General features: G+C 38.1%; 2 protein-coding genes and 1 long non-coding RNA gene across 8 annotated transcripts; 2 read left to right on the forward strand and 1 right to left on the reverse strand.

The window, feature by feature from the left end:
* The first annotated feature begins 21,991 nt into the window (after positions 1 to 21,991).
* Positions 21,992 to 23,179, forward strand: LOC131025869 (uncharacterized). The gene is made up of 3 exons (XM_057955655.1): positions 21,992 to 22,196; positions 22,386 to 22,604; positions 22,647 to 23,179. Exons 1-3 carry the CDS (start codon positions 21,992 to 21,994, stop codon positions 23,177 to 23,179), a joined length of 957 nt encoding a protein of 318 aa, XP_057811638.1.
* A 556-nt stretch (positions 23,180 to 23,735) lies between these two features.
* Positions 23,736 to 34,568, forward strand: LOC131024297 (DNA mismatch repair protein MSH5). Of its 6 annotated transcripts, none has more exons than XM_057953810.1 (35): positions 23,780 to 23,946; positions 24,406 to 24,437; positions 24,510 to 24,604; positions 24,691 to 24,771; positions 24,871 to 24,943; positions 25,622 to 25,685; positions 26,306 to 26,460; positions 26,588 to 26,689; positions 26,822 to 26,849; positions 26,958 to 26,989; positions 27,064 to 27,121; positions 27,503 to 27,589; positions 27,875 to 27,931; positions 28,027 to 28,128; positions 28,240 to 28,284; positions 29,225 to 29,302; positions 29,408 to 29,458; positions 29,540 to 29,621; positions 29,979 to 30,052; positions 30,141 to 30,240; positions 30,498 to 30,594; positions 30,707 to 30,796; positions 30,887 to 30,951; positions 31,046 to 31,104; positions 31,628 to 31,704; positions 31,811 to 31,897; positions 32,055 to 32,116; positions 32,200 to 32,261; positions 32,905 to 32,958; positions 33,051 to 33,136; positions 33,471 to 33,502; positions 33,582 to 33,605; positions 33,766 to 33,881; positions 33,961 to 34,057; positions 34,239 to 34,568. In XM_057953810.1, exons 1-34 carry the CDS (start codon positions 23,911 to 23,913, stop codon positions 34,036 to 34,038), a joined length of 2,421 nt encoding a protein of 806 aa, XP_057809793.1. In that variant the 5' UTR covers positions 23,780 to 23,910; the 3' UTR covers positions 34,039 to 34,057; positions 34,239 to 34,568. The 6 variants fall into 6 exon arrangements, with proteins under 6 accessions (XP_057809792.1, XP_057809797.1, XP_057809793.1 ...); XM_057953811.1 differs by having other exon boundaries at positions 33,961 to 34,026; XM_057953809.1 differs by lacking the exon at positions 34,239 to 34,568 and having other exon boundaries at positions 23,736 to 23,946; positions 33,961 to 34,181.
* A 16,444-nt stretch (positions 34,569 to 51,012) lies between these two features.
* LOC131024298 (uncharacterized) lies at positions 51,013 to 53,547 on the reverse strand. The gene is made up of 3 exons (XR_009101744.1): positions 53,316 to 53,547; positions 51,866 to 51,926; positions 51,013 to 51,261 (listed from the first exon to the last, which is right to left on the reverse strand). It is a non-coding gene; the product is annotated as an uncharacterized LOC131024298 (long non-coding RNA).
* Between the last annotated feature and the right edge of the window lie 18,542 nt (positions 53,548 to 72,089).

The raw sequence follows: 72,089 nt of genomic DNA on the forward strand, positions 1-72,089 counted from the left end.
TTCGATCAAACCTTTTTGGTAAGTATTTTCAAGTGTAGATTTGTTGACATGAATTTTTTAATTTTCACCTTGTTGCATTTTTGTGTTTGTTGTAGAGTATGCAGAAAGTTGCCTTCCTCATGGAGAGAACTCTTGCTATTGATGAGTTGAGGGTTGAACAAGCTAATTGGCAAGACAAGATGACAGCCGTCAATAAGGCACATGATAAGGCCGATAGAATCGTCAAGAAATTGGAGTCTGCCAAGTTGGAAGACGCTCGTCGGCTGGAGTGAGCTGCATCGGACTGCAAAGATTTTGAAGATAAGGTTGTGCGTTGGAGCGACAAATCCTTTATGCAAGCTGTGAGACGGAGGTTCGAGTTTGGGGCGAGATTGCCTTGGCATATCTCGAAAATCAGCCCCCCAAGACTTGGGATGTCCAACAATACATAGATGAATTTAATGAGTGGAAGGCTGATAAGAAGGAGCATGAGCAGCTTGCTAGCAACTTTGTCGGGATGACCACCGGAGATGACCGTCCTTAGATGGGAGAGTGACTCTTTGAGGCGAAAAACAGACTTTGTTATTGTTTGCTTGTTATTTTTTCTTTGCATTGCATCGTTTAAGACTTGACTTCCAAGCTGACTTCCCAGCTTGTCCCTTTAGACCATTGGGTCGATTTGAGCTATCTATCTTATTATATTAGGACGTTTCATTTTTGAACTCTTGAAAAGTCGACATTGCTAAATATCTGTGAGATTGACCTTGTTTTATATAAGTTGATGTAGTTTGCTGATATCTTGTATCACCATTTTGCATATGAATTCGTTTCGAGCATATATGTGCATATGTTTGAATATCTCATTTGATGAAGTAAATACCTTGATTATCATGGTTTCCTTAACATACGGATTGGTGCAGCATATTGCAGCTTGTATATCGAAAGAATAACAATATGTCAAAGAGACGCATCGACACAGCTTGTCCTCTTATTTTTCATTTTGAATTTTCCAGCCTGGAATTGATGTTGGAGAATTTATTGCATCTAGGCAAAGCCAGTCTGGATTCGTATGTGCCATCTCGTATGTGGTTCTAACATTTTTATTTATCTTGCCTAGCTGGAATGAATTGCCGTATGGGCAGTGAGATAATCTCTGAGAATCGAAATGACACTTTGATTTTGTTTGGTGATCCAAGTTGGAACTGGCTGACGTTGGCCAACTTGTGATTTTGACTTGGGCGAATTGTGTCCCATCTTGGTGTGTTAGCTGATTTAATGCTTTCATGCAGCAAAATATGGAATCGTAGAGTTGTTGGCTCTAAATTGTCCAAGTCAAGTATTTGAAATTGAAGCAAGTTGGAATTCATTATATTTCGGTCGTATTGACTTCGACCAACTGTGGCTAGTACCATGTGGACATTTGAACAAGTGGCTAATTCTAGCTTTAAAAAAGATAAATATTTACAAACTTTTTGACTATCTCGTTGATTGCTCCAAGCTGGGTGGTTCGTTCAACTAGATGACTAGAGACCAATGGTCTTGAATTTCATGTTGTGATGATGTTTCTTTCCAATGATACAGGTTGATCTTGTCCGTGTAGAGGAGTCATCATTGGCGACTTGTATCTCGCAAGGTGCTAACGTCGCGGGACAGGCTGAGACATGTCGATTTGAGGTTGGTGGCTGCACTCCGGAGAGTTTTCTACCTACATCTGGCGAGGATCAAACCAAATGTAGTTCTTGGGCCAGATTGTGCTCCGTAGAGCCATGCTCCGTCGAGTTGCCTACGTACCCTTTGACGGGATCAAGAGTGATGTAGTTCGGTCTTGGTGGCGATCCGGGCGGCTAGGTCAGCCTGAGTAGCCACATGGGGTGCATCAAGAGTTTCAGATTCGTCACAACCGTCAGTCATGATTGATGTTCGTAGAGATCTAAGGAAAGTGCATTGATTCGCTTGATTGCTAGGGCCCCACGGTGGGCGCCAAATTGTAGAGACAAAAATCTACAATTGAAGTTGACGTCTGCACGTCCGGATAGATTGGGCACTAGCAACCTGTCAACATAAGAACACGTAAGAGCCCTAGGTTGAGCACCGGGTGGGGGTGTCGACCGTAGAGCCTCCGACGCTCAAGTCAGTATCGGAATAGCAAAATAGAATGATAAGCAAATTGAAATAAGAGAGAAAGGCAGGTTGGAATGCGTGGTTATTCCAAGGTGTCGGCGGCGTCGGAGGGTGGAAACGGTGACAGCCGATTGTGATAATGAAAGATGGAAAGCGGCCAAGTTGGCTGTATCCGAATTGGAAGAGTAATCAGCCTGGCGGCAGAGTAGAGAGAGAGTTCAAGAAATAGAGAGCAAGTAGAATTTCGTGTCCGTTTGATGACCTAGTCGGGCTGTTTATATAGTGGACATCCAGCCGCTAGGGTTTCTACAGTTTGGCCTCGTCAAGGCCCTTATCTCTCGGGTTGTTGCGATTTGGACGGGATCACAAAGATTTACCCGTCTGATCGTGTCAGCTTGGTGGGAAACGTGTTTTAGGGTTTGACAGTTGGGCCGCATGCAATATATCCAGCTTGGTTGTGGACTCAAGTCGGTCTATAGCTTTCCGGGCTAGATGGACCAATCTGTTGGGTCAATTTGACTCTTTAGGGTCATGCCAGGTTGGCGAACTAACTTGATGGGTTTGGGCTAAGTGTGAATTATTCAACCGGACTATTGAGACAAGTTGGACTTGAAGTGGAATAGGCATCCTACGTCGGTCCAGGTTGATCTCGAGATAAGTATAACTTGACTTATCAGGCTGGGCGAACAAGTTTTCTTAAGTAAATGGGTCAGCCTCGTTATTGATCCAAGTTGGTTCGAAGTTTGTCGGGCTGGACTGATCGGGCTGTTTAGCTCATTGGTCCAGCTTGGAAGGTTAATTGGGCTTGAGCCAAGTTGACGAATTTTGCCCACTACAGTTAGCCCCCCACTCTACAAATAGAATTTTAATTCTAATTGAAGAGTTAATTGATTATAGCCATTCCGTATAGGTGGACTTTTTGGGATGTCGAACCATCATGTTTGCCAAGCTGCAACGGATTGCAAGATTAGCTTGCGGGTCGGAGGTAAATTCTCTTTAGTATTGCGTGAAACTAATATACTTGCAATTTGAGCATACGTCAATCGATGGATGATGTGATCTTACGTGGACTTAAATGGCAGCCCGTGTATGTGAGTCAGGCTGAATCCGTATGTCACTTTGGAGTTTGGTACATTTGCAGCATGAGATATTTCAAAGAAATAATACGGCTTATGACCGTTTGCCAACATGGATCGTGATATTTTGCCTGCTTAGAATGAAGGATTGAATACACTTTGTAGTGATGTTAGGTCCACAAGTTGGATTTTTTTTTTATGGACTTGGCACACACGTACGTGTATATATCTTGACTTGCCAGCTTGGAAAATACTGCGAAGGTGGATGACAGGACCAATTCGAATTTTACTGTCAGGCTGGACTTGTTTATGGAAATGTGAGCCGGGCTGGAACCATTTACTAAAAATTTGATATTTTATCACTTTGGAAATTTCAAAGAAATACTACAGCCTGTAGCCATGTAGAGCAGCTTGGATTTTCTTTTCTCCTTTTTTTTTAAAAAAATCTCTTGTACAACTAAATAATACTCCTACTGTCCAAGCTGGAGTCAAACTTTTCCAGCCTGGTCCAAAACGAAAAAGGAAAGGGGGAGAAACATCTCTCTTCTCTCTTGCTCCTTCCGTCGATCGAAGTGGGCGGTAGCTACCTCTGTTCGTCGGAGGTGACAGGTGCCTAGGGCAAAATCGAGCGCGGCTGTTGGGTGAGTGGCTGTCGGAGGCGCCGCCCTTCGCCGATCGAAGCAGGAGATCTGGGGTGCCAGGCGGCGCCGCCGCTTAGTTGACGGCGGCGATAATTGGGATTGAAAAGGGAGTCGAGAGGGAGAGGTGAGACCGGGCGGCGACTTCGTCGAAGGTCGAAATTGGAAGGGGTCTCTCTCTCTCTCTTCGAGTATTATCTTATCTCGATGTATCTCGATTTTTCGTGGGATGTCGCTGGAATTCACTGGTCAATTAGAGAAAAGAAAAATGGAGGCGGCGAGATTGACGGGCTGTGACAGCAAGGCCTTGAACGAGGGCTCGATTTCCTATTTTATTTTTTGGGCGGTGGTTCCTCTGGTTGTTGCCAAGAACGGACGGTGGCGGTGGAATCCTGGAGGTTCGGTGGGTAGGGAGTATGTTGTATAACTGAGCATTTGATTTGAAGCGCGCGCGGCGACGGCGCAATGTCGCCGGCGGCCATCTGTGGATGTTTACTTGAGGGAGATTTGCTGGTTTGATGGAGTTGAGCAGGCATCTGGTTTGAATCTGTGGTTGCTGGTTTGAGGGTCTGACGGGCTCACTAGGACCATGCCGCATTCAATTTAATTTCTTAGTTATCTTATTTAAAATCCATCCTCTAAAGTACTTATGAAAATCATACGAGTAAGCCACGTTAGGGTGGTCGTTTACCGCATAACTCCCACTATTTAAATGGATTTAAATATTTTTTAATAGAAATCTCAACTTAACAAACTTGTGAAATCAAATATGAAGTAAGTCACGTTAGGGTGGTCGTTTACTCATATTCTCAAACACTTTGTCTTGAGACCGTTTGTGGAAATTTAAATACTCCCTCCGTCCCATAAATAATGGCTTGTTTTCCTTTTTGGGTTGTCCCATATATAATGGCCTGTTTCCTATTTTAGAAATAATAAGGGTGTAATTAGCTACACTAATTAATTCATCCCCTCCATTTTCTTCATTTTACGCTTAACACTCACTGACCCACTCTTCTCTCTCTTCTCAATTTCCACGGCACCGTCGCCTCTTGCTCGCGCCACCACAGTTCGGAATCGTGCTGTTCCAGACACGCCGCATCTGAAGTATCCTTCCCCGTCTCAAGTATCTTTCCCTTCTTCCTTCTCTGTCCCTCGCAGCATACCCACAAAGGGCCGAGCCCTAGCTTCTTTCGATTCAGGCAGAATCGCCGCCACACACACACATACACAAATCTGTCGCCTCCACCGCGCATCCATTTTTTATCGGCGACAGAGGGCGGAATCGCGGAGGAGAAGATGGAGGGCAAGGGCGGCGCCGCTTTGCTGCTGTCGGCATGCTGAGAAAGGAGGAGTGGCGAGAGGCTGGTGTTGCCGAATTTTTGCCGGAGTTTTGAAGAAGAAGGTCGATCTTTGTGAAGGGAAGGGAGAGCAGGGGAGGAAGAAGGAGATCTCTGTGTGTGTTTTGTTGATTTTGTTTGCTAGAGGAATTTTAGTATCCTGGAACATGTTGATTTTTGGGTTTGCTGCTTTGCTCTGCTGTTTGCTTTGAAGATGGGATTTTTGGGTTTGCTGCTTTGCTGATTATGCTTTGGTTTGCTGATTTTGCCGGATTACTAAAAAAGAAGGTTGGTCGGATGGCTGAAGTTGCCGGAGTATTGAAGAAGACGGTCGGCGCTGTTGTTGCCTGATTTTTGCCAGATAGAGTGAGAGTGAGGGGTTAATAGTGGTGGGCCATCATCTCCAATTGATTAGATTAGCTAACAATTAATTTTACTAATAATATCTTTAAATACATTACCCATCACTTTATCTCCTTAATTCAACACTTCTTAATCTCCGTGCCCAAAAGAAACGGGCCATTATTTCTGGGACGGAGGGAGTAATTTTTAATCATCTATAAAATTATTAATACAGCTTAGTCTTTTACTTTCAAAAGGTTTGATCATGTTCAAACACATAATCCTAAACATGCTCTTCTAGAACGCAACATGTAAAACATGCTCGCAGAATTCTAAAACATGATTAAGAAAACGATAAACCTAGCATGCTTGTCTAAGCGCAGTTAATAAACACATATTAACAAGCAAAGACAAAAACAACATGCAAAGAGCATAAAGGATTAACACCACGACATGCAAAGAACGGAATTAAAACAATAAAGTTCTTCGTGACCCATTTGTGGAACCCCAAATTCTAATCTATTACATTTAAAATAGAAAGGAAAAGCCCAAAAACTAAACACTTGGCCCGAACAGTTCCATCAGGCCCGTCTTTGGAAATTAGGGTTTGGGCCCCCTAGGGTTTGAGGAAACAGCCACCTATGGTTTGGAAACCCTAGCTGCCGCCGCCACCTCCCTTGACACCCGCTGCACAGCGCCACCGCAGCAGCAGCCCGGCGTGCACCGCATCAGCAGCCCGGCGTGCGGGCAGCTCAGCGGCAGCAGCCTCGGCGCGGCATCCGGCGCACAGCAGCAGTAGCCTCGGCGTCCTCGGCATCCAGCAACAGCAGCAGTCGGCAGTGCTCGGCGCCTCCAGCAGCAGCAGCCCTCGGCGCCTCCAGCAGCAGCAGTAGCAGCGGCCCTCGGCGCCTCCAGCAGCAGCAGCAACGGAGCCGATCAGCGCGCGGCAACAGCAGCGGAAGCGCGTCGCTCGCCGGGCGCGCAGCGCGCAGAGCGCGCAGGCGCGGCCCCGAGCCTGCACCGCCCCTGCCGGCTGTCTCCTTGCCTGCTCGCCCAGCCCGCAGCAGCCCCTCGCGCATGGCGTGCACGGCAGCCTGACCAGGCGCGCGCGGCGCACGGCGCGCAAGCGCTCGTGCGCGCGCTGCCCTCGGCGCCGGCAGCCTGCTCGCTTCAGCCCCCGACAACATTCGGCTCTCCAACGTTCGTTTCTTTCGATGTTGATTCGTCGTCGTCTTCGTCTCGTTTCACAATTTTACAGATTACAAAGGAAAAACAAATACAATTTGAAATCCTAATCTAACCACGGATTTTCTGGCGGTGAAAAACGATTACAACGTCAAAAACGACGTATCCCACGAATCAACAGACCACGAAGAACAACAGCTGTAAAAACAACGCATATTAAAGGAATATTAATAATAGAGCCAAGAAATTAATCCTGGGCTCTGATACCAATTGAAGGAATATTAAACTGAATTAATGCTCCGTTTGCTCGATAATCGCTTCTTGGATTATTATTAATTTATCATATAACGATTAATCCTAACATGCTCCTATGAATTTAAGTGCTGCACGTTGGAATTCCGAAATACCTGAAGAATTCAGAAGAATTCGTCAAACTCGCAGCTGAACAGACCAGTCAGCTTCAAGCTTTCGTTTGAAGCCTCAAACGTCCTCAAATCGTATTCTGCCCAGAAATACGACTACTTCGTCTTCGAGAGATCTTTCCGTGGCCGCCTGTTTCGCCTGAATCGGAGTTTTATGGAGGAAGTTATGGCCGTTCTCCAGAATCTGCCAGAACTTGATTTCCTACGAAAATCTGACTCCAGCTCAGATCTTCTGAACTGTATCCCGCTCAGCTTTCACCATTGGATGGACAACGAACTATGAAAGTCCCAAGAGAGAAATAATGCTCCTCATGTTTCCTGCGCCCCTCAGCTCTCCAAAAACCCTAATATTTTATCAGTGTGTTTTCCTGAGAGCTGACAGCTGTATTTAAATAATTAAATACGTGTAGGAGGCGCAGATTAGGTGTAGGGAACGATTTCTACTCCTTCTAGGGCTAGGAGACTTTGGGCCAGTCCAGGGACCAGATACAAGGAATAAAGATGGGCCTCAAATAAATTAATTATGCATGGTCAGCCCAGACCATAATTAATTTATAAATATTAGTTCATTCCACTAGAGAACCAATATTGACTTACCCCTTTATTGCCGGTGATGAGTCGGGGCTTGTATTCAGACTTATTAAAATCTCCGTATTTAAAATATCCGACATCCATTAATTAATTAGAGCTCTGACAGCTTAAATTAATTAATCTCTTTGTAATCCTTAAGCAGTACCACTCAAACTTTATTATTGTGCCTGAACTTAATCAACCTGCAGAGTTTAGCGCAATAAACATTATTGAGCTCCTTAAGGGGATGTCATTATCCTATATCGGATACGAGTACTAATACAGATAATCAAATATCATATATTAACCGCTATCACCCAAGATACAGAGTACTCAAGTTACTATATAACTCTCACTCATAGTAAATCAAAGTGATACACGAATTAACATATATATCTGAAATCTTATTAGTATTAAGATTTTATTAAGTCACTGAGATCTTGATTCTTCACTTAAGTCAGATAGAAGAATACATCTCACTGTGGTCCTATCAATACGTTATGACGTACCAGTATAGACAAGTAGTCAAGACAAACTACTTCCATCTATACCGCAGCCTAAACCGATGACTCGTCCTAAGGTCATCTCGGCTGTGATCATATTATATCTCTTAAGGTTATTTCAATTATATGGTCTTCTGTGATCTACAACACACCATATAATCTACTTATATAGAGATAGAGAACATACATATGCAATCATGAACACAAACAGATAGGAGATTAAAACAGTGAACATAGGAATCATTGTATACAAGCATAAAAGGTTCTTGCTTTCAGTATACAAATCCAACAAAATATTCATCAACATGCCTACATAATTGAGCATTTTAAATTTTTAATATTTTATTTTTGTATATTACTCCCTCCGTCTCATTTGTATTGGTTCCTTTACTCTCATTGAAGGGGCCAATACAAATGGGACGGAGGGAGTAGTATTTATTATGCAACATTATAAGGTAAAAGTAAGAAATAAGGAGTTAGTGATGAGGTAGTGTTCAAAAATGGCAAATGCACACTCTTGTAGACATCCCAAAATAGAAAGAAATGCACACTCTTATGGGACGGTGGGAGTATATTTTTGGACGAGAATACGTAATAAAATTATTTTTACATATTAAAGTTGAATGTATGACTCTGATATTAGATAATATCATTTATTATAACTAGAAACACAATTAAAGTTATTACTTGTCAAAATTCGACGGGTTACACACTAGTATCATATTAAACCTCAAATTATACTCACTTTTGCAAAAATGTCCTAAATTATAAGAAATATTTTTAAACACCCCAAGCTATTATGTTTGTATCAAAAATATCATACGTCCATTTTTCGGTCTCCGGAATCATGACGTTGCTCGCCGGATGCCACTGTATAATTTATATTTTATTTTTTTGTAAATGACATGGCATAAGGATAGACAACGTTGAGCTCGAGACAATAAACAAGAGCGCTGACTGGGAGGCAACCCAGAATAAGGTCGCTGGTATGACCATTATTGCTTTAGTTTCATGTTTCTTTTATTTTCCTTGTGTTTTGTGTTTCTTGGAGGACTAACCATGCAGAAGAGTTGAGCTGGACCCTATGCATTGAAGATCAAAACCTACTTTGCGAAGTAAAGTGTGTAGGTGGGGTCGGTGGAGATACAGTAGGTGGTCAAGGGATTACCGCATCAGCAGTATGATTGGTCATGGTCTGCCCGACTGGCAAGACCTTTGCATTTTGAAGGATTGAGAAATTCATTCGCCTACTCTCCTCAACTCCATAGCTACTACACATAATCTATACTCCATACTGATGTCAAGGCAATTTTGTTGGACATTTGGGATGCATTCCACCGAGTCCTTACACTCCACGAATAAGTTTTCTCTCCCTAAGTAGTCTTTGTTTTTTTTTTTAGTCTTGAGTTAGAGTCTGTCTGCACATGTTGTTGGTATTGGTGATTCATGCATGCTATTTGGTTTGACTGGTTTGTTAGTATGATGAGCATGATCACATGATAGCAGTAGTGAGTAGGGCTGTCGATCGGTTCGGGTTCGGTTACCCGTACCCGAATTTTCGGTTACCCGAACCCGAAATTGCCAAATTTCAATAACCGTTCCCGAACCGTTTTAGAAGTTCGGTTACCCAATACCCGCTTCGGTTAACCAATTGGGTTATTTGGGTATCCGAAATACCCATTTAAAAAATAAAATTCAAATAATTTTTGCTCTATCTACTCTAAAAGAAATTACAAATATATAATATATATTTACAAATATATATTATATACATATTAAATAATTTACAAATATATAATATATTTGTAAATATATTATAATATATATGTAAATTATTTGTAAATTTACAAATATAATATATTTGTAAATATATAATATATATTATATATTATATATAATATATTTGTAAATTTACCAATATATATTATAAATTTACAAATTTATAATATATTTGTAAATATATAATATATATGTAAATTTATAAATATAATTTACAAATATATTATATATAATATATATATATATAATAATTTACAAATATATATATATTTATATATTAAATAATTTACAAATATATTTATATATTAATTTACAAATATATAATATATTATATATGATATATTGATAATATATATATTAAATAATTAATAAAATAATTTTCGGTTATTCGGTTAACCCGATCGGTTTTTCGGGTTAACCGATAACCGAAATTTCCAAAAAAACAATAATCGAAACCGATCCATTACCCGAAATTTTCGGTTATTGGATACCCAAACCCGAGAATTTCGGTTCGGTTAATTGGATACCCAAAACCCGATAACCATTTAGACAGCCCTAGTAGTGAGCATACTGAATATTCTCACCTGTGAGATCTTAGCCAAAATTGCATTTATTTTCTATGTGACTATGTTGCTTGGTAATCCTAGAACTTGTTTATAGATTTTAGCTAGTTGGTATAATTTACATGATTAGGGCAATTTCTTCAATCTAGAGCCCCAGAATTATTTCCTTGAGCTTTAAATGATAAACCTTTGCTAAACCAACTTTGAGCCGAATGAAATTCTTTTGTAAGCCCTTGAATTGAAATGGATCAAAATGTGTGCCTTCCACACCATGCAAAAGATAAAGGGAAGTTTATTGCTCTAAGTGAAAAAACATAACTTGAGAAAGGAAGGTCTGGGCACAAAAATGAAACAATAAATTTGCTTGAATTGAAGAAGTTAAATTAATTCGTGCCAAGAATAAAGGGAGAAAATGAAGTGGGAGTGCTAGTACTGAAGAAGATAGGTCGGTATGACTGGAACCAAGTTTTAAGCTACTTATCCAGAAATCCTTACCTCCATTCCGTATGCCCCACTACAACCTTTAAAAGACCCTTTGATGAATTATAGCAATTTGAACACTTGCTATGAATCCGTGATCAAGCCTATAGGTAAGCTAATGCAACATAGTATGAGAGTATACACTTAGCCATACACTTGAGTGTGTGAGAAAAACAGTTATCTCTACATGTGATTTTTCTGCTCAATGGTTTGTGGTATGATATTACGGATGATGCATGCATGTTTGATCTGAACTGATAACTGTGCAGTTTCGTGTCTTGAGTCTTTATTTCTTTTCTTTCCTCTCTTTTCGTCGGTGTCTTTTGTGAATCCATCTGCATACTTGAGGGCAAGTATGGTTTAAGTGTGTAGGTGTGATGCATCTTCGACTTTTGGGCCATTTGGCCCTAGTTTTTTCTCTTCTTTGTGTTTGTTTGAGTCGTCTAGGGGAGAAAACAGGTATTCAGGAGGAGGAAGCTCGGAAAAATGCATATGCAAGAAATATGGTTAGAATGGGCATTACCGGAACAAAACTATCCAAGCTTCAAGAAGTGAAACTTACCAGGAAGAGAGCTCGGCGAAGTACCCCTCAGAACCATTCGAAGCGCGGGAATCTCCGAAGTGTACCACCTGGTATGAGGCTAACCGAAGGAAGCAGTTGGTAAGGCCATCACAGCAGTCGCAGTCAGCAGAGATGGGCTATATATGAACCAGGAAGAGAGCTCGGCGAAGTACCCCTCATAACCATTCGAGGCGCGGGAACGTTCGAAGTGTACCACCTGGTATAAGGCCAACCGAAGAAAGCAGCTAGTACGACCATGCCCGTCAACAATAGTCAGCAACTGGAGCTATATATGGAAAGATGTGTGGAGGAGATTGCCCGGAAGATTCTGGCGAATTCTAGCAATGGAAGGATCTGAAATAATGTGGAATCAACCCCAAATCCGCTGGAGATCCATTATCTATCAAATCAAATCAAGGATCAAGCTAAATATGGAAGGAAATAATTTGCCAGATTTGGTTTTTCGGCTAAGGTTTGACTACTACCGAACTGCTATATAAACCTCAGCTTTTTTGCTGGCAGATGGAGTTTTTACAGGGCAGTTACAGAGCAGTTTTGGGGAGTGTTTTCGAGTTTTTTACATTCTAGAGTGTAGGATTACTCTTCTAGACTTAAATTTTAGTTAGTTCATCAAGAAAATAATTTACTTTTAGTTCTTTTACATTTTTCGCACCAAACAATTTAGTTGCTTTTCGTATTTCAATTCTGTTGTGACGAACAAAGCCAAGGTTGTTTCCTTAGGTATTTTTTATATTAAGTATTCGAATTCTCTTTCATTCATATGTTCATTCTATTTCGCATTTACGTTTTTCAATATGTGTGAGTAGTCAGTCCCATTGGTAAGGTTACGTGGTGGAAATAATTGTTGTCGATATGTAAAACTATTGTGAGGTATTTGTGCTCTCGGCTAAGTTTAGTAGTTCCAGGATCTGGGCAGAACCATGGTCAGTAAGGACCTAACGGAAGAACTCCACTCGGTACTATCCTGTCCATATCAAGCAAAGGTCAGATGCCCTGGGCGTGACAACCAGTAAGGCGCTAACCGAGTAGCTGAACAACACCATCCCAAGGTGTCGTAGATCCATCCGGCGAGGAAAGGATTGATGGAATACACTGTCCTCCCTCGATCTTGGGCTTCTCTAGTAACTATCCATCAACTGTGACGAGGCATAAAGCCATGGTTATCAAACGAGGAAAACAACTACTGCGCCGTAGCATGTCTATGACTAGTCGGTTGACTACTCGGAAATGGTTGTGTCCAGGAGGCATGTGTCACTCAAAGTGCGGAGTTGGAGACCTCGGGAGAGAAGGTTGGTGAGGGTCATACTTGGTGAGTAACGGGTATAGCTACTATCTACGGAGAAGTGAAGCACAGCCTTGTGACCGGGGAAAAACCGTGATCTTCGGACCAAGTGATTACAATGGACTCAACCATCCTAAGTGTGAAGTATGATCTCTTGAAACGCCCCAATGTCTTTGGGCCACGCCTTGAGGTTATATGTATCATGGACGGATCTTCAGTATGCCTATGACCAATGCAAATATCGACAACAGTTATGACCTAAGCGAAAACCTTGTCTCTTGTTATATTTGATCTTTGTTTAAGTTTACTTGTGCAGATAAACAGGTTGAGACCGTGACAACTCAATTTGTGCACCCGAAGAGTAAAGTAGTTCCTCACTCTCCGTGGGATCAACCTTATACTTGCTGCTAAGACTGTTCTTTGGTTGCGAGCAATAGGAGCGTGTACTGTCTGTCTAGGGCATACACAAAAGTATTTTGATTGCGCGCCGGACGACGGGCGCGCGCGTGTCAGTCGGCCGGATGTATTTTCATAACAATAATTTAGGCTATGTGTATCGGTAGTTTTAAGGAGACCAAGTCTCCTGCCACATCATTAAATGAAAATTAAAAAAAAACAATTGAAAGTTGGTTGCAAGGAAGTGGTCGACCACTCCAAAAATGAGACCACCCTTGGTCTCTCTCTCTCCTAAGCTATCATCCATTGATGTGGTGACATTTGTCAATATGTAATTGGTTGAGTAGATTTTATTTAGATAATTGATAAAAATCATTATATATTTTATATAAAATATTAAAAAAAAATTATACCAAATTTTTTATTTTTTCATTCTCTATAAGTAGAGACCACTCTTGCTATATTTCAATACACTTTCAAATTCTCCTATTTATTGATATGATCCTAGCCGGACCACTCAACGCACACGCAAACGGAAGACTTGAAAAACGAAAGATAGATGATGGAAATCCCAAAACCTCTGAATCTAACCCACGAAATGATCTAGGCGAATGAATCCCTAAATCCCAACGTGATGTTGATGCAGCAACTCGGGGACGATGAATGACACCCGACGAGGGTTGGTTGAACTCGCCGTTACGTCGATAAATTGAATTCGCCTTTGGCAAAATCAAGAAGAACTCGAAGCTCTCAAGAGAGAATAAAACTCACAATTTTATATATCAAAAGTTATGTCTTCGTTCCATACAGCAGCCATATATATAGGCAAAACTAAACCTAATCTAATGAAGGAAACAAACGTAGAAACAAAGGAAACTTAAAACAAGGTAACAAAAGAAGACTTGTTCAACAAGTTTTGATAACTCTGGTGAGAACGCCAGCTCTGGAAAACGTAGCCTAGTCTGTTCTGGAACGCCAGCTCTGGAAAACATAGCCTACTCTGCTCTGAGGTGCCAGCTCTGTAAGTTTGCTCAGCTCTAGCTCTGGAAGTTTGCTCTGCTCTGGCAATCTATTCTGCTCTGCTCTGGCATTGTGTTATGCTCTGCTCTGGCATTCCGTTCTGCTCTGCTCTGGCATTGTGTTCTGCTCTGCTCTGGCAGCGTGTTCTGCTCTGCTCTGGCACAACTTTAGCTCTGGCGAGCTTGGCTCTGTTCAGGCTGCATCATTCCCCTCCTCTTGAAGAGGATTTGTCCTCAAATCCAAGTCATCAATGCAAATACCGAGATCAAAAACCAGATCTTCGTTTGTTGTAAGAAACGACTGTTGGACCATAGCTTTTCTCCCATGTCCATCATTCTTCTTGTTCGGCTCCAACTCGAACTTCTCTTGAACCTTGAATATGAAGAAATTGTTGTTGAAAATACCGTCATACTTCACTTCTCCTCCGAACAGCCATGTAGCTTGCATCGGTGCTTCATCACAAAAGGCTTCACTTTCATACTTGCCGATTGGAAATGACACCTTATCTAATTTCATTAGCTTGGTATTATCGGGAACAACATCATCAAATTCCTCCTCTTTCTCCACCGGCTGCTCCTTATTCCTCACCTTAGCTTGCGTCAAATCCTTTGCTGCCAAAGTAGATGGAGTAGATTCCTCACGCACTTCCTCACGTGAATCCTTAAATTCCAGCAACTTAAGATTAGACTCCGCATCTTTGATAGCAACAACCTCTCTATCAATTTCCACTTCAACCTTCATCTCTTTTTTCTCCACCGGCTGCTCTTTAGACTTCACCTTATCCGCCTCATTTTGCAGTTGCACATGATCCTCATAAACTTGTTTAGGGTTAAGGGGAACAAGTGACACCTTCTTTTGCTTATACTCAAAGGAGTACTTGTTGGTGAATCCATCATGAGTAGCTCGTCTATCAAACTACCACGGTCTACCCAACAAAATGTGGCTCGTCTGCATGGGAATAACATCACACAAAACCTCATCTTCATACTTCCCAATGCGAAAGGCACTTTCACTTGCTTGGTAACCTCGACGACACCGGTCTCATTCAGCCATTGCAAACGATACAGCTTGGGGTGTTTCACCTCGGTCAGCCCCAATCTCGTCACCATGGACCTACTTACCACATTCGTGCAATTCCCGCCATCAATGATCACACTGCACACCTTGTCTTGGACAAGACATCTCGTGTGAAAGAGATTCTCCCATTGCTCGCTCTCATTGGATTCGAATCCCTAACACTTAAAACACTTCTTATCTCGATTGCAACCATAAAAAACTGCCGGATTTCCTTGATTTGCTGAACTCACACCCTCTGTTCGAGACCTAAAGGACTGCTTCTTGTCATCACTTGGCGGCGCCTCCTTTTTCCATGGATTCCTTGTTGACGAGGAACCACGAGACACTGGTTGAGACTGCCTCCAATGGCCCTGATTCTGGAGCTGATTGTTGTTGTTGTTGGTACCATAAAAGTGTCGACGAGCATTCTCAAAGTCTTCCTCGAAAGATTTTTCTTCTTTCATAAGACCCTTTCGAAAATTTTGAGCCGGTCTCTGTTGAAATTGCGTAATTCGACGCATTTTCTCGAATTCGAATCTCATAAATTGTCCAAATTCCGATCTCCAAGCCTCCAGCATGAATTTCGTTTTTGGATCAAAGGTAGATTGATCCTCCACATGCGACCCCTGTTCATCGTTCTTTGACATTGTGACACCCTAACTTTCGTTTTCTTTCTCACAGGAAGGTATATATGGAAAAACACGGAAAACAAAAGAAGAGACGAAACCCTAAAACGACAGAAAACGAAAATGCAGAAACCCTAGAAAAACATAAACACAGAAAATATGAGAAAACCCTAGAATTTCTACCCTTGAACGAAGACAGAAATGAAACCTGGATAATGATACCAAATGATATGAACCTGGTCGATATATGATAAATGATCCATGTTGATGGATCACACGAACACGCTTACGGAAGACTTGAAAAACGAAAGATAGATGATGGAAATCCTAAAACCTCTAAATCTAACCCATGAAATGATCTAGGCGAACGAATCCCTAAACCCCAATGTGATGTTGATGCAGCAGCTCGGGGACGATGAATGACACCCGACGAGGGTTGGTTGAACTCGCCGTTACATCGATAAATTGAATTCGCATTTGGCAAAATCAAGAAGAACTCGAAGCTCTCAAGAGAGAATAAAACTCACAATTTTATATATCAAAAGTTATGTCTTCGTTCCATACAATAGCCATATATATAGGCAAAACTAAACCTAATCTAATGAAGGAAACAAATGTAGAAACAAAGGAAACTTAAAACAAGAAAACAAAAGAAAACTTGTTCAGCAAGTTTTGATAACTCTGGCGAGAACGCCAGCTCTGGAAAACGTAGCCTACTCTGTTTTGGAACGCCAGCTCTGGAAAACATAGCCTACTCTGCTCTGAGGTGCCAGCTCTGTAAGTTTGCTCAGCTCTGGCTCTGGAAGTTTGCTCTGCTCTGGCAATCTGTTCTGCTCTGCTCTGGCATTGTGTTCTGCCCTGCTCTGGCATTCCGTTATGCTCTGCTCTGAAGACCTTCTCTACTCGGGCACAACTTCAGCTCTGGCGAGCTTGGCTCTGTTCTGGCGCGAGCTTGGCTCTGTTTGGGCTGCATCATTTATCCTCTCTACATATAATTTCTATTATTTGTTTCTCTATTTTTCAATGGATCGAGACAATAATTCTTTCTTCAACTCTCAAAATTTCAATCCCTCCCAAGACTATTATCCAAATCTTGCTGATATTCCAAGCTCCAATGAATTCCCAGAGTTTGATTATGCTATGAATTCAAAATTCTCGCATAATCCAACTGATTCACCTATTTCTGAATATCACCAAACCTCTGAAAAATTTTCTGCAAACCCTTCCAACAATGCGCAAAGTTGGACTGATATAGAAGATATATCACTAATGTCTGCTTGGTGCTATGTCAGTTGCAATCCAATTGTTGGCACTAACCGAAATAGTAAGTTGTTTTGGAAAACTGTTGCAGATATGTATGAGCAAAGTCGAGCAGATAATTCAGAAATTGGAGGTCGAATGAGAGTGGAATAATTGAGGAACCGTTACAAACGCCTCAACAAAAATGTAACTCTGTGGGTTGCTGCATACAAGAAAGCATATGAGCGACGAGCGAGCGGTCAGTCCAAAAAGGATATCGAGAAAGCAGCTCAGGCAATTTATAGTAAACCTAAGTTTACTCACCATGAGGTGTTTAAAAAAGTTATGAACAGCTATCCGAATTGGGAACTGAAATTGGATAGTACTGGTTACGTACGACGTTCTCGCCCAGACGACGAAGACAGTGTTGATGAATGTAACACCCCGCATTTTTACCTCATATTAAATATTTTGAGATTTATTTTTAAGAGCACTGAGTTATAAAAATAAGCTTATGATGAGATGAGATATCCCAATAGATTGAGTTATTATTATTATTATTATTATTATTATTTTCGATGATGGAATTAGAGAATGAAATACTTTGAGAAAATAAGGATGTATAGAGATGATGTTTGAACATTGATGAAGTTAAAAAAATTTCTCTTCTTTCAATAGTTGAGCCGAGCTCTGCTCTGGCAGCAGAGCTAAATTCGAACTCTGCTCTGGAAGCAGAGCTGAAGTAAATCCGAGCTTTGCTCTGGCAGCAGAGCTGAAAACCTTAGCTCTGCTCTAACGACAGAGCTGAATGCCAGAGCTAAAAAGCCAAAGCTAAAAGGCAGAGCTGAATGCCAGAGCTGGGGAGGCCAGAGCTGGGAAAGCCAGAGCTGAAGTTGAGCTCTGCTCTGGAGGCAGAGCTGAAGTCGAGCTCTGCTCTGGAGGCAGAGCTGAGTCGAGCTCTGCTCTGGAGGCAGAGCTGAACTCGAGCTCTGCTCTAGAGGCAGAGCTGAACTCGAGCTCTGCTCTGGAGGCAGAGCTGAGTCGAGCTCTACTCTGGAGGCAGAGCTGAAACCGAGCTCTGCTCTGGAGGGAGAGCTGAAGTTGAGCTCTGCTCTGGAGGCAGAGCTGAAATCGAGCTCTGCTCTGGTGGTCGAGATGTGCTCTGCTCTGGTGCGGAACTGACTTTAGAAAGGGGAGTCAAAGCAAGTGGATAACTAAGCAAAAGAATAAGATATTTTTTTGCAAATGGATAATTAAGCATGTGTTATATATCCAATACTTGATGGCTAAGTAAATGGGATTATATAAAACAACTCATTTCTCTTTTATCCTCACCATAGCAGCCGTCCCTTTTTTCTCTCTTCTCTCTCTTTCTCCATCAACACCTTCCATTGTTGGGCATAACCAAAGCTCCATAGATCAATTCTACACCATAGAAAGCTCTTAAATCAAGCACAAAACATCATTATCTCCATAAATCAAAAGCTAGAGTGTGATTGAAAGCTTGGTTTCAAGAAGGAGGAGCTATACTTTTCTCTTCAAAAATCATAGAGTAAGCTTCTAAACACATGAATCTACTTATATTTAAGCTTGATAAACATGAAAATGGAGGATCAAAGCATGAAAACATCACCTCTTCTTTTCTTTAATATTTTCGAAAATTTCTAGGGTTGGAAGTCTTCTAAAAAATTGTCATCTTCTAACCTTAAGTGGAGAGTATATACATGTTATTAAGATGTTATTTGTTGTCTTTTGAAAGAAAAGCATGGATTTATTTTGAGATATGGATTATTGAAGGTGTTAGTTTGTGTGATGTTGGAAATTGAAGTTCATGAAGTAAGTGATCAGGATTGGGTAAGAATATGAGCTTATGAGATTGTAGATATCATGGTTGATGGATTAAAATGATGATTAGAGATGATTGATAAAGATTATGATGAATTGGTTTGATGGGAAATAAGGCATACTTGGCTATATGCTTAAGATTGGTTAATTGATGAGTTAATTGGCTAGCTTACAAAGCTACTGACTTAATTGAATTCGACAGGGTTTTTTATCTCCAAAAATCTTGAACATTTTATGGTAAGTATATATAAGTGTTAGCAACGCTCATGAAAAATTTGAAGTCTTTTGGACATTGTTTGATACCCTTTTAAATTATAAATCTCCAACTGCAACTTTCTACCGAAAGTTTGGACGAAACAGATACTAGAGTCACCTTTCCAGTAGCTTCCCCTGAGTTTATGGTTTCCAAATTTTTATATGAACAAGATGAACATGTTAGCTAGCTACCCACAAAATTTCAAGTCATTTTGACAAGATCTACTATTTTTCAAAAATCAAAACTTCCAGTTGCACAAAACTGCCGAATATGGTAGGCTGTAGGAAAATGGTCATATCTCCTGAACCACTTAGAGTTTTGCAACCTCCTTTTTTTTTAATGAAACTAGACTTCAAGAGGTTTAAATTGGTATGAATTCCAAACCCAGGGAAGTTCCGAGGTAAAACAGTTTATTGCTTGAAGTTGGGACATAGTATATGAGGTCTAGTAATAGGCATTCACAACACTCCTACCTTTGATTTATTATAATTGCATGTGTTAATGGCGATAACTATACACTGTATTAATTCATAAAAATGCTATGGAGTATATATATTCATATATAGATATGAAACATTTTCGTGCTTAATTTACTTAATCGAATTTGGTGATGAGTCGAGAGTAGAAGCGGTAAATATTTAGAAAGTATTTTCACTAGTTAGAAGGTACCAACGAGAAATGAAGAGTAGTACTAAGATGAGAACAGTGAACTTAGAGAGGTTTTGTCTGATCGACGTTTATCTTCTTACATGAACCGTCTACGCCAATGATGATACCTGAAGACACGAGTCGAGGGCATAAGTGAGATTGCTCCAAAGTACGAGAATCGAAGCTAGGATTTCCAGGTGGACATTACTTTCTAATACCCCTATTACTGGCCTTCTAAATGATGATTATGATGATGTTTATAAGTTTTTAAAATGATTTGAGATAAATTGATGATTGAACTAATTAACTTGCCGAGTTTTGATGACGACGAGCCTGTACGTTACCCTCTACGGATGAAACGATTTCGGGTCTTGCCAAAGGCGGGATTGTGTACACGGAGGTAACCGTGAGCTGTATACCGGGTTGGCCGGTCAGAAATGACTGTGAGCAGATTGTCAGGTCGGCCGGTTACGGTGCTTGAGAAGGAGGCCTACTTCTCAGTACCATGATGATGATGAGTTGTAAACGTGGTACTACATGCTAAGTATTTGTGACTGCAGTCTATTTTTCTTTATTTTATGATGCTTATAATTTATCAATTGCTTACACGGGTTCTTTTGAGTAAAATCCCTGTGTAGAGTATAAATGGCAAGTTAAATTTATAGCTCTAAGAGCGAGATTGTTTATTTTCGGCTTATGTCCACTGAGTATTTTATACTCAGCCCTGCATGTATTTCTAAATGTGCAGGATGAGCAAGGAGAGATATTGGGGAACTGCTGGAGGGCTCTCAGCTATATGTCTTCATACATATAGTCTGATCACGTTTTGTTGTGCTACCCTGAACAATTTGAATCCTTGTAAATATTTAGCTATACTCCCTTTATTTTCGTTGACTAGAACCCTGATACGTTTGAATGTATGAAGCCGACAATATTTCTATTAAGATTGATAATATTTTATTTGCTTGAGCATGAATTATTATTAGCTTCCGCTTGATGAGTCATCTAGTTTTCCTTGTTTTACCATATCATTTCATTAGTCGTATCGATACCCGATCTACGCTATCACTGGCTAGATGTCGGGCTGCGACAATGAAAGTCGCAGCAGCTCAAAAAAATCGAGGACAAATGAAGATGTGGATCCTCCAACCGACTCCACTCCAGAAACTTTAGGTAGTGATGCTTCAAAATTTTATCGTCCTATTGGTAGGGATAAAGCTAAAGCTAAAGCTAAAAGAAAAGGAAAACAAACATAATCACAATCTTCGATAGCTTCAGATGCTTTCACTGCTGAACTACATGAAATGAGAATCACATGTGAAAAAGAAATGAAAACATCTACGTTGAATATGTTGATGAAAAAAAACCAGTTATCTCCAAATGAGGAAGCTCTCAAACGTCGGCTAATGGCAGAACTTTATGGAATGTAATTGAACTTATGATGCTTGTTTTTAATTATTGTGTTATTTAAATTATTGTTGTATGGTTTATTTATGTAATTTCAATTTATGCAATTTCAATGTAATTTTATTTTGTGTAATTTCAATGTAATTTTAGTTTGTGCAATTTCAATGTAATTTCGCTTTGTGTAATTTCAATGTAATTTTATTTTGTGTAATTTCAATGTAATTTTATTTTTGTGTAATTTCAATGTAATTTCATTTTGTCACGACATTTCCAAAAGCTTTTACTTTCGGTGGCACCACTCATGTGACTTCTGAATTATTGTCACGATAGTTCCAAAGCCTTTACTTTCGGTGGCACCACCCATGTGATTTCTGAATTATTGTCACGATAGTTCCAAAAGCCTTTACTTTCGGTGGCACCACCCATGTGATTTCTGAATTATTGTCACGATAGTTCCAAAAGCCTTTACTTTCAGTGGCACCACCCATGTGATTTCTGAATTATTGTCACGATAGTTTGTGTAAGATTGCATGTGACACTTATCATGCTCTTGCTTATATATTTATCCATGTACTATCTCAAATGACAGAACAATTATCTCTTATATACTCTACATAGAAAAAACTCCTCTTCAAAAAATGGCATCTAGTTCTAATATTGATGCTTCAAATTCTAGCGATGATGAAGCATGGGAACAAAGCGTTGCCGAACATAATTGTCAACTTGATCGCATCATTAAGGATGTGGTCATCCATGCCGTAAGTTTATCTGTACAACCTACCAATCATGCCGTTAGAGGAAGAAAGCGGTATATTGAAAGAAGACATGAGATAGGTCATGAAGGTATGTTAGAGCAGTACTTTTCAGAAGATCCAATCTATCTCCCAGAATATTTTCGAACAAGGTTTCGCATGTGAAAGCCTTTGTTCGAACGTATAATGAACAAGCTCGTCGCCACCGATAGATTTTTTCAACAACACCCTGATGCAGCTAGCCGTCTTGGTATGTCTCCAATTCAAAAATGTACTGCAGCTATGAGGGTGTTGGCATATGGCACCTCAGCCGATTTGCATGATGAATACTTACGAATGAGTGCCCAAGTCATTCGTAAATCAGTCATCAAATTTGTTGAAGGTGTCATTTCCAATTTCAGAGTTGAGTACCTCAGAAAGTCAACTGAAGAAGATATGGCAGCTCTTCTTCATATCGGAGAATGGCGAGGGTTCCCAGGCATGATGGGTAGTATTGACTGTATGTATTGGGAATGAAAAAATTGCCCTACTGCATGGGCAGGGCAATATGCAGGACGAAGTGGTACGCCAACAATTATTCTGGAAACAGTTGCATCACAAGACCTATGGATCTGGCATGCATTTTTTGGAACCCTAGGTTCAAGAAATGATATCAATGTACTTGATCAATCGCATGTTTTTGATGATATCTTGGAAGGTCGAGCACCTAAGGTTAATTATATCGTTAATGGTCGCGAAAGGAATATGAGATACTATCTCACTGATGGTATATATCCTCAATGGGCGGCATTTATCAAATCTATTCCTGCTCCACAACTTCGAAAGCACCAGTTGTTTGCTCAACACCAAGAGGCTGCCCAAAAAAATATTGAGCGAGCATTTGGAGTTTTACAAGCGCGTTTTGCTTTTATCAAGCGGCCATGTCTTATTTGGGATCGTGATATTATGGGAAAAATAATGATTGCTCGCATCATCATGCATAATATGATAGTGGAAGATGAAAGAAGCACTTACCTTAACTATCATGATCCTACAGAATTCATCGAAGACCGTCTAAGACAGAATACTCGTTGAAGTGAAGATGGAGAGGAAACTAATGATTTCGTATACTCTACGAATAGGATTGCAAGCCTAGCGAGCTATATGAGAACTAGGTCTCAACTTCGCAATAGAGAAGATCACAGCTCTCTATTACATGACTTGATCGAGCATATATGGCAAAAGTTTGGAGATGATAATTAAATGCGTAGTATGTATTTTTTTTTTCTATTTCGAGTTTGGATTGTTGTAATTTATATATTTAGTTTGTCGTAATTTAAATTTTTGTTAGTTTGTTATTTTTTTTGTTTTAATTTTTTATAATATTTTAATTTATATTTAATATTATCCAAAATTATTATGAATAAAACTAATAATAAAATAATTATAAAATTATGTTGTGGTTGGGTGGTTGGGGTGATTATTAATAAATGAACAAAAATAGAGGTGGCTGGATTGGAATGAATATTAGTGATGTGAAAAAAGAGAAATTAATTAAATATTAAAGATGGTTGGATGATTGCTGATAAAGATGGTCTTAGGGGCGAGCTTCGCCCAAACGCTTGAATAGTCCATGATACTAAACTATCTGGCCTAATCAAGGCTATCAAACACAGCCCAAGACAGCCAGTCTGCTGTTATTCGCGCCAGCTTGCTTCACCACTAAAAGCGCGAACTTGTCTAGCCTGCTTGTTCATCTGATTTGAAAGTTTCTCTCCCCCCCCCCCCCCCGTTCTGTCTGCACTTACAGATTCAGGCTCGAAATCATGGAAGAGGTTGACGAAACAGATGCCCAACCTCAGGTTTTCTTCCGTTCTCTGTTTCCCGATGTCTGTATCTTCGCACTGATTTGGATTTTGTTTTTAAGTAACTGGAACTTCAAACTCAACTGTTACATCGCCGTAGCTCGATACCAATATGCTTATACCTCGTTCAACTGATGTTCTGTATTTTTACTTCTGGTTAGATTGACATTTTTAGCTCTGGCTGTGGTTGAAAGAGCGAATGGAAGACAATTCCTCATACAAATTTTAGACAATCTATTTGCGAATTTTCATTTGTGTTGTACCATTCAACGGTTAACACTCCTTCACGTTCAAATTTGCTGAATCTAGAAAGCATAATAAGTGTCAATCTCACTCAGAAAGTAGTTATTCTCCGTTAACCCTACTTCAATAAGCTTTATCGGTGCACATTTTGATGTGAATCATGGAGATTTCTCCATCTCATTGATCGTCCTGTTTCCTTGCTTCACGTGGCAGGTTTATATGGCATGCATCATGCACGGTCGAAGGTAACCCTCTGTAGTTCATGAATCATTTTAATAGTTTACAAATCAATAATGTGGTTGTGATATTTTTTACAGAGTTGGAATCTCTTATTATGATTCCAGTATATGCCAACTCCATGTTCTGGAATTTTGGGAAGATGAGGATGGAGATTTTCCTATGGTTGAGATGGGTACTTGAAAAGAAAATGTTCAAGTAGCTTTCAACTCTGGTATTGTGCCTGTTAGTATAATATTTTTTTACTCTCTGTCAATGTAGTGAAATATCAAGCTCAGCCTTGCATTATTTATACCAGCACTAAGAGTGAAGAGTCCTTCTTGAATGCTTTACAAAGCAATGGTACACTGCTTAATAACTGATATCTCATTCAGCTCTCAGCTGGAGGGCCATTTTTTTTTTTCCTTTTTTCCCTATTATATAATCTCACGAGTTAAGCAGACGGAGACACTGAAGCTCCAACAGTGAAGCTTGTAAAAAGTTCATTATTCACCTATGAGCAAGCATGGCACAGGTAAAACCAAAAATAGCAGAATTTCTTAACTGCATTTTTGCCCAAACTTCGAGTTTTTCCATTAGCTATTTCACAGTATGCTCTTAATGACATTATTAGCTATTTGGGCTAACTTCAGTAATCTTAATCTTTTCGTCGTGATTTCTCATAAAATAATAATTTATTAATATGCTGCCTGTGTTGCATCTCTAGAAATATATCTTGACCAATGAACTTGAGTAATTTATGAATCCTAGAAGATTAGAACATCTGATACGAACTGATCAGGTGTTCCTGATGGCTGAGCTATCCTTATTCTTTATTTTGAGAGATTACTTTCAGTTATAGTTGATCATGCAATTTGTCCTCCAAAGTGAAAATGATTTTGCAATCTGATCAGTTCGGTTATGTTGGAGGATGTGGTTTCTGGTTAGAAGTTTTATATGGTGCATACTGATACTGGTGCCATCATATCCAAAATTAATTTGCTTTCCCAAAAATCATGTGATGATATCTTCTTTTGTTCTAATGGATGGAAAAGAGCAGGGCTTGAAGGAACACATAAGTGGTTTTTATGTAAACGATGAACTTTTACGGTTTTACCCCATGCTTTAAATTTTTGGAACTAACTACTTTGTTCTGGCAATGTCCTTTTTGTAATAGCTTTTTTTTGACTCTCTGTTTTGGCCCATAAAACAGACTAATGTACCTCCGTGTTGCCGGAATGGATGAAGGGTTGAATATCAAGGAAAGGGTTTCTTTTGTAAGTTGAAATTTTGGCTTGATTATGTTGTGGTTTTTTTTGCACTCTTAATTGTTTCAGCGTGTCTTGCTGTTACACTAGAGATTCACTTTCCAGTTCTCACCTGTCAGTATTCATGATTCCTGTCAGCTAAATAGTATACACTCTTAGGAGTAAGTCGTGACTTGATTCAGGCCACCTCGTGTACGTAATATGCCTTTTTATTAACGTGAAGCCATTTAATATTGCCTATTATATGTTATACCTTATAATTTGACAACTCTACCCTAAAGACTGCAAGGATAGATGGCAATGTCTATACTAAATAGAATTATTCAAATATCTATCTCTCTTTGAGTTTGTTTTTTATATTTATTGCGATAGTTGAGTCATCCATGCATTGCGTGTAGAAAATTGTTCACCTGAGATACGAATGCCTCATCTTGTTTTGATACATAAATTGTTCACCTGAGATATCCAAATTCTCCAACAGATACTTAAATTTTTGCTACTGAGCTTATAACAGTACCAAATGAAAACTTAGCATAAACACATCTGATCCCAGGCTTAAGTTGTCGGATTGACTTCATTGTCATTTGATCTTCTGTTGTATGTTGATTTCTGTTTTTGTTGGATTGTAGCTTAGTTCCATGATGGACATCCGGAGTGATGTTCAGGTTCGTGTCAGTGGGGGACTTCTTGCCATATTAGAGAATGAGAGGATAGTAGACACCCTTGAACAGAAAGAGAGTGTGAACCCATCAATTGCAATAAATTCAATCTCTGAAATTTCACTGTATCTTTGCAGTCTACAAGACTTCAATTTAACTAAAGTTTAAGTTCTTTCATTGTATATCTATTCATATTTTTAAGAAAAGCTAGTCTCGATGTGTTTTGATGTACACCTTAACAAACAAGATCAGACACAATTTCCTTAAAGTTGACTCTGCTGCTCACGAGGCACTACATATATTTCAAACTGACAAGCATCCCAGCCATATGGGCATTGGTAGATCAAAGGAAGGGTAAAATCTGAAATATACTCTTTATCTTATGGTTAAATAATTGTCCCAAACTGTAGGAGCATAGGTAGAGCCAAAGAATGTTAAGAGAAAAGAACACATGTTCACAAGTGTTTACTGATGTTATTGGTGCAGGTTCTCTGTATACGGCATGATGAATAAGGTCTTGTGAGACTTCTGTATTTACTATTGCTGAATGATAGCCTATCAGATAATTGCAGTTCAAAAGGAAAAAGAAAAATGTTGGAACTAATTATTTTGCATATTTCAGTGCGTAACACCCATGGGCAGACGTCTATTAAGGTAAGATAACTCCCAACTGATGTGACAACTGCCTTATCTAGCTGAGTTTTCACATAATGTTGCCATTTAAATAGGAACTGGTTCCTGAGGCCGATAGTGGACCTTGAAAAGCTTAATGTTCGTCTTGATACTGTATCCTTATCTAGGCACATCTATATTATGTTTTAATTTTGCTTAGTTTTGTTCATATGACTTGTGAAGTGGTCTGCATGACAAGAACACTACATACTCCATAAGACTGACAGCTTTGAATGAGCAAACTATAATGTATCTTTATGATGATTTCTGTTGAGTGCTGATGAAAGTATAAGTCTTCTTCGTATGAATCTTCCTGCTTTGGATATTTCAAGCATGAATATTGTTCTTTTTAACAATGGTAGTTTCCATCCACCTTTTAAAATCAAGTTTTTACTGGCGTGAACTCTGCATGCTCATCTCTGATTAGATTGTGTTTTGAGTATGAACTCTATATGCTTATGAGTTTCCTGCAACTTCTCCTCTCAATAAATCTAGATATCTTTCTTTGTTGGTGCTGAAGAATTTTTGATTTCTATACGTCAGACCCTGAAGTCTGTGAAAGATATTCCTCACATACTCAAGGTGCAATAGTCTCCTCTCGACTGTTCTGGTGAACGTATTTTAACACTGTATGCCCATGTTATCTTTATTATAAGTAAAATCAACAATGTGGCAATCCCTTTATAGCTTACTAAGCATGGACATGATTTCGATTTCTTTTATTTTTTTATTATCATCCTTTTTGTTCATTCTTTCTATCTTTGATTGAGGTAGAGGGATTATTAAGGACATTTTTTTCTATGTGATGTATGCCATCTACTCTCTCTTTTTGCATTTCTAATTCAGATATATTTGCATTTGTTACAGAAAATTAACTCTCCAAGTTCTGTATGTACAAATAATGACTGGGCTACCTTTCTAAGGGTAGGATAGAATTTTACCTCAACTCACCAAGTAATACTTGTACTTTTGGATGAACTTCGTGGTGAAATCACTATGGACAGTATTTTGTTTTCTAGAGCATATGCTCACTGCTGCACATCAACAAGATATTTGAAGTAGGTATCTCTGAAGCACTCCTAGAGCAATTGAAGCATTTGAACTTGGACATCATTGAGAAGGTGTAACTGCTACTACTGATCATTATTTTAATTAGCCTACCAAGTTTATGTCCCATCTATCCTTCTTTTCCATAATATTGTGACTTCTAGGAGATTGTTTTTACACTGTAGGCTGGTCTTCACATCTCTGCAGATCTGGCCTACGTATATGAACTGGTATGGGTTGTTTTCTTTCCCATGTGTTTTTCTTCTTATTTCCGTCAAACCATTTTTATTTTCAGTAGTTTGTATTGGTCTTTAGTATTACTTCCATTATAGGTATTGATGCAAACTGTCGTTTTTTTGTTAAAATTTGAAAGAGTGAGTACTTAGTGTAGTTTTTCAATTTTTACTGCAGATACAATGACCAAGAAATGTGAGCATCAAATATAAAATTTTACTAAGCCATATTTCTTGAAAAGCAACTTTTGTTTTACTTCAGAAATAAGAGGACAATGTTTTTAGTTTAAGGGTTGAGGCCCCAGACAACTTGAGCTTAGCTGCTTAAGTTCCTAGTGACAAACTTGTGTAACCCTCGAGGGTAATAAGTATAAGAGATAATATCTATGATCTTGATTTTTTGAGACACTATATGGAAACACAGACAAAAACTTATGTAACTAACTGAAAGGACTAAAGGAATGTCGTATAACTGTCCAATCTCAGTGTTATGCCCGAGTCAGAAAATTTAAACCATTGAGTAGAGGCTTGTATGTATATAATGTGCTATGGAATCGACAAAACACGGACTACTATAAAAATGCATCACAATGTTGATCACTCAGTGTAAATAATCAGGTGCTAAATTCACGTCTTAATGACCGAGTAATTATCTACACATTTTTAATTTTCAAAATAATGGTAAGCATTATACATGTGAAGGTGATTCGTTTAGTTTTAAGTCAGACGAATCACTCAACTATGGTTGACTTCATCTTTTCCAGTTGTAGTTTAAGAATCTAATTATGTAGAGCATTTTAACCATGAAGAATGAAGAAATGCAGCTTCTTTATTTCTGAATGTTGGTAGTTCATACTTATATTGCTTATCAGTATCATCTTTGCTTTTGCTATACTGTATTTTTTTCATTAACTATGCTTACTTGAACCTTTTGTAGGTTATTGGAGTTATAGATCTAAATCGAAGTAAAGAAAAGGGTTATGAGACAATAGTGAAAGACAACTTCTGTGGGGAGGTGAGAAAGCATCAGATTTACAGAGTTTAATCTGAATCTTCAAATCATTGCAGTTTCTCTTTTTCCTCCTAGTTTGTTATAATTTAGTTACTCCATTCCATGCAGTTGGACGAGCTGAGGCAAATATATGAGGAATTGCCCGAATTTCTTGAAGAGGTGCTATATTTTCTGCTTATCATGTTAATGAGAAGAATCTAAACCATGAAGTTGACATGAAAATATTACCTGCACTTACAGGTGTCGTCATTGGAACTTGCACGGTTGCCTTATATGTCGGGGGAAAAATTCATTCCTTGTATTGTTTATATACATCAAATAGGTTGGTCTGAGAGGATAGATTGGTGACTTTCCATTTTTATGGTGGCAATTTTTTTTTTTTTTCAATAAACCATCATTCATTGAGACACTTCTTGCAATCAACTAATTATATTTTCAGTAGGATCAATTGCAATTTTTTCCAGTTCTTTTTCTTTTAAACATAGTACTAAATTAGTTTGATTGTCATTTATTGCTTCCCGAAGTCCATCAAACTTCAATAACTTTCCCCTTTCTAGTTTTGAAGAATGGTTCCGATCTGGAACACGCGAAATCTTTTGTATTTTTGAAAGATTAGTTTTGCTAGATTTTGTTGAGATTTCTTTATTTACACAAAAAGTTAATTTTGCACATGATGTAGGCTACTTACTGTGCCTATTTGAAGAAAAACTTGATGATGATGTTCTGGAGAAACTTCAGGATTTTGAATTTGCTGTAAGTCATAACATATTAGTTTATCATTTTGATTCAAAACATCCTGTTCTTGTTTCACCTGCATATGCATATTTCTGGTGATTCATAGTTCTCTGATGAAGATAGAGATTCCAAGAAATTTTTCTATCGTACTGCAAAGACACGGGAATTGGATAACCTTCTTGGAGATGTATATCACAAAATTTTGGGTAAGTTGACCAGAAGCTCTATATGACTCGGACCTAAATGTTTCTTGTAGCTATTGCCTATCCCTAGCAAGAAAGTTAGTTAGTTTGGTATAGCTTACATATTATATTGATTTTGAGAATGAGCTCTACGACAAATGGTCAAAACAGCATAATTGTTCAGGTTCCGCTGCTTTTTATGGAAATTACTTCTGCAAGCAGGATATTTGTTTTAGTCACCTAGCATTTACATCTCTGATGCCTTTGTTTCATTTCTCAAGACATGGAGAGAGCAATTACCAGAGACCTCATCATGCATATTCTTGAATTCTATGTTCCACTACTCAAAGCTGTTAATTTTGCCGCTGAGTTGGATTGGTTAGTTTACTTCAGTTTACTGTCACATTCAATTTACGGATTTTCTTCATGACCTTCCCTTGTTATTCCTTCTCTTCTGCCCCTTGTTCTGATCTCTATGTAATTGTTCTAGCACTTTGTCATTAGCATTAGTTGCTCGTCAGAACAACTATGTGAGGCCCATTTTAACTTCAGAAAGCATGCTTGATATAAGAAATGGAAGGTTTGAGCAGTTTTTCCCTATGAGTTGCACTTTGCTTACATTTATTTGCATTGAGTATATTTTATAAACCTCTCTTTATCTTGCTATCAGGCATGTTTTGCAGGAAATGACTGTCGATACATTTATTCCCAATGATACAATAATTACGGATGAAGGTTCTTTTGACAAACTTGCCTGCTAATAGATCAGTTTTTAGTTTCATCAGTAATATTGGTGATTAAAGTCTAAAGAGAGATCATGGATGTTCAGGAAGAATCAGTATCATCACTGGGCCAAATTATTCTGGAAAAAGCGTCTACATAAAGCAGGTTAATAAAAAGTCATCAAGTTTTCCCTTACATTTGACTAACATATTTCGTCCAGTCTGTTTGAAGCTTAATAAATTCACCACCAAGGCTGCAAATAATCACCAACATATTACAACACTTACTGACACAATGGTAGAGGACATCTTTTAAGATCCTCAGTATGTGAGGTGTTCTCTATATAGTTTCTGTTTTTTCTGTGAGGGCAGTGACATGAATCCGTATTCAAATTTAACCTGGGATAGATATCAGGAGAGTGACTAGTCTGGTCATGCAATAGATACAACAAAGTCTTGAGTCATAAACGAACTGATCTTATGTCAGGAATGTGTATTTTCAAGTGTAGTGTTGACCATTACAATAGATCAAGATTGGTATATCATTTTTTGTTTAAGTCTATAAATTCTGGAATATGTATTTTTCTATTTTACAGCAAAATTCTTATTGGTCCTTGTCAAAAGATTGGAAAATTATTGATCACTGGATGGGATTATTTTGTATTTTAAGGTTTATTCCTCCATCTCAGGTTGCCTTGATTGTTTTCCTTTCCCATATTGGAAGTTTTGTACCAGCAGATGCAGCAACAGTGGGTGTGACTGATAGGTTCCATCCTTAGTTTTCCATTCTTCTTGATTGATCGTCCTTCTCTGGTGAAGCTAACATATTTTTGTTTGGGGAGAATAATTAATGCTGTCATCCATTAAAACAGGATATTCTGTGCGATGGGAAGCAAGTATATGACTGCTGAACAATCTACATTTATGATTGATCTCCAACAAATAGGCATGATGTTGAGGTATGCTAAGTTTAAATTAATAAAATTATATCCATTGATATCTTAAACATCACCCTTCTTTTCCTTTAATGCTTTGAGGATTATTCCATGAATGATGTAGTTTGGAACCATGAAGTACTTAATGTATTTAAAACTTCTAAATGACCACATCCTTCAGGCATGCCAGTTCTCGGTCTTTGTGTCTGGTTGATGAATTTGGAAAAGGAACTCTTTCTGAAGGTTAGCTACTGCAAAAATGTAGGACCCTTTGATAGTTTAATGTTGCTACTGATATTATCTAACATCCTTTATGCAAATTCCAGATGGCATTGGTCTCCTTGGTGGAACCATAAATTATTTTGCCTCTTATGATAATCCCCCAAAGGTTCAGTATTGACTCCCTTTCTTCATCCCGGACTACAGGAAACTGTTTAATACTTCCTTCATCAGACATTTTGATTGCTTCCATCTGTTGTTAGGGCATCTTGTATATCTTTTTTTCTTTAAAACAGAGAAGCATTGCCCTGATTAAACTCACCTACTACTTTCAGACAATTGTATAAGGAATTTTAGAATTTGTCTTTCACAACTCCTTTCTAATACTGCATGATGAGCCATGTTGATCTATTTATTAGAGGAACTACTTGACAAAAGAGTGAAGTGCTTGCTTCCATGTTACCTAACTGTTACTGTATATAACTAGAGACTCTGTTGTAGCTGCAAAACATGTGTGGAATGGTAAATTATAATTTGACATATTTGATTTAGCACCAAAAGTTCATTCTCGGAATTCAAGATTCTTCCCTCATATCCTGCTTCATTTTTGTCTGATGAGAGTAATTGACGACACTATGTAAGAAACCTTCCTCACAATATGGCAATATCTGCTATTTGGTTACAAAACTTTGTTCTGATATTTGCTTGGTTTTAGAACTCATAATAGATTCCTATGCAATCTCCTGAAGCATGCTTAATCATATTCAAACAACTTCTTGTCTGACATATCAAGATTCTCCATGTTTTTGAAGGTTTTGCTGTCTACTCACTTGAGTGAGATATTTGAAGATGGTTATTTACTGGAGGTAGCATTTGTAATCATGTTTCACATTTTCAAATTTGAGCCTCTGCAGCTTTCTAGATGTGGTATGATACGAACATAATGTAATATGTGCAGTCAAGTAAGATCAAGTATTTCACTATGAGTGTGCTGAGCCCAGATGAAAAAGGCACAGACACTGAAGACATTGTGTTTCTATATAGGTAGTTATTCTGTTTCTGATCAAGTGTAGAACTAAAGCTCATTCTTAGGAAATCTAAAACTAGTTCATAGTTGTTAAACCAATTGTCTAAGTTATGATGTATGAGAACTAGTTCTCTCTCTATTTAATTTCTATATTGTGCTATGAAAAATATGAGTGGGCTGTTGTGATGCTCCACTGGACGTTGGCTTACTATAGGTTTCCTAGTCCTTGCACCCAGCCAATATGCTCCATTTGTCTTATACCTTTTGTGTGTGTCTGTGTGTGTATATTTGTTTGTTTATATGGTTATGGAGAGACAATCTTAGTTGACATTTTGGTTCTGTGCCTGGCAGGTTGGTTCCTGGACGTGCACTTCTTAGCTATGGTCAGTGACATACCATCTCTAAGTGAAGACAGATTAACAATTCCTTTTCCAATAATAATTGCTATAACTTGTGTTGCAGGACTACACTGTGCATTACTTGCTGGTACATCTCGATTCATATCAAAATCTCAAGAGTTTATCCTGTCAGGAATTTTATATAATTTAGGATCGTGCTGTGTAGTTCCGGTGTTTTTGGAAGGATATGGTGGTTGAAAGAGTTTATTTTCTTCTGATTTAAGTTTTTTGTTTCTGAATTTATTTAGGTGTATCTGAGAAAGTTATAGAGAGGGCAGCACACCTACTTGTATCCATGGAACATAACAAGAATGCTGAGAGACTTGTTAATGAGAGCATATCAGTGCAGGATCAGCAGTATCAGGTGTAGATTACGTTCATTTTCATTGAGCTCCATTGCTTATCTCTGTCAAACTATGTTGAAGCATAGAAAATTGATGCAGGAGGCTGTTGAGAAGTTGTTGGCATTTGATACTTCAAATGGCGATCTGCATCTTTTCTTTCAAGATGTATTGCCTTAAACACAAGTTTTGGCATATTGTATGTGGTGCTCTGTAATTATCAGTCATTTGTGTTTACATACCAACAAATTAAATGAAGTGTTTTAAAAAAATACAAATTAATGATGTTTGGTATGAGCATTGATCCAAAATGAATCGTGACATCTTTGATTGTATGCTTTTTATTTCCACTGGTTTAATTCACTTTCCCTGTTCATCAGGTTTAGACGGAAACGGGGTTTTCTTGAGCGCCGCTACTAATGGCGCATGGGGGCGAACGGGGTGTTTGAAGTTTCTTCGATACTCGTTACTTATTTCATCAGCATGATATTGAGGGTTTGCATTATCTTATCAGACATTTATGTGGTGTTTTCTCCAGTTTTTGCCACCGCAACAGTATTGTTTAACAGGGTTGAATTTGGATCAATAGCATCTTTTAATTTGTTCAACAGCTATGTTGCCAAGTCCTTGGTCCTATCGGAAGCAGTTGCTTCTCCTAGGTTGAATTACGCATTGAGATCCTGATTGATGTTTGAGTTTTCTTTTTTCAATGTCGTGCTTTCTATCCTTGGATTCCCGTGACAAGACAAAACAAAAACAAACTAAGATGTAAAATGTCAACGTGTTGCTCGAGTTCATAATTCTTATAGACGACGCCAATTGCTATGCTAAAAAATAACATATCTAACATAAAACAAGAAAAACGTAAAGATAGTTGGAACTTTGGACTTTTTAACTTGATAAGTAATTTTGTGTGTGCGTAAAGTATGCCGTGTGTAGCTCATCATGTTACAATGAGACTTTACATGTATTTATAGGCTAAAACATTAAAAAATTTAATAGAAATAGGAATTTTTGTGTTTTTGATTAGAACTCTTGGAGCCAATCATTATTTTTAAGTCGATTCCCTATTGTATCGGATGTGTAACTTCTTCAAGATAATTCCAAATCCCGCAAAATTAGGGTTGTTTCCAAGCTTATAATGTTGTTATAGATTGGATTAAGTTGGTTTTGCCTTAATTCGCAGATTTTAACCATGCTTTTCGGGGAGGCATATTTTCGTCCTCATCAAGTATCATTTGCGAGCATTAAAAATGTCATTGGCTGAAAATGACTTGAATTGTTTTTTTTAATAAAAATTGAAAATTTAAATCTATATATGCTACAATTGCACCGTGTTAGTTTCGGTAATATATTGCTCGATTTTTAGTGATCAAGAATGTGCGCGAATAAGTCAATAATTTCTCCGAATAAATCAACGTTCCGTATGAATAGGCATTTTCGTGTGAGTTCAAATCTTGGGGGAGGGGGGGTGAAATTTTCACCATATTAAATAGATATCTATGTTCATGAATTATACTGGTTTATTCATTGAATTTATTGATTTATTCGTTTTTCTTCATTCTATTAATATAGAACATTTTCCATAACCCTACTATATATAGGGTTGAGTTCCGGTAGTACCATGTCCTTAGGTAGTATGTATTACCAAATCTAGACACATGTTTGGCATGCTAAGAACGCGACACATGACAAGGAGCTTCCAAAGCCTTCCAAGCCAAAATCTGCTGAAGGTAAAATCGGAATATAATTTTTGGATATTAAAAAAATTTAAAAATATTTTTTATATATATATTATATTATTAATTTTTTATAGATTTTTTGAAGCTGACATGTTTTTGATGCATAAGTTTCAAACAAAAATGCATAACATTATACACGAAAATGCATTAAATTGTACAAAAAATTCATTGCATTTTTTGACCGATCAAATTTTTTTGTATACAAAAAAGCAATGAATTTTGCAACTGATCAGGCATTTTTCGCCACCTACCCCCACCCCCACCGCCAGTTGAAATTTTTATATGCAATGTTATACATTTTTTGTGTTTATACATATGTGTTTTTGTGTGCAAAGTTATGCAATTTTTTTAAAAAATATATAAAAATTAACCGGGGGATGGGTGTGGGGTGGGTGGCGAGAAATACAAGATCGATCGAAAATTTGTGTACAATGTGATGATTTTTGTATGCAATGTTATGTATTTTTGTTTGAAAACTTATGCATAAAAAACAAGTCAGGTTCAGAAAATTAAAAAAAAATCAACAATATATATATATATATATATATATATATATACATAGTGTAAATTTTATCTAATTGTGAAACTTAGGAACCAATCTAGTCCATTAACTACTCGAGATCTAAGGGTGGATATTTGATATTGCATTTAATTAGATTTAGCATAAAGAATGAACAAAAAATCGAATTATAATATTCAGGGGCATTTTGGTGAACAGAATTTGATTTTTTCAAAGATTCACCAAATCCCTTAATTACCGTGAATGAATTTAATTACTCCAATTCTTTTCACCTACCAACCATTTCTATCACACTCACCGATCATCTTCCTCATTTTGAATTCTAGAAGCTTCGAAATCCGGCGTCTTCAACAGGTTTGTTTTTTTGTTTTGTTTTGTTTTTTTTTTTTCATTTTTGGGTTCCTTTGTTCATCATTTTCGTGTATATTATCGGTCATATTCTCAGTTGCTATAGAGCCTTCCATCTCCGGCGCCGGCTGTTCGTCTCCAAATCTGTGAATATAGGTTGTTCATCTTCGGCGCCGGCTGTTCGTCTCCAAATCTGTGAACAGGCTGTTCATCTCCGGCGCCGGCAAATATAACATATCCCATGTTGAACAAGAGTGACATGAACATTGAACATAAACAATGAGCAAATCATATGTTGTATATCTTGATGTCAAACAAATGGCCTTAATGAGAAGAAAATATCTGAACATTGAACACGAAATAATGAACAAGACGCGAACATTGAACACGAAACAATGAACAAGACGCAAACATTGAACATGAAACAATGAACAAGACGCGAACGCGTGTATGGACGTCGAACAAGGGCCTTCATGGATTGAACATATTGAATTTGAACAACGTATTTATGTCAAACAAAACGCGAACGCATATATGGACGTCGAACAAGTGCCTTCATTGATAGAACATGTTTAATCTGGACAAAATATTTATGTCAACGAACAAGATGGTTGGCGGCTGTACAGATGGAATAGAATAAATTACAACCCTAGAATGTAATATCTAAATTGTTGCCAAGAATAGAAGATCCCATGCAATCATGGACGCATGATTATAGGATGTGATATCTACATTTCCGTTGTCAGCCGTTAGAAAAGGACAAAATGACCCTTTCTTAATAAAAAAGCATCAGAATTTGCATGCTTCATCTGCCGTTAGATTAGCCTAAATCGAGGGTGTTGGTTGGTTCCCCATTCTCACAATTATCCCTTATTTATACATGATCCTTTCTCTCTCTCTCTCTCTCTTTCTCTTTATATATATATATATATATATATATATATATATATATATATATATATATATATATAGGACTGGGAATCGGGTCGAGATCGGGTACCCTACCCGAAAAAATCGGGTACCCGGTCCCGATTAAGGTGGAAAACTGATACTCGGTCCCGAACTCGAAAAAAAAATCGGGTACCCTAATACCCGACTCGGGTACCCAAGTCGGGTATTCGGGTACCCTAAATTACCCGGTCAAAATTGCATGTTTCAGGTCAAACTGTGAAAATCGGGTATTTCGGGTATTAGGGTACCCGATTTTCCTTAATCGGGTATTAGGGTACCCTAATACCCGAAAATACCCGATTTTTTTAAAAAAATTTCGAAAATGTAACCCCTAATTAAATAATTTAATATATATTTAATAAAAAACCGGGTATTTCGGGTATACCCGATACCCGATCGGGTATACCTGATACCCGATTTTTCCCCACCCTAAATATCTGATCCCGAACCCGGTCCCTAATTTTTCGGGTATAGGGTACCCGATACCCGATTTTTTTGGGTCGGGTAATCGGGTCCCCTATACTCGAACCCTATTTTCTCACCCCTATATATATATATATATACACACACACATACATATAGGGTGTGCATCTATTGTAAAAATTAATGCATTCTCTGTTAAAATTAATGCACTTAAAAAAATAAAATAAAAATTGCTCCCTTCAGGATTCGAACCCAGGATCTGCATTCATCCAACAAGATGATATATCCACCGTAGATCTTCATGATCGAATGGCTGAAAATGGTTCTCCGTTCTTCTTTTATTTAATGGTTCTTTCTTGAACCTCTCCCCATACATATATATATATATATATATATATATATATATATATATATAGGGGGAGGCTAAAATAAAACCCAAAGTTATCCTAGTCTCTCTCTCTCTCTCTCTCTCTCTCTCTATATATATATATATATATATATATATATATATATATATATATATATATAGGGGAAGGCTAAAATAAGAACGCTTCTTAAAATATAAATTAGGAACCATTTTCAGCCCTTAGATCATCAAGATCTACGGTTGATTCATCACCTTGTTGGATAAATTCATGGTCCTGAGTTCGAATCCCAAAGGTAGCAAATTTTTTTTTTCGCAATTCATGCCTTTATACAGTTTATTCATGCGTGTTATACATAAAATTCATGCATTTTTGCTGGTTCGTAATTCTTAAAATAAGGGTGGTTTATTGAATAACCGCCCCCTATATATATATATATATATATGTATGTATATATATATATATGTATGTATAGAGAGAGAGAGAAAGAGATAATTTGTTGAGAATGACTATTTTTGTGAGAAATGAGAGTAACAAATAAATCAATATAAATCTACGAATAAGTTGCTTGTAATGCACGAATATCGTATTTTATTATTACAATAAATTTTTGTCCTTCCATGATTCGAACAAGAGTTTGAAATGTTATTCGTGCATTACAAGCATTTTATGCGTTGAAATACATTAACTTATTCATTATTTTCATTTCACGAGATTAATTGAATAAATCTCAAACATATAATTTGATTAATTCCCATTTTTTCACCCTATTTGAATAGTGTTACTGGATTGTTTCTATATATATATATTACCAACAAAACTGCTTTTGGCAAGAAAACAAACATATATAATTGCATATGTATACTTCCATTCATTAAGAGAGTGTTAGGCTAAGCTTATTTTAAAGAGCTTATAAGTTCTTGGAGCTTATAAGATGTAATTTTTTAGGAGTATGTAGTTTTTTAAGAGCTTATAAGTTGTCAAAGTATTTGAATAATTGAGCTTATAAGTTATAGATAGAATTTTTTTATTAGAGAGAAAATATTTTTTTAGAGAGAGAAAATCGAAGAAAAATGAACTTGAATGAAATATGATGAAAATAATAAATTATAGTTGAAAAATATTTATAAAATGATTATTGCATTGAAGATCATAAAAAAAATAAGTTGGGGGTAGATGAACTTATTTTTTGGGGAGTTTGCAATTTATTTTGCCTAACACTTTGAAGTAGCTTATAAGCTGCTAAACAACTTAAAGCTGTTTTGAAGAGCTTATAAGCTTAGCCAAACACCCTCTAAGTGCAATACCGCCCACCTCGTTGCCCTCTAAGTTCAGACAATTTATTAATTTTAATTGGTTTATTTTTCTGCCATTGCTTTTTATCTAAATTTTGTACTCCCTTCGTCTCATTAAAAGTGGCGGATTGCTTTATTACACCTAAAAAAAGGAGAATGTGTAAAGTAATTAAAAGTGGTAGGTTTACATTTTTTTATGTGTTAAATTTTATCATTTATGGAACAAGCCATTTATAATGAGACAACCTACAAACTATTTTTAATAGGACGGAGGCAGTATTAAGTTGCAAAATCCTACCTGAATCAACCAGCAGAATCCTCCTCTCATATTCAACTCAAACTTTGGAATAAACAAGAAATTCAACGAGAGAAACAGATCAAGAATCAAGCTAATATCAAGAACCAAGAGATCAAAAGATTCTGGCCCTCTAACCAATAATATATATAACTTGTATAAACAGGGCTGATCAATTATCCTAAAGAAAAGTATTGTACATAAATAATTTTACAAATAAATGAGCATCAAATCCTCTTAGCTAGCTAGCTAGGAACTCAACATCTCAATCCTTTGTGGTTGAAACCCGATAAAATGGATTTCGAATACTTAGCTTTTGCTGGTTGTTCTTGGAAGCCGAAGGCTGTTGTGGCTTGGTATCGCGTAGATAACACACATCCCCTTCACACACGTAACGACTCCTCTCCGGTTTCTCGGAGAAGCACCTCCTCAACATGTTGAAGGAAGGCATAGCCATATTCAATGTTTTTCACCTACAACTCTTTCTTATAATTTAATTCCTCCAAACTTTGTATTGAAGCTCTTCTACTTATGTTAGGTAGGGAAGGCTAGCTATATATTCGTGGTGCAACAGCCAACTGCCTATCTCTACATCATTGAATTATTCCATGTGAAAATAAAAATATATAGCTATATTATGGTCAATATATGACTGCGTACATGTAAATTTCTTTTCTTGTTTCACTTTTATTATAAAGAATTTAATATCAAAGCTATGAGGTAGATTTTCACACGTTTCGAATGGAGAACCAATGGATGTAATAACACGTCTTGGATGAATTTACCACTTCATTGTTTTTCTTTTCTTTTACGAAAAGTCAAATTAGAAAGGTGCTGGCTTTCCAGTTAACCCGATTTTCTTTGCTTTCTTGGTGTCTATACCGTCAGATATGCGTCACTTGTATCTGGAACCAATTCAATAATTCATCTCGTGCAAAGATTAATGTTATTTCAGTTTCAAAATGTGAAAAAATGTCACGCTTAATTTTATGGTTCTAATGGGTTGGTTCATTGACCATACATTCAAAAAAAAATGTCTAATAAGTAGAATAGAGTACATCCAAAGATTTAAAAAGGGTTCAAATTCGTAAGGTCGACCATCAAATTGGGGTCAATGTTTGACAAATTAAATATTATTGCCGGCCGTCCTCTGCTTTCTTTTCCTAATACTCCATTTAGTATTTTTTGACCAATACTCAAAGAGTATAAACCCACCCATGAGACTTGAAAATTGACTATTATTTTGAAATGAAAAAGCTTGTATACAAAGCGGACACGTCCCTTGAAGTTGGAAGTAAGCGCCCACCAAAAACAAATTGCGAAATTCCAATTCATATTCAATATCCAGTGCTCTAAAAGTAAGATTTTTTTTTTTGGGTTAATAGCCGTAAAATACACGAACTATTTTGAGATTTGCATATTGCACATGACCTTCAAAATTAGCCCAAGAATACATGACCTTTCAATTTAATCGCAATTTGCACCCGCGTTGACTAACACTTTGATCGGTGGTGACGTGGCCGTCGGATTTTGTTGACGTGGACGATTTTCCGATATAGTAAAACGACGTCGTTTCTTCAAGCTCTTTTAAATTAAAATAAAAATAAAAAAATGGAAAAATCCTTTTGTTCCTTTGAAAGGGGAACCGCCAGCCACCTTCTTCCCCAGCCAACCCTGAAAGGCGCGGCCTTAATTTCCGACGCCGAGCAACTCCACCGCCATTACTGCTCCGGCTGCTGTACTACGACCACCGCGCTCCTCCAATCGCGCCGCCGAGATTCTGGAAATCGGCTGTGTTTGCTACTATCACCATCGGACCCCCAAATCCGAATTGCAGGGGGGAGGGAGAGAGGCTGCTGCGTCGACGTCGGAGTTGCAGGCAGGGGGGAGAAGGGGTTAGGGTTTCTTCCAATGGAGAGGCAGATGCTCGAAGGGGCGTTGGAGATTTCTTTGATTTTGATGTTTGATTTCTTCGATTCAAAGGGACGGTGGTGGTGGTTATTTGGAGATCTGGAGATCTGTGGCGGTGGTTATGGTGGAGGTGAGGCGGCGCGACATTTCTTCGATTCAAAGGGACGGTGGTGGTGGTTAGTTGGAAATCTGGAGATCTGGAGATCTGTGGCGGTGGTTATGGTGGAGGTGAGGCGGCGCGACAACTTCTCCGGCGCCATCCCCCTCTTCCTCTTGCCCCGCCTCGCCGTCGTCGATCTCGCCGCCATCCCCCTCTTCCTGTGGAGGTGAGGCGGCGCGATTTGGTAAGTTTTGGTTTTTGATGGTTATGGTGGAGGTGAGGGAAAACAGTGCTTGCGGTGGTGGTGGTTATGGTGGAGGTGATGGCTCGCCGGATTCTGGAAATGGTGACGACGGCGTGGCGGACCGCCTAGACCAGGAAGAAGGTCACCGGAAAAGCAAGGATTTTTAATTTTTTTTTTGAAAATATCAAAACGACGTCGTTTTTCCCACGTGGCTTGCCAGCGTGTAAAAAAAAGCCACGTGGCTGTCCATGTCATCGTCGGTCAAACTTAAGAGTTGCCGGAATTTTCGCCATGTGCAAATTGCGATTAAATTGAAAAGTCATGTATTCTGGGGCTAATTTTGAAGGTGATGTGCAATATGCAAATTTCAAAATAGTTCGTGTATTTTCCGGCTATTAACCCTTTTTTTTTTTTGATAAGATCTCATCATATTTTTACATCAGAAATTAGTATAGGATGGTAAAGTCAATGGAAAGAAAATTATGCTATAATAGGGATGCAGGCGGCCACCATTAATAACTACAACTCCACTTAGTAGAGGGATCAATACAAATATCTTTGACCACAACTTCAGATGATAAGTGTATCTAATACGTATGCTAGGGTTGGCCAAGCGATAAGAGATTAATGTCTAAGACCAATGATCTTGGGTTCGAGTCCCCTGTAACGTGGCCTTTAAATTTCTTTATTTAATACAGTTAAATTATAAAATAAAATAAAAGTTCATCTAATACGGTAATGACAACTTTTTTCAAGTTAAAAGTTGGGTATTCCATTGCACGAAATTGATTGGGTTTAAATTATGTATCCAACTCTTGTATTCACAGGGGATATACAAAGATTTAAAAAGTTGGAAGAAGTTGGGGTTAGGATAGAATTCTATACTCCCTTCGTCTCATTATAAATATATGTCTCATTATTTTTTAGACACGAAAATTAAAAAGTTGAAAATTATTTAAATACTAGGTACAGAGAGTGAATATATTGCCAAAAAAATGTGACATTTATAATGGAACATCTCATTATGGAGAGTGATACACTTACAAAGAAATGGATTCATGGATTCATGGACTCCAAACTTTTGAACATCAATATACTTAAAAACATATTTGAATCTATGTCTAGGGGTGTCAATGCAGCCCGAAACTCGTGGGCCGACCCGAATAACCCGATAAAATTAGAGGGTTAGGGTTGAAAAATTGCAACCCGAAAAAACCTCCAGCCTGATTAGCCCGCACCCGACTAACCCGGAACCCGATAGGGCTGGCCCGAAAACCCGGTGGGCTGCCGGAATTGTGACTGAAGTATCCAGTTACAACTTTTGTTATGTTTTGATCTATGATATTTGCTTAAATATATATATGTAGTCTCATTAAAAAAAGTGAAATTAATTAGTTAGAATATATATATGTGTGTGTGTGTGCAATCTCATTAAAAAAAGTGAAATTAATTACGAATTTTTTGTAGAAATTGATTATTAGTATCTCATTAGTTAGAAATTAATTATTAGTATCTCATTTTAAAGTGATACCAAATTTTTTTTTTTCGGTCAATGAGACGTGCATGGCAAATCCACTAATTATTCAGTAATAATCCAGATTGATTCTAGTGCATTGATACATGTTAAATTTTACTATCTCATTTTAATATAATTTTGTTTATGTAATCTTGAATATCTTATATTTTTGCATTTCATGCTTTGCTATATAATTTATATCTTTAATATCTATGTATATTTTATACATTATACATTAGATCATTAGGAATAATAAAATACAAATGATAATTTTATTTTTACACCTTTAATCTGATTAGCCCTATGGGCTAGCCCGAAACCCGAAAGTTTAGGGTTAGGGTTGAAGATTTACAACCCAAAAAAATCTCCAACCCGATTAGCCCGCACCCGACTAACCCGAAACCCGATAGGGCTAGCCCGAAAACCCGATGGGCTGGCCCGATTGACATCCCTATCTATGTCTAACTCCATTGCCATCTCCCTATGAGGAAGGCTTACGAGACTTAGAGTGTTTGGCCGAGTTTATAAGCTCTTTAAAATATCTTATAAGCTTCTTCAATATTTTTGGCAAAATAAGTATTTAAAGAGCTTATAAGTTGTAAAAATAACATTCCAAAAACTAAGTTCATCTGCCTCAATTTATTTTTTCATTATTTTATAAGCAACATTCATTTTATAAAAATAACTTAATTCTAATTTTTTATTTTCATCATATATCTTTCTAATTTCATTTTTTTTCAATTTTCTCTCTTTAGTTAAAATTTTTATCTATAGGTATAAGCTCAATCATTATATAATACGATTTGGGATTCAAGACCTGGCATGTCTAAGAATTCAAGGTTTAAAATTCCTGCAATTCTAGAGCTTCTAGCTCAATTCTGTTTCGCTGACGTGACAATATAATTCCACATAAGCTAGTTTATATATATACTATATTATTTAATTAAGTTATTTTATTTATTTATATTAGTAATGAAAATAAGATCCACCGATATCACCAATTTCCCTTCACACACCAATTCACCCTCACATTCATCAATTCCTCCACCAGATTTCCAACCGGCGACCTTCTCCTCTCCACCAGATATCCATTTCACCCCCAACCGACGATTTGCCCCACCGGTCCCCTTTCCCCTCCACCGCCGTCTGCCCCCTCACCAAGTCGCTGCCAGAGATCTGCCTCTTCCACCTTCTCCGATGCCACCTTCATCCTCCCTCCCTCCCCCTCCGGCTATTCGCCCCACCAGCCGCAGCCGCGATTTGCCATCTTCCACCGCGATTTGCCGCTCCCCTTTCCCCTCCACCGTCATTTGCCCCTACCACCTTCTCCAACGCTCTCCATACGCCCACTCCTCCCTTCCTCCAGCTCCCGGCGAGCAACGACGAAGACCGCCACCGCCATCTGAACCCTTGGTTCTCCTTCTCCATTCTCCCTTCTCCCCTATCTACAGAACCCGACGGCCGCAGTGGCTCAAGACCACGACCATGGTAATTTTTTTTTTTTTCTGATTTTTTTAGTCCACCGATTTAACAAAAATAACTAATCATATGCTGACTAATTTTCGATTGCTGATACACCAAATTATAGAATGATTCGATTGCTGGTAAATATAGAATGATTGTGAATTTTAGAAAGAACAAATTTTAGAAATAATTTTAACAATGGAAACTTAAAACCTAGATTTTTATCTATAAATTCATTTGTAAAAATTATAAACGCTGCATCTGACGCAAGGTAAACTTCTTCTTCTTTTGTTGTGTTTCTTTTACATTGATTTTTTTTTATGCTTTTGAGTTCTGATTTTCTTCGAATTGATTCCAATGTCTAAGGTTTTTACTTCGGCTGAGGTCTCTGAGCACAGCACCAACAAGGATTGTTGGCTCTTGATCGTGGGGAAGGTAATTGATTCGTCATCGTTTGTATCAATAACATAGACGATTATACGAACAATTGATTTGTTTGTTAGTTTTTGTTATATTGTGATATAGTATTTTGCAATAGAGGTAATCTTGCGGTTCTGCAGCTCTGTTTTTTTCTTTTTCCCCCAGTTCTTTTAGAACAATATGTGGGCATGTTGTGTGACTTGAATTATGTGGTTTTGCTGTGAACAATTGATTTGTTTGTTAATTTTGTTATATTGTGATATAGTATTTTGCAATAGAGGTCTATGTTTATAAAAGTTTTGAGTTATATAGGACATGGACCAAATCAAATTCTTGACCTTTATACTATATGTTCTCCGTTTCCACATTTGACTGCATATTGAACTGATGCAGTTTTGGATCTTTGGTTGCCCATTTTCTGTTGTAGGAGCATTTGATGTTGTTGGCTTTGAGATAGCTTGCTCTGAATCTTGAAATCTTTAAATTTGGTAGGCCAGTGAAGGCAGTTAGTAAAATTATTGCACAAGAGCACTTTTGTTGCTGCAGTTTCATGACGTGATTTGTCCAGTTGATGCTAGCAGGAGTGTTTTCATTGCAATAGGCTTAATCTGCGCTTGCTATGGATCATGTTCGTCCTAGTTACCCGGATGTGGATTGGGGCAAGTGGATTTGGGCAGCGTTTCTTCCGGTGCGCCGGTCTATTGTGACTTGGCGGGTTATTCTGGGCAGGCTCCCAACGGCCAGTTCTATAAGTCGCTTTGGTTACATCAGTCCGGGTTGGTGTCCTCTTTGCTGGAATGCGAGCGAGGATATTAGTCATCTGTTTTGGGAGTGCGATGTTGCTAGACAGGTTTGGGGTTCCCTCTTCACTTGGTTCATGGTGGATGGTTCGTCAATCCAGGAGATTGGGAGCTTCATCATTTGGGCTATGAGCAAGCAGGTGAACAACCTCTGGCGGGTTGGTGTTATGTCTGCCATTTGGCAACCAGAGCTGACTTGCCAGAGCTGACTTTGGCAGTCAGAGCTGACTCGCCAGAGCTGACTTGCCAGAGCTAACTCGCCAGAGCTGACTTTAGCAGCCAGAGCTGACTTGCTAGAGCTAACTCAACAGCCAGAGCTAACTCGCCAAAGCTGACTTTGGCAGCCAGAGCTGACTTGCCAGAGCTGACTCAACAGCCAGAGCTGAACTCAACAGCCAGAGCTAACTTGCCAAGTTCAAACTCACGCATGCTCTGCAAACTCATGCAAACATCCTACACATTTCCTGCCATTTCTCCAGACTTCAAAATAAATCTAACATGCTCATCAACCATACAGTTCTCATGCTTCTCTCTATCTAACATTCCTCAAAACTTCAAACTTAATCTTTCATGCTCAACTTCCATCTTAGAACACAACAACATACAAACATTCTTCATGCAACGCTCATAACTCACGACACAAAACAGCCATGCACGTACATAACTCACGACTATCATGCCTGGAAAAATACAAATTTAACATACAACAAACCTAGCATGCTCCTAAGCACATATATCAAGTCACAACGATTAAATAAAAATCGAAGGACGAGCTATGACGACGAACATAGACGGGCTGCCCTCATGGGTTTCATAGCTAGGGTTCGAACCGTCCTTAACTCTTTCATTAAACATGTTCAACAATTACCCAAGAACAACATACTAAAAACTCACAATGATCCGACATCGTTTCAAAATGAAGTCGAGAGTTCGACGTGTTTCGACGTCGACTAATCTTGAAAATCTAACCATCAAAGCATAGGTAGAGATGACTCTTACCTAGATGTGTGATAGGAAAGATGATCGGGGCTCGTCTCCTCGCTCAAAACGGAGCTCGAAAGCTCCAACTCCAAGCTTTAATGGAGCATGTGCGTGAGATGTGTGTGTGTTTAGTGTGTGTGAGATATTTTAAAATGAAAAGTGAGGGGTGTTGGCTGCTAACAGCCGACACTTTAAAGAAAAGGGGGGCTTGGGCGGTTGGGGGGTGGTCAAGGGTAGGGTAAGTCTAGATATTTAGCCGTTAAATATCTCGTCTTGTCTCGTCTCGTTTTAACGACTAACTACCCGTACTCTTCGTTACTTGCCCTCTCAACCTCTACTCACTTTCATTACACTCATAATTCTATATAAATATAGAAAACGTAAGCCCGTTCTCGAAAATCTGATAAACGAGCTCAGTTCGTTTATCGAGAAATCTCGATTTACTATTCACTCATCGTCCAAAAATAAAAACTTTCATTATTGGACTCGTATTGAAAAACTAAGAATATTTCTCGACGACGTGCACGTAAGATTTTGAAAGTCGACAAAAAGACGAAATAGCAGTATTTTACTATTCATTGTCAAAAAGTCAAAAACTTCAAAAACGTCTTAACGGACTCAGATCTCACCTCCGAGTTCACCGTTCTCATTCAAATAATTATCTCGAATTATTCAAATACTCAAACTCAATTACGGATATAAAATTCCACATTATCCTCACATCATTAAAAGAACATCTCAACGTCTTTAAAAAAAAATAACAAGAAACTTCACATAACTCATCATCTCTTTACAATGTAAAGTAAATTCTAACAAGGGATCTAAACCCTAATTACTCAAACTCAAGCAATTAAACACGTCATCAAAAGCCCGGGTATTACAGTCTCTGATTCAATTCTTGCTTCTGTTCTATATTTTTCAACCTTCTTGCCTCTGTTGCCTTGACTTTTTTCTGTTTGTGTGGCCTGTTCTGTTTCTGTGTCACTGTCTTTATCAACTTATTTTTTTTCTTTCGATTTGCTCCTCTTATGTTTCCTGCTGTTCTTCATTTTCCTCTTCCTCTTCTTCATTTTCAACTGGTGTCAATTTTGGTGTGTAGAACTTCACCGACTTTTATGTCAGCTGACTATTGACCTCTTCGATTTGGACCACATTGTATTTGTCTTTTGCATAATTCAGTGACAGTGGCTTATCCTCAGGCTCTATGGAGAGCCAATATTATGTTTCACTTTCTTCAGAATCTGGAATCATTCTTTCATGCAAATGCAGTACATAGTATGTAGTTAATACATAGTATTTTCTTACAAAAGCAATGTATTATATTTGAACTTTAATGTGAACTTTTCTGACAAGCACCATAAGTATTGGTTGTGAATTCCTTGTTTTAATTTTAATTTACAACCAACAGAGTGTTTGTTGTGAATTTTATCTTTCAAGCATCAATTCACAACCACCAGGAGTGTTGGTTGTGAATTTGATGTTTCAATCATGAATTCACAACCAGCAGGAATGTTGGTTGTGAATCATGAATTCACAACCAATATTGATTCTAGTTGTGAATTGTAGGACAGTTTACTTATTTTTTTTTTCTAATATTTGAACGATTTATGATTTATTATGACAGTAAATCATAATACTTCTCAAGGAATCATATTAAACACATTAATGAATCAAATATTACTTACCATTCCTGTAATCTTCGTCACCACAATGTTCGTTTTGTAGTAGTTGAATCTGAATATCCTTGGACGTGCAGTTTTACTTCTGACATGACCATAGGTTTTCCCTAACTCTGATATTGCACAGTATATCCATGCCTGTATAGTAAAAATACAGAATTAGAATTGTAATCATCATATTATAAATAGTACATAATTCGGTAATTGTTTAGAATTTTACCAAGAATGCAGTGGAGCATCCAAAGACATATATCTTCAACCTTATCTTTTCCGTCTACAGCCCTTCGTGATGGTGTCGTCTTGATCCCTTTGATGATGTAGTACAGTAAGTGTTGATAATTATAGCTTCCCCAAGGGAAATTTTCCCAATCTTCATCTCTTTCAACCATAGCCCACATCCATTGCTCTATTATTATTTTTTTCGGCTCCATGCCAAAACAAAGTAGTAGGCCAATAGAATCTTCGCCACCTTTATGTAATCTGATGTATTTTTTGTTATCTTTCCTTGCTCAAATAGATCCTTCAGCCGTTTAACAGTCATTTTGATATTATCAAACCTTCTTGTGAAAAGCGAATCTCCCTTTATAATGGCGCCTCCTTCCTTGTTGAAGTTTAATTCTCAAAACCTGAGCCCTGTTATTAAGGCATATTCAAACCTTGTAAACCGCAGTCTTTTGTCGTTAATGCAGAAACTTAGTTCGTCTATTTTTTCTCCAACTATGATCTCTCTTGAGATAACATAGTGGACTGCACTTCCACATTTGTTTATTGTAACTGGGAGATTCAGAAAATTCCCCAAGCAGCTTTTCTTGATGGTGGTCACAGCTTCTTTTCCTTTTCTTTTCAACACTTTTTGAATAATCTTCAGTATTGATTCTCTGCAATGGAAGTTAATTCTGCACTTTACATCTCTCATTTCCGAACCCATTGAATCTGTAAAACATAATACTCCCTCCGTCCTATTAAAGTTGGCCACATTTCCTTTTTGGTCTGTCCCATTATTGTTGGCCACTTTCTTAAAATGGAAACATTTAATTTAATTAAGCCCATTTAATTAAAATTTCTACTTAAACCTAAACCCTCTTTAAAATAAAAAAACACACACACACAACACATAAAACCTCTCATTTCTCTCTTCTTCTTCGGCGGCAGACAGCGACGCCGGCCGCCGGCCGTCGTCCCTCCCCTTCTCCTCCCTCTTCCCTTCCCGACCGCCCTTGCTCAGCTCTGATCTCTCTCCAACAAACACAAATCACACACAAACACACCCACACTCAGCGCCTCCCCCAAAAAAGCCTCTCCTCCTTATCTCTTCTTCTCGGGCGGACGACCGCCGCCCCGCCCCGTCCTCTCGTCTGCAATCTCAGGCAAACTCTTCAGCTTCTCGATTTCACTCGCCGACAGCTCCGCCGCGAATCCGTGGGAAAAATCGAGGGTTTCGCACCTCCCTCCGCCGCGACCCCCATGGCCGCCGCCTCTCTCTGAGCTCCGGCGCCGCCGCCTGCTTTTTCCCTTCAATTTTCGGCGAATGGCAGCTCGCAAATCATCGTAGCAGTCCCCGGAGCGGCCGCTAACTCTCTAGATCTGGTCTTCACTATTTTAAGAATCCGCTTGCTAATTTCCTTGGAATAAACCTGCAAAATCTCGATCCCCTCGTCATCAGTGGGTGCCGCTTTCCCCAAGACCAAAGCCTCCTGCTTGATGAAACGTTGAAGTACTTTTTGTGCTTGAGGATTCAATTTTGTCCCAGAAATTGGGGTCTGATTTGGGGCGATTGGTTTTGGGGAAATTGGGGTATGAGGAAATTGGTGTCTGATTTGGGGCGATTGTCGCCGGCGCCGACAACGACGTCGGCCGGAAAATGGAGAAGAAGACAGATTTAGGTTCAAGAAAGATTTAATTAACTCTTTAATTGTCACGGACCCTACTCGACTTAATTGAGGATAACTAAGCCGGGAAGCCGCGACGAAGAACACAATTATCGACGGCGATAGAAAGAGAGTTTTTGTCACGACCGGACTTAATTAAGGATAAATAAGCCAGGAAAACGTGACTAAGGACACAGTTATCGACGGCGATAAAAAGGGGGTGAACAAATAATAGAGGATCGAACTACAATTTGTTTAAAGAAGGGAAAATTTATAATACACCTGATGTTTAGTCACAAGACTCGAACAGACTTGTAGGTTCAGATAAAACTGGCTTAACTGAAAGAACATAAAACCTAAGAGTACGCAGCGGAATAACATAATCTGATTACATGTATGAAGACATGTATCCAAGAGTTCATTCATTAACTTGTGACAAAAGCTCCGCTCTTCACTTCATCTCCATCAGCCACTGCTCAACCTGTACATTTAGAAATATATGCAGGGCTGAGTACAAAAAGCACTCAGTGGGCACGTATGCCTAAATAAACGTATAAACATGCATCGTGAAACTGTAAATTGTCATGCCATTATAAACAGTACAGCAAGGGAGTTTTAGCTAAATAGGCCCAAGCTTACTAAATTCATTTGTGGTTCTTAAAGTTCGTCTGATCAGACTAAGTTCTCTTGTATTCTATCATATCTGGAACTGTGTGTCGGAGAGGTGGCCACCTCTCACGAACACTTGACCGGCCAACCCGCTAGATGACTCACGGTCATTGGTGTACACTAGTCAAGGCAGGATAGCTATCAACTGCTCAAGACCCGAATTCGATTACATCATTGGCAAAGCCAAAGCAGATAGATATCATACTGAAATTGAAACATTTTATGGCAAGACAATACTTGAAATAACTTGTTCAAAGATTTTGTAACGAAATAACTTGTTCAAACGGTAGCATTAAACTTGTTTGATAGATATATAAAACTGAAATTAACAGCTAAACATCTCATGCATTCATCTGTATAAGAGGCCTACGACACGTAGGGGATCTCCATATACGTATAGTGAAAGTAATGCCCACCTGATCCTCAGTGTGGAAGAGAGGTGATCTTAGGCGGTGGTACCGTCCTGTGAACCAATTCCTACAAGACGAGTTCTTAACTCTTAGCACATATCATGGATAACAAAAACCGTTGTCTACTTGGGATCTCTAGGTCAACCTATTCCCGGACTTACAACGCAAAAATCGAACTAGGGATTATGCATTTTACATACGTTAGCTTATCTTGGTGCCTTATCTAGGTTAACTCACTCATTTTCATGAAAACTTTACACAAAATATATCCCAAACTCGTCATGCACATATACATAATATTTCATGAAACATCATTTAAAACCAACTTTCAAACTTAGAAAATAATTCAACAACTTGAGCTCTTAAGGGGTTGTTTTGCAACAGACACCAATTCTGCCTCGGATCTCTAAATGAGGCTCCTAAGGACATTCTAGAAACTAGACATTTCAAGGATCATTCTCCAATTTGAATCGAATGAAACAGAGTTCAAACGAGCAAGATATGCCCACTCAAAGATGGGTACTTAACAAGCAAAAATCTGGAAACTTCAGATTTCCAGATTAGAACCAAGTCAATGGGCCTTCTTTAAAAAATTCATATCTCCCATTACAAAAGGCCACTGGGAACTCCAAGGGTCAATCTGAAAACTAGGGAGAGAGTGTGACACTCTCCAGTTGAATTTACCCCAAGAAGATTCATGGTTTAGGAGATATTAATATCCAAAGTTCAGTGCACAAAAAGAGTTCAAGTTCGGCAGATTCAAAGTTTAATTCAGAAAAACCACTTTAGGCTTTACCAAAAATTCTACAAATGAACAAATAAGTTCCGAACATGTCAATGGATATTCAATATAAAAATGGGCTTGAGAATCAAAGATTTAGGTTGGTCTTTGCCACCTCAAAGTCGTAGGTTTGTAAAACCTACTGGAGGATACACAGAATAAGAACTAGACTTCAAAGAATTATACCGGGCATTTCCCTCATCCAAAAATAGTGAGGCCAGTTTCAAACGAAATATAAGGGAGTCTAGAGTATCATATTAATGTTTCAAAGGGTTTTACTGATTGAAACGTGACTTATGACTTCCCAAAGATTGTTTACCAGAAATGCATTCCAGACGGGCAGTGATGTTTAACAATTCATAAATAAATCATAAGAGCTCTAAAAATTCTGAAAATATACCATAGTGTAGAAAACATATAAAATATGACACATAATTAATTTGGGAAGTTTTGGGCATCGTTTGGACGGCTGAAATCGCCTTGCAAAATACTGCCGGAGCAGTGTGCTTATGGCAGATTCGCAGCTTTACCTCATGCACGATTTTTCACCCAATAAACTCTACCAAAATAAACATCCACGACCATAAAACATATCCTCACACAATATAGCACACATATGTGTAAAAATCCGTGGTCTTAAAGTATTTTCAGTTGAGAAGACAAAAGAAAACTCACCCTCGAAGCACAACCTTCACTCTAACTTTACGCCCTAGTTTTCCCATGCTCTCCCTTGCTTTGATACTCCTCTTGGGGCTTCAAGAGCTTCTATGGAGTGTGATAATGGTGGGAGAAGAGTCTTGGGAGTGGGGGAGATGTGGAGGGACGAAAATGAAGAGGGGAGAAGAGAGTGAGAGCACTTTCTTGCCTTAGCACTTTCTTGGAGTGAAAATGAATGGAATGGGAGAAGTTTGCAGCCACTCTTGCTTTTGGGGAGGCTATGCACTAAAAGTTGGGGTAGGATAGGGTGGGGGTGGCTGCCACCAATGGAAGGTGCCTTGTGGCATGCAATTTGGTAGTTCCAATGCCAAGTCATGATGGTTTTTTGTCCCCTTTTGAATTTAGAAAGGTGGCTGATGTGTAAGTGGGCTTTGGGGCTGAAATGGGCTGCATTTGGGCTCTAAAATAGGGCCTTAAAATCGGCCCAAGCCTCTCTAAAAATCGGCCCACCCTTGGCCCTCTATACGGCCCGTAATCGCTCAAACCCGAACTAAAACAAACTCGTATTAGAAATAAATATGCACTTTGCTTTTCATACTTTGAAATGAAAATAAATATACCTATTTATTGAAAACAACAACACACGGAAAAAATAAAAATAATCATCTTCTTATTTACCGACTTTCTTAAGAGAAAACCTAGGCATCAAGACTCATTAAATCATCGCTAGGATAATTATTCTTTTTAACCGGGAATCAGGGATCTATCATATCCTAGTAATATCAATAGGATCAAGTGAAACCTAGGATCGAAAATCCGGGGTATTACAACCTTTGAATAATAATTATTCATCGACTCAAAGATTCTTATCGCGGTCTTAAACACGCGAAGATAAATAATTGCATGCTTGCTAGTGTAGTGACTCTGTCTCCAAAATACGAAATTCATAAACATAGATGAAAACATAAAACGCTTCAATTACTGGCAGATAGAAAATTTAACACACAATACTGTAATTAAAATACTGATAAAAGAGCGGGTCACTACATTAATTTTGGTGGACCACATTTAATTAACACATAACAATCTCTTTCTTAATCTCCGTGCCGAAAAGAATATGACCGACAATAATGGGACGGAGGGAGTAGAATTTATGTGTTCGCAAAACATAATTTCTTAGTAAAATACATCTAAAATAAAGTAATTTTATGAGTTGGAGATATTTATCAATTTCACCACTAATACTATTATATTTAGTTGTAATGAAAGTATATGAATCAAGCAAGTATAAGATAAGAGATGAGTTGTGACTTATTAGTAACAGTAATATGGAAACTTATAAAAGAGTACTAGTCATTTGAACTGTATAGTATATTAGTTTACACCTAAAACCATGATTTAGAAAGCAATCACAATAATTTTAGGCTTTAAAACTTTATTTAAAAACAATCATATATGCCAGGTTGTGAATTATAGTCACAACCAAAACCTATCTATTACTTCTAAATCTAAAACATAGTATTTTTATTTTTTTTGGGTTTTAATTCGATTTTTTTTTCAATCAAGCTTTAAAAGCTATATTTCACAACCATCAAATATGACAGGTTGTGAATTGCAGTCACAACCAACCTAAGCTATTGGTTGTGAAATAAAGTTTTAAAACTTTAATTCACAATCTAGCCCTATCTATTATTTCTGAATCCAAAACATATTGTGAATTGCAGTGACAACTAAATTAAGGTATTGGTTGTGAAATGAAGTTTTAAAACTTTAATTCACAATCAAGCCCTATCTATTGTTTCTGAATCTAATGTATTTGAATTCTTAGATTTTAATTCAAATTTTATTTTTAAATCAAGGTCTAGAGTTTTAATTCACAACTAACGTCTAAGTCTGGTTGTGAATTCTATCTTTAAAACTTGAATTCACAACCAAACCCTATGCATTGGTTGTGAATTCTAGAACAACGGTTCATTTGAAAAATTCAAACATTCTATTTCAAAATATCTAAAACACACAAATCTGAAAAATTAATCAAGTGTTTTACAAGATATCTACGCTTTAACTTGACAATTATTTTCTAGTATCAATAATTTTTTTTTTTGTTTTTTCTGTATTTCACAAGATCTAAAACACACAAAGTATGAAAGTCTTAGAAAATCATCATACATCTTACAGAATCATGCTATTCGAACATGCAATAACTTTTTTAACATCTACCTCAAAATTTAACAACATATCTATCATTTATTTGTTATTCAAGATGTATCTCAACAATATGTTTCACTTAAATCTAAGCATACCTTGTCTTTTGTTGTTTTTCTTCGGATTAATTGCTTGTTCTTCCTCTAGAGCATTTTTTGTTGTCTCCCCACAGTGGATCACAACTTGAAGATTTGAGTCTGCTGCATCTTGTTGAACGGCAACGTTTTCTTCTTCCATCACGGTTTCTTCTGCGGCGCGATGATTCGACTGCTCCGACCGTACAACGGCGCTTTCTTCTTCGGCAACTCGCGACGATGCTTCGTTTTTCGGTGGTGAGGCGGTGAGAGAAAGGAGATTGACGCGGCGACAGAAAGTAGACGCGGTTGAAAGAATTGAAGAGAGAGTAATTATTTGAATTTTGACTGATTGGGGAGTAACTTATGTGTTGTTGTGAATTTGCACCTTCAGTGTGTGTGAATTGTGAGTGGGTATATTTTTAATTTTTTAAGTTATGGGTAAATTTGTAATTGTGGGTATTCTTTTAATTTTTAAAATTTGTGGCTAGTTATTTTATTTTACTATAATTTTTTGGGTATTATCAAAATCCACTCTTAGTTTTATGTATTTTAAATTGGGTTAATGTTGTTAAAATACACCATCTTTCATTCAGTTTTGAATTTAAACACAAACTTTCAATTTGTTGCCAAAATACATGAACTTTCAAAGTCCTTCCAATTTTAACATACCAATTCTCAATAATTCCAAACCTAGCCCAACAATTATTCAAAATCACAAATATTCCCAACATGACTTTTCTTTAGGCAAAATGATCCATCAGAGTATTCTAAAATTATATAACCAAGATACAATACAAAATACAGGCCCACCATGCTTCCGTAACACTTCAAAATAAATCTAAACATAAATCAACATTATACCTTCCGCCGAATGGTCACCTTCAGGAGTCAGTTCTCGTCGCGTTTTACGGACCTTCCACCCTCCAGGCTCTTGTCCAACCATGCACTCGCAAGAGATGGTTGCAACCTTCCTCCTTCACTGTGTTCCGGCGTCGAATACTTTTGTTGATAAATGAAACAAAATTATTTTTACTAACCCGGAAAATTGGGCAAAACAAAGCGTTTATAGAGGAATTATAAAATATTTATTTTATTTCGTAAAATTCTCCATCAGGGAGGAGACAAACTTGTTTAGCTACTCATTAGTAGCTAATTCTTGTATACATAAAATTAAAAGAACTAAAACTAAAATTGAAAAACTTTTAAAAACAGAAATTAAAATACAAAGATAATTTTCTAGAGAGAGAGTGTGGTGTGTGAAAGAGTTGTGAATTTTTCGATGATCTCTTCTCTCCAGAGCTTGGGTTTATATAGAGGTTTGATGCCCTCTATAATTGCTTGGTAGTTGGCCTTGGATTCCTTCTTCGTGGCCAGCTTGCTTGGATGGTGATAGCCACCTTCTTTTGTCGGCCATAATTGCCAACACTAGTTAGTGCCTTCACATGGAGTTGAACCTTCCTTTATCCTTTTGTGATAATGGTTGGTGAGGTCCAGCTACTTTTCCTTCCACTCGACCTTGTCTTTTCGTTGAGTGGTGCTTTTCCCTGGTCCCATCCTTCATTATTTCATTAATAATGCTGTGAGGGGCTAGCCTGCAATTTTTCCACCATCCTTTGTCTTCTTTTGATGAGTGGAGTTCCTGTAGAATTACCCACTTCGGTTAGTGTGTAGTTGGCCTGCATTATTATCCACCCACTTTCATCGTTTTTCTTTTAGTGGGTGGTCCTCATGTCCCGAGTCACACGACTCCCTTTTCTTTGTCGGGCATCTTACTTTTTTGGTGCCCGAGGTGCTCGTCCATGAGGAGTCTTGTGCTCCTCATACTCGTCGGACCGGAACTTCTTCTTGTTAGGCTTTGGAAAGAAGCCTTTGCCAAACTCCGGTTCCTTCTGCGTCAGACACTCCGTGCAGATATGATCTACCCAATGGCCTACATGAGCCATGTTGCAGAACTTGTGACGAGTTTCTTTACTTCCCGCCACATTGTTTCGCCAGAGAATCTGCCTCTTTTCTTCGAAGGCCTTCTCCGCGAAGCTTGTAGTTTTTCCTGTCATGGAATTTAACAGGAAAGATCCAAGTCCTGCGTTATGAGAGAACTTGAATTGGTACTTCACTTTGTCCATCTCTGTGAGACAGACCCATAGTCCCCATGCACGTCTTATGGAGATTTGATCCTCCGTAAAGGTGGTTACGATGGAGATCTGGTGATCTGGTGCCTTAATTCTGTTCAAGGCCTCTGTGTCGGGTCTCCGAAGCTTAATAAAATGAAAAGCTTCATGATTCCCTTTGCCTGCTGGTTCTGGAGCTGCACTGAGAAAATATAACTCCAGGACGTCTCCTCTATTTAGAGACGGATTGTTTGACCAAGCATCATAAACTGTTTCTTGGATCCACCTTGGTAGACCCTTGATTTCGTTGAATGCTGGCGAAATAGCATAAACTGAGGCTAACGCCCCAAATTCATACCATTCTTTTACCTCATGCGGATTGGCTCCGGTGGTCATCCAAACACGAGGATATTTTCCTTTGATATCAACCCAGCAATAGTTCGGATTGAGTCCCTTTCTGGTATTGAGTTTCTCCCACCTGGATTGGTACATCTGCCAAATAGGAGAAATTTCAATAATATTAGTATCAATCTTAGATTTGCCTGTCAGCGGCCTAAGACTGATCTCTCCCTCTTTTACCCCAGAGGTGGAGGGTTGACATATTGGTTCGGGCGGTGAAGCCTTAGCAACATCTTTTTCTCGAGGATCCGGTTTTGACACCTTAGCCTCAGAACTTGTGCTAGGGGTATTTGAATCCCCTGCTATAGGTAATCCGACCTGTACGGTAAGGCCTGCTTCGATCATGGGAGCCATGATCCCGCGCATGAGCGGCTTGTGGGTTGCCTCATTAAGACTTAACATCTTTTTGAGACATTCTCGTATTCGGTTGGACACTTTGGATTCATCATCCGTTTGTATCTGTCCCGCTTGTTTGGCATGGAGTAAGCACTCTTGCCATTCTTGTTGTAGCATCTCCAGGTCGTCCAGGAACTGCCTCTGGTTTTCCATGATGGCGTCAACCTCAGTTAGCTCCATCCCTTGTTAAGAAATCTGTAAGAACATTTTCATCAGATTTCAAAATGACAATATTAAAATCATAATATTGGCACTCAGTGTAACGCCCCACATTTCCCTAGCTAAATTTAGAGTAAATTTTGAACTTAGAAGTATGAGATGATTCACGCTGGAGAATAAAAAAAAAAGAATTTATTTTAATTCCAACAATAAATGATTTACAAAAAGCTTTTGTAAATTTAGTTATTAATTCTTATGCATCGCATATTTATTTAAATTAGCATTCAAGCATTTACACGAGCTATTTATCTAGCAAACACTGAACGATAATCACAGTACCGATTATTAAACCCTGAAGTTTTTATTTGTCCAATCAACACCCATACCCTATGTTGTCCATCAGCCACCCTACACCATCCCTTGTCATTTCAAGCAATCTCAAAACTCAACTTTTGGCCATGCCTTTGCAGGCAATCCAATCCCAACTTTTCTACCAAATCAAATGCATCATATTAGTTTGACATTCCTCACAACTCCCAGCAACTCAAAGCTCTCTCTTCTCTGCCAAGCAAAACACAACCGAACAAGGTAAGCTGTGAACTTTGATTTCCTTCCATAGTCCATCTTTCAGATTTCAAAGAAAGCAATATGTGTGATCTTTTTTTCAACTCCACTCACCTATACCACACGTTTCAGGCTCCACAACCTCAACCGAAAGCTCTCAATGCTTCATCTACAAATCACTCTGCCCATTTTATCTCTGTTCACGGTTAGCACCCCAAATTTAGTAAAGCACTTTTTCCAGTATTCAAATCTCTAATGGATAGCAGGCAACAATTTTGCTCTCATGTTATATTCACATATGGATTGAACCAAGACTTTTGAACAAATGGCATTTACAAAAAAATACATATGCATACACTGACATACATATATACAAAGCATGACTGTTGTTAAAAGAAAAGAAGAGTAGAAGATGATTTGAAGCATGTTGATAAAAATGGAATCTTGAGTCTTAAGTCATGTTGGCTTTTGTGGAAGTAATTGCTGTTTTCTGGTATGAGTCGTGTCGAGGGGGGGACGACGGCCCATCGCTGCTGTCCGTCCGGCGGTGGTGGTGGTCTACCACTGACCGAGGAGAGAGAGAGAGATTACGAGGGAGGTCAGCGGCGGCGGTTGGCTTTGTCAGCTGATGCGTCCGTCGGTTGGGGGAAGGGGGCGTTGTCGTCGGCGGGAGTCAGACAGAGGGAGGCCAGAGCGCGGCGGCCCTGCCGTTGGCGCTCGGCCACGGACGGAGAGGGGAGAGCAGTGGGTGACGGCGGCTTATCGCCGCTGCTCCCCGGCGAGCTTCCGCAGCGGCGGAGCTTTGTGAGAGAGAGAAGGAGATGGGGGCGGATTCTTGTAGTGAGAGGGAGGCGGCGGCGCTTCGCCGCCACCAAGGAACGAGGCGGCGCGGGGTGTTTGTGTGGGAAGGGTCTCCGCGTCGGATGGAGAAGCTGACTGGCGGCGGCGCGGCCTCGCCGGAGGGGCGGCGATTTCGCTGGGCAGATCTTGAGAGAGTGAGGGAGTTATAGTTTAAGTGTGTGCGTGCGTGTCTGATGGGGGGAAGAGGGTAATAGGGTTTGATGTATTGGGCTTTAGATTTGGGCTGGGTAATATTATTCATTTGAGATGTGGGCTGGTTTTTACTTTAGTTTTGGGCCCAATTAATTTCATTCAGTCTTGGGCCTCATTTTAAAAAAAAAAACGAACTGGACTGGTGCATTAAATTGGGCTGCCTCATTTTAATTAATTGATTGAGCTATCATTAGCTTAATTAATTAATTTAAAGAATGATTTGCATAATAATATTAATATTATTATGTGCAATTATGTTTAAGCATGAAATGATTTGCATCAAGTATTTTTGTGAGTGAAAGCATTCATGATTTAATTGGTTTATTTATAAATCCAATTATTTAAGAAAATCGAGTAAGGATATTGTTGGTGTCCTTAACTCAAGAATTTAGTTTTCAATTATTTATTTATTAAATTTTGGAAACCCGGCGTGATGAATCAAGTATGTTTAGTACATCCACTAAGACTTTAAGTTAGCTTCACGAGACCTATTAAGAATAGAATTTCTTGTAGGCTTTATGAATCAAGGGGATTAGTGCCGCTTTCCCAAGACGAGTTATGTGATTATGATCTTCAGGCTTTGCCTATCCAGGTGGGCTTACTTTCCAAATGTATAAAGTATGATTGAGTTATTAAGCTCTAAATGTTTCATTTAAATGCAAATTATTTATTCAATGAAATGAAAACTGTTTATCCAATAAAATGTTTATGTGCACTCTGCTCTGTTTAAGGCTCGCAAAGTTAATCAATTGAGGTTCTCTTATGACCTAACACGTTGTCTGAGAATCGTGTACACATGCTAGCTGACCTGGTGGGTTGATCTCCATCGGGCACTGGCCAGAGGCGTTATAAGGATGTTCGACAGGATGTGTTCCGGAGCATGTAATGTAAGGGCCTGCCTGGGTAGCGTCCCGAGGTCAATTCAACTTGTCTGAGTTACGTCCTCAGGGCAAGTGCAATGGGAGAAATGGATCCGTCGGTGGCTAGAGGTCCGGGATCACAGCGAGTAACAGAAAGGGAGTGTGACATGTGCGCACAAATGAAAGAAATTATTTTAACATGCTTAGAAGTTCTTTCAATTTAAAACCTTCTAAGTCATGTCAAGTATAATTGGATAAACTGTCTTTACGAAAATATGAAATGTTTATGAAAATGCATGCCCACTGAGTACATTAGTACTTAGCCCAAAAATACTTTCAAATGTTTTCAGGTTGGCTGGCCGGTGCTGACGGGACTGAGCTGAGGTTAGGATTCAATTTCTATATAGACTTCCGCTGTAGTAATAACTCTTATACATCTTTTGTTTTCTCAACTTAAGATGACTTCATGTTGAGCTTCAATTTAAAATTTCTAGTTTTATGTTAATGAACGTCGGTTGTCAGAAATATGAAACAAAACTTGTGATCCAAAGGGGCCTTGTAACACCCCAAATATTTTAATTAATTTTACAGAATCCCTTTCCATCAATTTTATTTTTTTTCATGCTAAAAAGCCTTGATAACAATAATATTTTTTTTATGGGGTCGATTTCTTTTGAGAAGTCACAAAAGCTTTCCTTATATTTTTTTTAAACTTCTGTAATTTTTTTTTCTTTTCTTAAAGCTTAGTCACCTTATCAATAAGGATCAGTAATTTTCGAAAACCATATACATATATGTCTTGCTTGGTGTATTGATTTAAGTATGATTAAATTAGTTCTGAAGCTTGATTTTTCTTTAGTTATTAATTAGATCAATTTATTTTTCTTTAATTTTGAAGTCAGCACAATTTGATTAATTCTATTGTAATTATTAGGTTGTAATATATATATATATATATATATACATATTTATTTATTTTATATTAAGTTAATGGCTTTGGAAATAGTAATTTTAGTTGCAATAGGATACGAGTTTTAAGTTTTAAAAATTGAAAACACTATCTTTTGGTTAAGTCTTATTTTGTTTAAGGATTTTATGTTGCAGTACAAGTTTTTGGTTTAAACAAAAGTGATTTATTCAAATCAGATTCATGATTATCAAGAGCTTTTCCCAAACACTTGTATATATAGGGGTTTACGAACGGTGAATAGAAAAACACAAAATTTATAGATTTTTTTCTTTTTTTCTTTTTTTTTCGCACAGAGGAGTTTGTTTAAGTTTTTGTTTCGGGAAAAAAAAAATACATTTAGGATGCATCAACATATATTTCAAAGCAAGGTTAAGGTGAGGGATTATATGCTTGTTGTTATATTCATGTATGTTTGAATGTGCTTTTAGTTCATGTTTGATTATGCTTGCTCAGATACATGTCTAGATACATGTTCAAAATATCATATTCAAGTACATGATCAGAAACGCAGAATATCATGTTCAAGTACATGATCAGAACGCAGAATATCATGTTCAAGTACATGATCAGAAACGCAGAATATCATGTTCAAGTACATGATCAGAACGCAGAATATCATGTTCAAGTACATGATCAGAAATTCAGAATATCATGTTCAAGTACATGATCATAAATTCAGAAACACTCAGAATTCAGAATATGTGTATGACAATGTGAATTATTTGCATGTTTAAGCATATGTGAATATTTGCATGGTTTCTCACTGAGTATATTTTCAATATGCTCACCCTTATCTTCTCAGTTTTGCAGTTCTGGAGTTGAGGTGGCCATGGAAGTCGAGAATGACTAGAGATTTAGTTTTTCCATAGAAATTTAAGTTTAACATGTTACTTTTTGGTTTATCATTTTATTTTATGTTACTACTTTAGTTTTAGCAAGTTGATTTTAAATTAGTTTAAATTGTGATAGTCAAGGAATTTTATTTTTTAACTATTAATTCTTCAAGATTTTAGTTTGAAAAGTTTATGAAAATTGGGGCGTTACATAGTGGTATCAGAGCGGGTCTACGTTCCTGTAGACTCGTGTAAAAAAAAATGCTTTCAAAAGATTAAGTAAGCCTAGTCATTCGAAACTCATGGGCTGGATCGACTCCAAGGTATGTGTTTTAATTCTTTAAGTATATGGCTATTATGATATTTTACATGTCATGTTATATATTTCTTTTATGATGCTTTTATGATCAAGTAGTACTACGTTGAGATCCATTAGAAATAGTTGGAATTGTGAGATTGCTTAGATGACACGAATGAAGCATGATTAGAAATTTCGAGGACGAAATTATTTTTAAGTGGGATAGGTTGTAACACCCCAAATATTTTAATTAATTTTACAGAATCCCTTTCCATCAATTTTATTTTTTTTCATGCTAAAAAGCCTTGATAACAATAATATTTTTTTTATGGGGTCGATTTCTTTTGAGAAGTCACAAAAGCTTTCCTTATATTTTTTTAAACTTCTGTAATTTTTTTTTCTTTTCTTAAAGCTTAGTCACCTTATCAATAAGGATCAGTAATTTTCGAAAACCATATACATATATGTCTTGCTTGGTGTATTGATTTAAGTATGATTAAATTAGTTCTGAAGCTTGATTTTTCTTTAGTTATTAATTAGATCAATTTATTTTTCTTTAATTTTGAAGTCAGCACAATTTGATTAATTCTATTGTAATTATTAGGTTGTAATATATATATATATATATATATATATACATATTTATTTATTTTATATTAAGTTAATGGCTTTGGAAATAGTAATTTTAGTTGCAATAGGATACGAGTTTTAAGTTTTAAAAATTGAAAACACTATCTTTTGGTTAAGTCTTATTTTGTTTAAGGATTTTATGTTGCAGTACAAGTTTTTGGTTTAAACAAAAGTGATTTATTCAAATCAGATTCATGATTATCAAGAGCTTTTCCCAAACACTTGTATATATAGGGGTTTACGAACGGTGAATAGAAAAACACAAAATTTATAGATTTTTTTCTTTTTTTCTTTTTTTTTCGCACAGAGGAGTTTGTTTAAGTTTTTGTTTCGGGAAAAAAAAAATACATTTAGGATGCATCAACATATATTTCAAAGCAAGGTTAAGGTGAGGGATTATATGCTTGTTGTTATATTCATGTATGTTTGAATGTGCTTTTAGTTCATGTTTGATTATGCTTGCTCAGATACATGTCTAGATACATGTTCAAAATATCATATTCAAGTACATGATCAGAAACGCAGAATATCATGTTCAAGTACATGATCAGAACGCAGAATATCATGTTCAAGTACATGATCAGAAACGCAGAATATCATGTTCAAGTACATGATCAGAACGCAGAATATCATGTTCAAGTACATGATCAGAAATTCAGAATATCATGTTCAAGTACATGATCATAAATTCAGAAACACTCAGAATTCAGAATATGTGTATGACAATGTGAATTATTTGCATGTTTAAGCATATGTGAATATTTGCATGGTTTCTCACTGAGTATATTTTCAATATGCTCACCCTTATCTTCTCAGTTTTGCAGTTCTGGAGTTGAGGTGGCCATGGAAGTCGAGAATGACTAGAGATTTAGTTTTTCCATAGAAATTTAAGTTTAACATGTTACTTTTTGGTTTATCATTTTATTTTATGTTACTACTTTAGTTTTAGCAAGTTGATTTTAAATTAGTTTAAATTGTGATAGTCAAGGAATTTTATTTTTTAACTATTAATTCTTCAAGATTTTAGTTTGAAAAGTTTATGAAAATTGGGGCGTTACAGGCCTAGCCCGACTCGTTATCTTAGTATTCGGGTTTTAACATGGTTGTTCCTTGTTTATTTCTATGAATTATTCACACCTCGATTATACTTATTCCTTCAAAATTGGGGTGTGACACTCAGCTTGCCATCTAAGTAATTGTCACGACCGGACCTAATTAAGGATAATTAAGCCGAGAAACCGTGACTAATGGAGGGAGATTAGAAGCGGGGTAGAAAGGGGATAATCAAACAAGGAAGGATCGCATTTCATCATTGTTAACAAAAGGAATATTTATAATATAATGGAGGTTTCGTCGTTATAGACTCAAATAGCTAGTAAGTTCGGATAACTCCGACTTAGCCAAAATAACATAACACTTCTGAGTACGCAGCGGAATAAGGTTCTGAATACATGTATGAAGACATGTATCCCTAGAGTTCATTAATACATAATAAGACAAAAGAGTCCCGCTCGTCACTTCATCACCATCGGCAGCTACTCAACCTGCACATTTAGAAATATATGCAGGGCTGAGTACAAAAGTACTCAGTGGGCACGTATGCCTAAGTATAAAAATACATGCTTCAAAACTGTAAATTGTCATGCCATCTTAAACAGTACAGCAAGGGGGTTTTTCGCTAAAAAGGCCCAAGCTTACTAAATTCATTTGTGATTCTTAAGGTTCGTCTGCAGACTAAGTTCTCTTGTAATCTATCATATCTGGAACTGTGTGCCGGAGAGGTGGCCACCTCTCACGGTCACTTGACCGGCCAACCCGCTAGATGACTCACGGTCACTGGTGTACACTAGCCCTGGCAGGATAGCTATCAACTGCTCAGGACCCGAATTCGATTGCATAATAACTGGCAAAGCCACATCAGATAGATATCATACCAAACATTGAAACATTTATGGCAAGACAACAGTTGAAATAACTTCAATTCAAAGATTTTGTCATGAAATAACTTGTTCAACTGTAATATGAAACTCATTTGATATATATGAAAGTAATGCCCACCTGATAGCAACTCTTGCTGTGGTGTAGCGGCTTTTAATCTAGTTATTGCTCTCGCGCTTGACCTTTATTGCGAGAAATTTAAATAAGATATATGCTCGAGCAGAATGCAAAAATAAATATGCATGACTCTCTTATGCATGATTCATTATTCCGACTTATTAGTCCGGGAAATCTACTATTAATCCTAACTCTCGGATTAAATAAATTAAATAACTTAAATAAGGCTCGTCGCATGAGGTCGGATAATAACTATAATGAATCCGTTTATCTAGAGTGTTCTATCCCACTTGATAATTATAATAGGTCTCGCTCTGTAATCGATTAAAAGGAAATAGCTCAATCGAATTATTCGCTTAACAACTCCGTAATACGAAATCTGTAATTAAAACTATACGAGTCCAATTAACCGATTAATAAGGACTGATCATGAATCGGGCTTATATAAATATGAGGGAAGTAATAATAATAATCCAATAAATAAAAAGGCCCAAACATAAGGTAGCCAAATAATTAAATAAGAGTTGGCTCAAATTAAAATAAATAATTGCAATCCATATATAAATCTGGTGCCCAAGTAAAATAATTAAATTTGGGCTGAATAATTAAGATACAAGGCCCAACTGAGATGAGATTAATGAGCCCAAATAATTAAATAACTCTGGGCCCAAATGAAATAAATAAGCAGCCCGAAGGAAAAATAAAATGGATTAGCCCAAGTAAAATAAATGAGGCCCAAAAGAAATAAATTAGGGAAGGCCCAAAGGAAAAATAATACAAGGCCCAAAAATTGGCCCAACTCCCATACTCCCACAAATTCGGTCTCTCTCTCTCTAATCTCTCCTAATTCACGCTCAGCCTTCTCCTCTCAATTCTCCCAATCTCAATCTGCCTTCAGACCAGGCTTCCGCCGCCGCGACTCCGGTGCGGCCGCACCTGACCGAGGGCGGCGCCTCTCGTCCATCTCACTCTCTCCTCTCGAAAATCAGAACGCCTCTCTCTCCCTTTCTCTCTCTCTCTCGCTCCGTCTCCAGCCGGTTCCGCTGCGAACGGCTCCGGCAAGGCCGTGCCGGCCGAGCTTTTGCAGCTGTCTCTCAGATTTAGGGAGGCCACCCAAAAATTGGGCCATAATTCTCCCCCTTCCAAAATCGAGCCCTAGCTCTCCCAAGTCGGAAATCACCGCCGCCCCTGAAATCTTCAGCGACATTGTCACCTCAAGCCTGCGTCGCTCCGCCTGAATCTCCACTGCCGCGGCGCACCGAGCCGCTGCTGCTATTTTCTCTGGGGTCGAAGGTTTGAGCAGCCGCACTGCTGCTGGATTCAGGCGATGGGTACGCCGCCGCTGCTGCTACTCCAAAATCGGCGATCGGGGCCGCTGCTGCAGTCCCAGCGACTTCTAGTCGCCGTTCTCCTTCTCAATTCGACGGCGCCGGCGTAGAGCCTGAGCCCGACGCCATCCCCCATCTCTTCCCCCTCTGGAAGCTCCGAAAATACGCACATACACATCTGAGGCAGAGGTCGAGTCCTGGCATCTCGGCCCACTCTCAGTCTCGCCGCTTTTCTAAAATCTCCGGAGACGTCGTCGCCTCAAGCCGGCGTTGCTCCGCCTGAAAACGCCACCACCACCGCGCTGTCGGAAAGCGCCGTTGCCTCTCCGATGTTCGTCATCTCCTCTTTAGTTTCCGTCGAGTTCCGTCAAGCAGCAGGGCTCTGCCTCTGTCGTTCGCCATGGGTCGCCGTCTCCTTGGAGTCGTCTGTGAATCGCCGGCTAGCGCAACGCCGTCAATGTTGGGCCCTGGAATCAGCGAGGTTCGCCTTTCGCCTTCCCTTGGGCTCGGCTGAATAGGGCAGTCGGTCCTTTATTCTTAAAAGCTAAGTTCTTACTCTATCCCTCTACTACTGTATCTCGATTCATGCTGCTATTGATGGGAGTTCTCATGACTTTTGGTTCTAGTACAGTGGTAATATCTCAATGTATGGACCATGCTATTTTTGTGAAATGTCATAAATCATGTACTCAAACGTGGTTTGCTATGTTCATCTGCATTACTCAATTCTATATTTTTAAGTTTCTAATACATAAGCATGCTTTGTTGGGTGTGAGATATGCATATGAAGAGAGAGTGAATTGAGTTAGTAACATATATACCTTGAAATATTTGAGTTGGTTGCTGTTGGTGTTGAATGAAATGGGATATAACTGAAATATCCAAAGTTGTTCTTGCATTAATGTAGGTTGCGAATGGAAGAGGATGAGGAATTAAAGGTAAGGGCTTACCTTAAAGTTTCTGGCAGGGAATGAATGAATGTTCCCTTTCAAACTTTTGGATTGTTGGAGTATTTCTGGGCTGGAAAAACTTGAATGTTGGCAGCAGAGTAGGGAATGCAGATTTCTGCTATTCTTGGAATCCTCAAGTGAAGAGTGTGAAGAAATTGTTGGCTGGTATTAGAGACTAAAGAGAAGGCAAAGGGTTGCTTGGACTTGATTGTGCTAAGTAGGTGGTAGGGTGTAGTGGCAGCAAATGTTGACAAAAGGGAATGTTGCTGCAAGCAGCAAAAATGGAAAGAGTTGCTGCCAAACTTGAAAAAAAAATTGTAGAACCTTTGACTAACAGATTGGTGAAGTGGGGCGGCTGGCAGCTAGCTATTTCAGCCACACGCATGCTCTCTATTTTCTTTCTTCTCCTATTTCCTCCCTATTTCCTTTCTTTCTCCTATTTCTTTTCTTCTTTCTTTTACTCATTCTCCTTTGATGATGCAGCCGGTGTGTAATAGGAGTATAGGAAAGAATTTTTATAACTGTAATATGTAATGTGTGATGGTGTATCTGCTCGATATTAATATCGATAGTCTGTAAAAAAATTCTAAATTAAATCTATAGATTTAATTCGTTTGCTCATCTAATATCTAAATTAAATCCGAAGATTTAATCATTCTCACAAGCCGGAATAAATTCACGACTTAAACAAGAATAATAATAATAACTAATAATATAAATAATAGTTCTATTGCACTTAATAAGTAACATGACTTCGCTAAGTCAGTTATAATTCTTGAAATAATAAAAATAATAACGATTGACTGGCTCAATAATCCATCTCGCGATTTCTCACGTGAAATAAAATAATAACTCTGCTTCAAGTACTACATAACTCAAAGTCATAAGTCAAAATTAATCAAGATCAACACTGAAAGATGCAATAATTAATTATTGCATTACTGGTTTTAATAAATTAAAAGAGCGGGTTACTACATACTACCCCTCTTAACAAAAATTTCGTCCCGAAATTTGCATATCTATGTTAAAACAGCTCGGGGTATTTCTCCTTCATCTTGTCTTCAAGCTCCCACGTGGTTTCCTCTTGTCCGTGGTGTCTCCATAAGACTTTCACTGATGTGATTGCCTTATTCCTTAGTTGTTGCACTTTTCGATCTAGAATGGCCTCTGATCTCTCTTCATAACTCACGTCTGGGCTGAGGATCATCTCTTTTGATAGATCACGTGTTTTGGATCGAAAACATACTTCCTAAGTTGGGATGTGTGGAAACATTGGGCATTCCCATAAATTGGCGGTAACGCCAATCCTAAGCCACTAGGCCTATTTTATCTAGAATCTCCTAAGGTTCCAGAAATCGTGACATAAGCTTACCTTTGACACCAAACCTAATTATTTATTTGGAGGGAGATGGCTTTTAGGAAGACCTTGTCTCCTACTAAAGATGTAACTCAGGTCGGCGCGTATCAAAGTAAAAATTTTGTCTATCGCCTCTTTTATTCTTTCTCTGACAATCGAACTATCTCGATCATCTCGCTGAGCATTTTTGGTCCTAAGATTCTCCTTCACCTACTTTGCCCAGTAAAGTAACGATCTGCATTTTCTTTCATATACTACCTCATAAGGCGTCATATCGATGGTTGCCTGATAATTATTATCATATGCAAACTAAATCAATGACAGCACTGATTCCTCACTTCAACCTCTGTCTAGTATTATTACTCTTAACACTTCTTCGAGAGTTTGAATCGTTCTCTCAAACTGTCCATCCGTTTGTAAGTGGAAGACAACACTAAAATTTGACCTCGTGCCTGATTCCTTCTACAAGTTCATCCAAAACCTGGATGTAAACTTCGAATCTCCGATAGCCTGAATTTTTCTCTTAAACATCCATAAGTGATTGTCACGGGCACACCGTGTAACGCACAATTTCTCGGGTATACAACTAGGCTAGCTTGTTCGATTAGTATCTAATTGGTATTGTTATACAATGAGCGCATTTCGTGAGTCACTACACTATTACGCAAATGACGGTGTTCCCTCCTTTCGACTTTGTAAACTAGCCACGAAATCCATTGTAATGTGCTCCCACTTCCAATCTGGAAATTCCAATGGGTGTAACTTATCATATGGTCTTTGGTGTTAAGCCTTCACTCGTTAACATGTTAGGCATCTCTCAACAAATGAAGCTATATCTTTCTCTATATTTATTCACTAAAATTTTCCTTCCTAGTCCTAGTACTTTTTGTGCTTCCTTGGTGGGCAGTATATAACGTGGAATGAGCCTCGCTCATTACCTCATTTTTGAGTTTCTCTTCATGTGGGATACACTATCTTTCTTCAAACATTAACGCATCATCCGACGTCTCGTGGTAATGTGTAGGCTTGCCTATTCCTATTGATAATGTATTCTCTCCAAGGTCTCATCATTTCTTTGCGCTTCTATTTTTTTTTTTTTTTTTTTTTTATTTGAGTGTTACTACCATCGTGACAATAGTCCATTCTACCGATTCTGGTGGTCATCAACAACTTCTAAACTTTATTCTACAAAAAAAATATATATATATATATTTCATGAGTTCCTCCTCTTGGGTGAGGAGAGATCCCAACTTAAATTGAGTTTTATAACTCAAGTTATCAGCTACAATATTAACTTCGCCCGGTTGGCAGTTAATACCACATTCCTAATCTTTAACTGGTTCTAGTCATCTTCTCTGTTTCATGTTAAGATCCCTTCTAATGAGACATTATGTCCCAGAAATGTGACTTCATCGGGCCGAAAATCGCACTCGCTAATCTTGGCATAAAGGCATTTCATTCTCATCGTTTCTAAGATAATCCTCAGGTGTTCCTTAAGATCTTTCTTGTTCTTTGATTAGATCAAATCACCGCCTATGATAACTAAGACAACTTGTCTAAGTGTGGATGAAATACTTGATTCCCGAGCTACATGAAAACGGTTAATGCATTGGTCAATCCGAATGGCATCACTGCGAACTTATAATGGCTATATCTGGTTCAGAAAGTCATTCTTAGGTATATCTTTTGATTGAATCTTTAGTTGATGGCATCCAAATCTCAAATCTATCTTTGAGAACACACTTGCTCATCTGAGCTGATCGAAAAGGTCATTTATCCACGACAAAGGATACTTGTTCTTGAGTGTCACCTTATTCAACTCTCTATAGTCTAGTCACACTCTCAATGTGTCATTTCTCTTCTTTAAAAAAAATGGGTGTACCCCGGTGAAATCACTGGGAAACATCTAGAAGTTCTCATATGATTGTCATATCTCTTATGCTTTTCTCGATTCCTAGTTCTCCGTGCAAATACACAAGGTAGTCTGGATATTCTTTCCTCATCATCCTCATTGCTTTAAGGGTGGAGATGATTGTCTCCCTCTTGTCCATGTTGATTCCATGGAAACGTGTCAGGTTCTTTACAAGGGTCGAAAAGAAATTTGTCTTGTTTTGCAAAGGATGTTGGTTTGGTTCACAGCTAATCAATCCCTTCCTAAGTCAACGTCTCTCATTGGTATAACATAAGAGTTGTTCACTACGACTTTGAGTGATTTTATGTTCAGCTCTAAATTCAAGCACATATGTGCTATTGTTGTTGTTGGTGTGGCTACTACTCTTGGTGTAGTTGGGGCAAAGCTTGGATTGCTCAAATGCAGAGTCTGAACAGGCGAGTTTAGCCTGAGACCCGCCATTTGTTGCTTATTCGGGTAACGATTTGTATAATGTTCATTCCAGTTACTATGCAACATCCTTCATTACCAGTCCTGGAGAGTTTCCCATGGTTCTTGTTCCACTTTGGGTAGGGTGGAGTCTCATACTTGTTATCCCCCATCTGTTTTGAGGTGTCATAGCCACGTTGCTGGGACGTCTGCCCCTGCCATGACCCTTT

This window comes from Salvia miltiorrhiza, chromosome 5, assembly GCF_028751815.1.
Source record: "Salvia miltiorrhiza cultivar Shanhuang (shh) chromosome 5, IMPLAD_Smil_shh, whole genome shotgun sequence".
NCBI classification, from domain to species: Eukaryota; Viridiplantae; Streptophyta; class Magnoliopsida; order Lamiales; family Lamiaceae; genus Salvia; species Salvia miltiorrhiza.

Excerpts from the sequence above, each read along its gene's own strand:
- LOC131025869 (XM_057955655.1), top strand. The coding sequence starts at position 21,992 with ATGGCATCTAGTTCTAATATTGATGCTTCAAATTCTAGCGATGATGAA. Across the intron at positions 22,197-22,385 it reads ACATGAGATAGGTCATGAAG|CTATGAGGGTGTTGGCATAT; the intron begins GTATGTTAGAGC and ends AATGTACTGCAG. Across the intron at positions 22,605-22,646 it reads CATGATGGGTAGTATTGACT|GGCAATATGCAGGACGAAGT; the intron begins GTATGTATTGGG and ends CTGCATGGGCAG.
- LOC131024297 (XM_057953809.1), top strand. The coding sequence starts at position 23,911 with ATGGAAGAGGTTGACGAAACAGATGCCCAACCTCAG. Across the intron at positions 24,772-24,870 it reads GAATGCTTTACAAAGCAATG|ACGGAGACACTGAAGCTCCA; the intron begins GTACACTGCTTA and ends CGAGTTAAGCAG. Across the intron at positions 33,606-33,765 it reads ACACTGTGCATTACTTGCTG|GTGTATCTGAGAAAGTTATA; the intron begins GTACATCTCGAT and ends GAATTTATTTAG.